The sequence below is a fragment of the Hetaerina americana genome, unplaced genomic scaffold (genome assembly GCF_022747635.1).
Source record: "Hetaerina americana unplaced genomic scaffold, ioHetAmer1.1.p SCAF_63, whole genome shotgun sequence".
Taxonomy (NCBI): Eukaryota; Metazoa; Arthropoda; class Insecta; order Odonata; family Calopterygidae; genus Hetaerina; species Hetaerina americana.
In genome coordinates, this window is record NW_027287239.1 from 1,640,492 (window position 1) to 1,712,580 (window position 72,089).

Sequence of the window (72,089 nt, forward strand, 5' to 3'; positions counted from 1 at the left end):
GCTACACGCAACGTTGGGTCGCATTCCCTACCTCACACAGTCTCCTTGGGGACTGTTAAAGGCAGGGACTGTGAAAAGCAGGGACTGTGAAAGGCAGGGACTCAAGCTCTGTCTCCCTCGGACCTGTTCCACGATATGAAGGAATTTCTGGTGGGAAGGAGGGAATTTAATTCACAAAAGGAGGTTATATCAGAGACAAACGCCTATTCATGCAGAGTCGGAACAATCGCATTATTTGGAAAAGAGCCAAATATTAGAGCGGTGCTGCAGGAAATGCGTAAGCCTAAAAGGAAACCATGATGATATTAAAAATCTTTTTTGCCGACAAATTATTTATTTTTCATTTTCGAACGAACTTTCCGAAAAACTCTCTCTTTGGTAGAATTTGCGAAATCAGATTAATGAACTTCATTGTGTGTCTGCCATGACCCAGGGAATGATATAGGTAGACGTGGAATAGATTGAGAGGCTCTTTCTAGTGACATCAACAATAATATGCCAAAACCGTTCGCACTGAAATTGGGAAATCAAGGAAAACTGGAATAAGACATAAAAAGCAAAATAGATGGTGAAATACTTCGATGGCACATTTACATAAACTCTTTCACGAGACACCCAAATCAGGATAATGTACGGATCAACCTCAAAGATATTATACTTATATTAGTTTCAGGCAAATGTAATGAAAAATTAAAGGCTTGCTTCAGTTAGGTCACAGTTTGAATACACGGAAAGTGGTTGGGTTCCATGTGAGAAAATCTAAATTTTGGGACATGACGCTAGGCTTGTTAAAAATTGTTAAGAGAAAAATGCAAGCTATTGCTGGATTAACTAAGATGCTTGAGTCTCGTAAAGAATAGGAAAGACGACGATATGTGTGGTTTACCCGTTTCAAAAAGGGGCGGCAATCAGCGGAAAATGACGAGCGTTCCGGAAGACCGTCAACGTCGACTGATAACCCCCACATCGAGAAAGGGAACGAGCTTATCGATGCAAATCGACGTTTTACCGTCAGCAAACTTGCAGAAGAGTGTGGCATCTCGATTGGTTCGTGATATGAAGTCCTAACTTAAAAATTGAGGATGCATCGAGTCTCCGCGAAATTCGTGCCTCGTCTGAGCACAGCAGACCAGAAACAACAACGGGTTCCAGTCTGTCAGGAACTGTTTGATCAAGCTGAAGAAGCTAAAAATATCTTGTCCGTGATCATAACAGATGATGAGTTATGAGTTTATGGATATACGAGCATCGTAACATCGAAACAAAAGTGCTGGTTATTTAATGACGACACGGTGGTATACAGGGAAATAAGGAGCCAACTAGATCGCGAGCTACTCTCTAGAGACTTAGACAATATCTCAGAATGGTGCAATAAATGGGGATGGACACTTAATATAGATAAATGCGCAGTTTTGAAATTTTGGAACAAAGGAAGCGAGGAACAGGATATAAACTACGAAATAGAGGGTTCAGTACTGACTTCAGCCGATCAAGTTAAATATTTGGGTGTTGTTCTAACACCACGCCTTTCATGGGGAGCACATATCAGGACAATATGCAGATCAGCCTTAAAGAAACTTGGCTTCATAAAACAGGTTGTGGGGAAATGTAATGAGAAAGTTAAAGAGGTGTTATTTTGCTCTAGTTAGACCTCATTTCGAATATGCCGCAAGTATTTGGGATCCGTGGGAGAAAATTTGGCAAAAAGAATTAGATAAAGTCTAGAGAAAATCCACTAGATTCGTTAAAAATTGTTATGATAAGAACACAAGTGTGACGGGTCTCTTAGGGGAATTAGGCTGGGAACCACTTGAAGTGCGGAGAGAACAAGCGAGACTTAGACTTTTAGAAAGGTTCAGAACAAACGAGTTTAACTATGACACTGAAGGAATTCTAATGGCCCCACACTACTTAGGCAGATCAGACTACGAAGATAAACTAAGGGAGATAGATTCCAGGACAGATAGGTACAAATACTCATTCTTTCCCCGAACAATCAGAAATCATAATAGTAAGAAACCGAAGTCACTTTAGAAATATTAAAAACATTGAATTTACAAGTCGGAGCAAAGTTAAACACTGCAAAGCTGTTAGGTATACTTTCAGGTGCATGTGTATGTTTGTTGGTAGTTTGAGTGTTTGCATGTGTGTGGGGTGTAAGTGTTCTTGCATGAATGTATGCCATGTTTTTTTTGTGGATGTATGAATTTGTGGTCCTTGTATGCGGTTTTTTTTTCTTTTCTAAATTACGGGTGGTGTCCTAACACCCCCCGCCACACGCCCTTGCGGCGGCTTGCGGGGTATTGAGTAGATGTAGATGTGCAGTATTCACGATGGATTAGTGAAAAATCTCCCCACCCCAAAAAAACCGACAAGTTCGCTCCAATGTCAAGGTGATGTTGACTACCTGCCGCGATGGGTCACATTCCCTATCTGTGTCCTTGGGGGAGGAGACCGTTAAATGTCCATTTAGTAGTGGAATTTCGTCTTCTTACTTTTCAAATTCTAGCTTCCCCGTTATTGGATAAACTTCTTACTGCATCTTAAGGTGCAATTATTTGTTAGATGATAGTATATGTATTTTCATGCGTGTAGAATGAAACGATTTTTGCATGAAAGTATACGCCACTGTTGTCATAGGTTTACTCGTATGTTTTGATTTTGCATGTTGTTTTGTTCCATTTTACAGGTGGTGACGTAACACCTCCCACCACACGCCATTGCGGTGGCTTACGGGGTATTATGCAGATGTATAGACTGTATTTTTCGATGCAAAGGGGGTTGTGCATCACGGATACCTACCTTAAGGCCAGTCACCTGGGGGTGTTGCCTGGCGCTACTTGGGGGTTATTCAATGCCTAAGAGAGAGAATCAGGCGAAAACTGACCGAACTTTGGAGAAGGGGTGGGTCGTACTTTTACCACGACAGCGCACCGTTCCGTTCGTCTCTCAGAAATCTTTTTAGCCAAAAACAAGATGGCTGTGCTTCCCCGCTCAACCGACCTGGCGCCGTGTAACGTTTTACTGTTCCCCAAGCTAAAAACCGCGATCAAAGGAATAAGATTTTCCACCATTCCAGAGAAAAGAAAAAATCGACGGAGGAGCTAATGAACATTCCGCAAGAACCGTTCCAGGACTGTTAGCAAGAGTGGAAACATCGTTGGGATAAGTAAATTCACTGGGGAGGAGACTACTTTGAAGGGGACCCTGACCAATTATTTGTTAGTGGAGTATTTTTTGTAATAAAAAATTTCAGAATTTTTTAACAGACCTCATAGATGTACTCGTAGATAGTGACGAGCGGAGTGCCAGGGCCAGCATCCAGACCAATGAAATTGTCCAACAAGTGAACCAAGAACTACGATCTCATTTACGATTGGCGCTCTGGCTGAAAATATTACTTATCTTGGACGCACCACTATTTTCGCGAATGTTACGAAAAAGTTCAAATATTACAAATTGTGTCCAAAAATGTTTACTGGCCAATCCAAGGAGTAAATAATGCTGAGTGAACGAGCATTTCTGACAGCCTCAGCCTTGCACTTGGGGAATACGAGATCTGTCCAATAAATAGGCGAACTGAGGCCATAAAAAATTTATTTTGCAAAATTTAGTCTACATCGATTTTTTCCCCTTCAAAGTACTCTCCATTCAGTGTGATTCACTTATATCATCTTCTTCTCCACTGTTTAAAACACCCTTGGAAGTCCTCGGAGGTCAGGCTTTTTTAGTTTTCTCTTCGTTTCTTGCTTTATTGTGTCCACATCTTCCCAATGATGTCCCCTCATGAGAATTTTTGCTTTTGGGAATAGGAAAAAGTCGCAGGGGGTGAGATTTGGCGAATAAGGAGGATGATCAAGGATGGTGATTGAATTTTTTTGCCAGAAACTGGCGAACAAATCAATGCTGAATGTGCAGGTCCATTGTCATGGTGAAGGATCCATCCATGACCTTGAGAAAACTGTCAATATCTTTTTGTCGAATTTATATGTTTATCACCAAAGGGCTCCTACTCTTTGATAAAGCTTCGCATTTCCCGAGAAGGATTTTAAGTGAAATTCGTCTTTGCAAGCCATAGCGTAGGACTACTTGTAGTATTTTGACAATTCTAAAATAATTGGGAACATGCAGATGGATAAAAATGTATTGAATTCCGAAGTAATCAACATAGTTTTTATGGTTGGTTTCATCAGGTTTTAGATTTAAATGATTAAACTAATTGTATGATATAGATTTGAATAAACACATTTTAGTTATAAATAATTACTTTAACGAAAAACTTTAAATACATAAGGAAAGTGATTACAACATGAATAGGATGAATACTCCTTCAATATTGTATTCAAATTAATTATAATAAGCTGATAAGAGTAGGTTATTGGTTGAAGTATCAATAATGCATAATAATTAAGAGTACAAGAAAAGAAATATAAACACCTTAGAAGTGAACGGAATAAGAGTAAGATGAAAAGATCTCAACACAATATAGCAAACAGTGCCAAATATTTCATGTATTGTCATTATATTGTTTTATCTCAGTCAATGCAGTATGAGAGTACTCCTGTATTGATGAATATATTAACACATAAATACATGTTATACCCCCACAGGAAGCATTATTGGAGGTATAGATTGAGCCATTTTGAGCAGCGGGGTGAGCCAAAAAATCTGACGAGGTTTGGCATGATCGCCTTGTTCCTTTTTACGGCTGGTGACCTAACAGTCCCCGCCACACGCCATTGCGGCAACTTGCGGGGTATTATGTAGATGTAGAAAAAAGATGATGAAGGAGAACTTGTATTGGATTGCGGTAGGAATAGTTGCGTTGGTTTTATTTGGGTCGAAAATTCACTTTGATAAACAAGACCTCGTCAACACGAATCACTCCTCGCACTCAGGGAATACTTACGCTAATGACCACATAGACTTACCTTTTCCATTTTTGGTTAAAAATCAATCCCATCTTAATGACATCAGGGCATGAGTCAAATACGACGGATACAAAAGAGAAATAAAAATAAAATACAAAATCAAAAGCCAATATCGGCAACGAAAGTATTTAACAATCTTTCTTTTATTAAAACACATACAAGAATAATTATCATAGAAGAATACATCAATGCCAGATCTAAACTTGAGTAGTGCGGAAAAATAATTTTGCAAAAAAATATTGTCCTTGGTCATTGTGTCTTTGTTTTCAATTATTAAGCAAAATTTTTGTCGGATAAAAGTTTTAATTTCAATCGTGCCACACTCATGCGCAGATTACTTCGGATGCAATTGCATCCCTTACGAGTCAAACCTCTTAACCTCGTCTCGTCGAGGACCATAGGCTAGAATTTTATCAAAATACCCAGTAAATCCACATTGATTAAGAATATTTTTCTAACTGCAATACTCATCGTCGCAATCCTAAGACCAACAAATGATTTCCGACACTTTGTTAAACCACATACGACGTCCCACCATGGTCATGGCTCTCTCCTCTCTTTGCAAAAATAAAGAATCCCGTCTCCAAACCAACAGAGCAACAAGCTCAATTACTCTAGAAATAAGTTCATAGTTTCTTATGTGGTTTTGGGCAACAAAAAGTTAAACGCGTAAAACGCAGACATTTTTGAAGACCTTATTTAAGAAATATATCAAGCTGAATTCGATTCAAGCTATCCTGTGGCAAACATAAAAAGCTATCTAACCATTAAAGGGACGCATTAATATCCAATTCACACATAATGACGGCGATGTTCATCAGAAGATGTTTATCAAATCCTTGATAAGTCGGTGGCCAAGTCCTCCTCCCCCCCACCCCCCGGATGTATTTTTTTACGGTGGCCGGGGTAAAAAGAATGCGGCAAGGGAATACGTTTTGCACCCGCCGTGGATGACTGTTTCGGAATCATGACTGCTGGCATCTTCCCGTCCAAATGAAATTTCCAAATTGATCGATAACTTTCCGTACGGCACTTTTCATTTTCTCGCATCCTGGGGTCCACGTCGAAAATCTGAGAGGCTGGGTGCACCACCCAAATACTCTGTGCTCTCTTTGCACCTTTCCTTTCCAAGCAAAATAAGTTCATTTTGGCCGAGGGAGATGGAGGCACGCACTCGACAGTTGCGAAAATACAAAATACTACATCAAGGCTTTATCGTCTCCAGGATCCACTTCATGAAGTGTCCGACCCTCGTGTAGACCCCGGGCTGACCGGGCGACCCGCAGTTCTTGGGCCCGTAAGACACGATCCCGTGCTGGATGGTCCGGGTGCTTCTCTGGATCTCGCCGTAGAAAGTGAGCGGGCCCCCGGAGTCGCCGGAGCAGGAGTCCCCGCCGTCCCTCACTCCTCCGGCGCAGAGCTGACTGACGGTCGAGATGGGAACCACGCCCCTGAATGCCTCGGCACATTGTTCATAAGACATCACCGGTACTGAGACTTTTAAGAGTACCGGAGATGGTTGAACTGGAAGGAGACGTGGAGAAAATTAAAGTACTAAGGAAGTCGGTGAATCCTAAACAATCAGCGATACTATTTATTGGCACTACGGGAACTTTTATGCAGCTTAACTTAATCGAATGAACTTAAAATTAAACCACTTGGCTTTTCCACATAGAAAAAATTTTTATTAACTACCTAAGTTTCGTTGTTGGTACAGATATGTAGATGATGTTTTTTGCGTCTGGACGGGTTATGACCGACAATTAGACAGTTTTTTTAAATTTCCTTAATTCCAGAGATAAACATATCAAATTTACCAAGGAATTAGAAGCAGATAGATCCCTCAAATTTCTAGATTAAACTATTAAAATAAAAAACAATACGTTCGATTTTTCCATTTTCAGGAAGAAATGTTATACAGACCAAGTCATTCACCATAATTCTAGGCACTGCTTCTCTAAAAAATTATCAGCCTTCAACGCCATGGTACACAAACCATGTTCCATCCCATGTCTAAAGTGAACACTCTTAAAGAACTCAGAATCATAAAACAGATTGTGGTGAACAATGGGTATAGAGAAGTGTTGATTCACAAGCTTTACAACATGAAACTATCCCGTTTAGCCAAGTTAGCCTTGTATAGCCTCCCACATCTGCAGAAAACCAGCCACAGTGGCGGAGATTCCCTTTTCTTGGCCACTTGTCATTAAAAGTACAAAGAATCCTCCCAAAAGAAAAGGTGAGACCCGCCTTCTACAATAAAACAAAATTAATCAACCTGATATGCCACACGAAGGACCAAGTTAAACCCATACACAAGAGTAGGGTATACAAACTCCTCTGCAAAGACTGCAACCGGATATACATAGGCCAGATGGGAAGGAGACTTGAGACGAGAATAAAGGAGCACCGAGCATGCTTTAGAAAAAACATCTCCACTTCACTCTTCGCCAAGCATCTGAGAGACTGTGGTCACAGCAGCGATTTCAGCCCCGAAATCCTGCACTTTGAGAAGATAGGCCACCGCCTTGATGCGCTGGAGCAATTAGAAATACTGTAGCACATGGATTACGGAGATGTTTTGACCAACGAATTTCTTTACCCTTCACGTTCCCCGTTATTAGATTTTCCTCACCCATCTGCCAACTAAACTGACACCAAGCAAAAACTTTTCAACAATGTAGTGACCCCTCCCAGCCTGCTACTTAATCACCTAATTACCCAGTGCCGTTCGCATTAACCCACTCCTCTGCCAACCTACCCGACGCCAAGCAAAACCTTTATCAACATTGTATTAATTTCTTTTCCCAGCCTGCTAATTTATCAATCTTACCAATCCTCTTCCTACATCAGTCAATCCTTGCTTTCCTCCCTCCCTCCTCTACCCCTCCGTCCAGATATATATATATATATATATATATATATATATATATGTGTGTGTGTGTGTGTGTGTGTGTGTGTGTGTGTGTGTGTATTTTCTGTGTTTGACTTGTATTTTTACCTGATGATGCTATACCATAACGAAACCGAGGTCGTAAATAAACATTTTTCCTATGTGGAAAAGCCAAGTGGTTTAATTTTAAGTTCAATATGAAGAATTTCCACCAAGTGACGCCAGAAACTGTTTTATTTAATTGAATGGCACTGGCACGTTTTTTCTTTCGACTTACGAATACTTTTGGTTTGAAAGATTTAGAACATTTCATTTTACAGCTTCCCTAGGCTACTGCGTAGTTCTGGGAAGACGGTTTAAAGAATGGAACGTAATAGCACTATTCGCAATAAAGAAAAGGTGTTCCAGGAGGCCGTATAAACAATCATGAGAGAGAGAAAGGAAAGCTGGGCACTATAGAGGAAAAGTGGGAAAATAACAAGGAAGGGATATCAAGGGCCGAACGTTCAACTATAGGAACTGTTAGAAGAAAAAGGACGAGGGAACCACGGATTATGTACGAGATGATTAGAGATATAGAGAAGACAAAGAAAGAATACAGAGCTAGGTAGCAAGAAACATAATGAGTTCAAAAATAAAATGAGGAGGGTGACAAATAGAGCAAAAAAAGCGTGATGAAGGATTCAGTGCAAAGATGTGGACCTTTTACAGAGGACGGGTGAAATCAGTGTGCTATACAGGAAGGGTACAACACTGTCAGGGAGTGAAATGGGAAACTTTGAGATAACAATCACAGATCAGTCAGGAAAAAAATGAGATAAACCGGAGAAGATTCAAGAGAGATTGAAGTAAAAAAGAGGGAAACTGTATGATTAAAATATTAGGCCAGCAATATATGACATAGAAAGAGAATACGGTATGACGTAGAAGAGGATAGTTTAGGCCCAAATTTAATCAATGGCGAGAATAGCGGGATTGAGGGAATTGAAATCAAATAAGTCCATTAGGGTGGGAAATATTCCTGTGGAACTACTTAAAAGTTTAGGAAAAGACGGAAAGAAGACTATTGATGGACTAATTTACGAATATGAACTACCAGACTCAAATAGATCAATTTCACAAAGTATACATCAATAGCGATAACATCTTAGGACTAACATACAACTACACAATGCATTAGTTGCCTAGTTCACTTACTAACTATAACACAATGCGTACAACATATACACATACAATGCATACACATATTATAAATACATATATTATGCATAACATACCAATACATGCTACAGCAATATTCCTTATTACATTTACAAGCTCTAATACAAAGTATGATGCTCCTGCGAAAGAAAAAGAGAGGATCTCGAATTCTAAATGATTAATGATGGAGAGAGAGATAGAAAGGACACTAGGCGAATTGAAATCAAATAAGGACGTGGGGTAAAAAGCATTCCCGCAGAACTACTTAAAAGTTCAGGAAAAGGTGGGGCAGGAGAGTATTCATGGACTAATTCGTGGAATTTATGTAGGAGAAATTTGGCCGGAAGACTTCGTCAGATCAGTAATAGTTCTATTCCAAAAAAGGGTAATGCATTAATATATGAGGACTACAGAACGATAAGTCTAATTTCGCCCCCAGCTATAGTGGTTCTCGGGATTATCAACAAGCGGAAGAAGAGCCGGTCAAATAATTACTTAGGGGATGGTCAGTTTGGGATCAGGAAGGGGAGAGGCACGTCTGATTTCATGCCAGTAATGAGGTCACTATCAGAGAAGAATATAGAATACAATCAGGATGTTTATGTCTGTTTCGAAAAGGCGTTGGATAGAGTAAATTGGGAATAATCAATGAGTGTATTGCAGATAATAACCAACAACAGATGAAGCAAAGAGATATGAAAATATCGCCGAAGAGATTAGTGGCAATAAGCGTGCCTCCTGTTGTACGAAGCCACCAATACTGACGAGTAAAAGAACCCCAAGTACCCGAAACGGTCCATAAAAATTAAGGATACCCTGTACTAACCATTGAGCAATTCCCACGCTTTTTATCTAGTAAAGAAGCACGGTGATAATGAATAAACGGGGGTTAATCAATCGTTTTCGGTTGCGAGGAAGTGATTAAGCAAGGTGTCTCCAATTTGAGAAAACACGATAAAAGGGGGAATTGGAAATAACCAAAGCAATTTCAAAACGTGTTTTAGTCAAACAGACTGATATATACATGTAGAAGAGGCTTAAGTTTTCATTAGATACTAAAAGATTTGTTTTTATGCCCAGAAAACAGTAAAATTTTGTTTAACAGACTATCTAATTGCAAATAAAATGAAAAACATTCATTACTGGTGGATTTTAATTTTTGATTGTTCTACAATTGGTTTCATATTATTAATCAGAACAAATTGGATTTATTCTTACACTCTTAAAACGGCAAAATAAACAAAAGGTCCGAGAACATAAATTTTAGAACTCAGCTCTCATTTAAAAAGCAAAGCTTCGTTTCGGAGGGGGAATATTTTATGATTCTTGGTCACGAGCAACAATTTGACAAGAGAAAAAAACTGGAAACAATAGATAAGGAAATGTTTTCACGAATAAAGATTATAACCATTGACAGTAAATATTCAAGGAATTCTTTCGAAGCTGGTTGATTAAAGAAACCTCCATACAACTCTCACAAGAAAGAGGAGGCAAAACATTAGGTATATTCTGCGGCACAATCGTTAACAAAAGCCCATAATGAAAGGAAGAACACGATGGTAGAAGTTATGGAGTATAACGCTGAATGATCCAAAATCCTCCTCTTTCGAATAAAGTGTAGAAGGATTTTGAGAAGCCGGTGAAGACAACACTGCAGGAATGGTACTCTGGCTAAAGGGAATGACTAACGAAGAGGTTGTAAATTTGATGATAGGTGACAGGGCATTGCTGGATGATCCGGAAAGGACGAAATAAGTGGGTCGAGTGAATGTTTAGCGGAAGTTGGATGTAGAATGACAGGACAGAGCGGAGATTACTAGATGAGAGTGCAATAGAAAGGAACAGAATTGGCTTTTTGGACGGCAAGAAGGCAGATGGAAGGGAGGAAAAAATAAAGAAGGAATTGATGAAGGGCGACAGTGAGTTTCGGAGAAGACAATCGTCGTAAGGGGCCGTACAAAGGCTGTCTTTATTTCGCAGATAACCGTGAATGAAATAGAAAACCCTTAACTCTGTAAGTAGTCTATGGTATAGTTCTATCATGAGCTGTTATGATATCCTCTGTCCGTGTTACATCATTGATCGCGGTCTTCTCCTACGATCCGATAATGACCACTTTCGAATGTGTGCGAAGCATGTTATGACAACGTTTCGCCTCACGCCGCAGCGAACGTCATCTTCGCTCATGAAGTTGCTTCCTGCGACTCGAGTGAAACGTTTGGCAACTTAATCCTCCCTAGGCACCCACACTTCTAAACCATTTCATCATGTGCCGAATGCCACTATCTTTGTGGAACTACGGTGTTGAGATTAGAACAAAGTATATGCGATGATTAGTTTGTTATCATTAATTAATGTGAGTGAAAAGGCCATTGATAAAGACCAACAGTCGATACTTCCTTGGGGTGGAGTCTGAATAAATCGAGTTGAACATTCGGATTGCTGATCTTTAGTGCCTTATGAGTTTTCATTTAAATTATAAGTATTTGGAACTTCCCTGATGAATTATGTCGTTGAAGTCTTTTCAGGCGTTATCCCAGATGAGTACTACTAATCTAATTTATTGGTCGACTATCATACCATCTGAATCGTGGTAAAACTAAACGCATAGTGAGCTCTTTATGGTGCAGTAAGGTTAAATATTCAAACAAACGGATATCATAATCTTATTTTGATATTATAATTTTAGTTTTTGTACGAATTCTCATTTTAATTTTGATGGGTCATAGGTTTCAAAAGGTTTCATACGGGATAATCAATCCCATGTCATCCGAATGTTTATATTACCAACTATGAGTTTTAATCGCCTCTAACATACTTTTTCATGATAGTATAATGTTATTGAATAATGCAAAGTAATTTAAGCTCGATATTTTCCGGAGTAACATACTGATTAGAGAGATACTTAATGCAGTAAATGCCACCGTGTTTGCTCAAAACTTTGGTCAGCACGCACAAGGTGACTTGTTTAAACTTTAATGGCCAGAGGACTCGTAATCACTCGCTGAATCGTTCATTATGTGTGTTTTTAGTCGTGTACGGAATGAGTTGCATTTGGGAGGTGCTTTTCATGTTTTTCATGTAAACCACCAGTCGTCATTGACGAAAACAACCCTCGACTATTATCATGCTTTTTTTCAAAATTTAAGTTATTTTAAGTCCTGGGGACGTTCGTGGACTAAGAGCTGCCTACTGCAGGGGCATCTCTACAGTAAAGTTAGAGTAAGACATGAAAAATAAAACAATGGCGATTCTTTCAATTTATTTAAATAGAGTTTTCAAAACTTAATAAAGATCTGTGAAATTATTTTATAAGCTTTTGATGATTATGTTCTCGACATTATTGCGTATTTATATTGCACATTATCGTAAATTAATTAATGGTTATTGCAGAAATAGCTCCATCGAATATGTTCTAGTCGGAGGTTATTTCTAACTCGTTGTAAAATCACCTTTAATCATATCACCTTCATCACCTTACATTTTTAAATTAATATTTACTCATTGAACTTATATTAGAGCTGCTTTCTGCACTAGGATTTATACAGACTAAAATGTTAATTAGTTAAGAAAAACTTACGCTTCTCTGTAGCTCCCCATCCTGAAACGACCACTTTTTTGCCGACAAGATTTTGAGTCTGCTGGGCAAGATTAACGGGGAGGCAAATCGGCCGCACGGCGTCTAAAACGATGGAACAAAAACATTATTAAGATTGAAAGGGAATGTGTAACATTAAAAACCTGCGCACATAACATTTTAATGCCATCAAAAAGTAACATATCACATAAATCGAAAGAAAAGAGAAATATATTCAGAGAAAACTTTATAATATTTCAAACTTTAATTAAAATTTTACTGATAAATGAGTTGCCGCTTAACCTAAAGGAACACAACAAAGATTAACAGATGCTATCTCATAGTCGCTATTAAATTGCACAAGTGAAATACAAAAAAATATTACGTATGAAAAGAAAGTTAGGTGATACTATAAAATTGGCCGGAGAACGGTAAATAAAACAGTAGAAATATTTATGAGTGTTATTGACGATAATATTCTACATTTAGGATTTAGTTACGGAAATTCTCTGGATAAATAATTAATAACACACATATCGTACTGAAACACTTAAATGATTAATATTAAAATATCCAATTTGAAGCACAGCTTTCTAAAATTTCAATGATTCATTTACTGGAACCTTGGATGACAAATTTCAGAGAAACACACGCTCAGAACAAAATTCACTCACGCAATTTATGCATCTCATTCCAGTTTCTAACGTACATACATCCTATTACACGTACCCACGTATCTCGTACCCTTACTATTGATAGGTTTGTCCTCCAAAAATATAGCATTAATGCTGTTATTATAATATTCGAATAAATATAAATATAAGCAGGACGTAGTGTCTTATAGGATCTATGAAATATGATGGTAATACACACATTTTTCAGTTATCGGGCTTGTCTGGAATATCATCTGCTCGGCAGGATTACGTAAATGAAGAAATATGAATTAAATGGAACAATCAATCGAACAATCAATTCAGGGTTAATATTATGTGTATAGCCACGAAGAGAAAAGCCCTTCCCCGAACACTATTGACCCAATTTATGCCCTCACCTCCTCCTTTTAATTCTCTTCCGAAGGTTTATCGTTTTAACGTCAACATCTCATCTCATCATTTCCCTAATTTTCATTGCTATTTAAATGCTCGCGAACCCCAACCAAATTACTTTATGAACGATAAAGGTCCTGGAAACCATGGTCCGTTTCATTGAAAGTACAATCAAATAGAAATGGACGGTGTACTCTGTTATTATATTTATGCAGAAGTTGTAAATCAATATCCTTAGGTTTTATTTCGGGAGTCAATTTTATCTTACTGCGATGAATTTCATCATTTCATTCATTCATTTCATTTAAATTTTAACACATAAAGTTGGTTACTCGGAAGTTTTCCTAAAGGGATTTATGATTCGAGTATTATTAAAATACGAAAAACGTGTAAATTAAAGGAATTTTACATATTTTCATTGTCAATAGGTGTATTAATATTACCAATAGGTTAATCATTATTTTTACCATGAGTGAAGTCAATAGGTCTAGTGAGCCGCACGAGGGCAATGTCGTATTGCAGATTCGGCTTGCCCACGTATCTTGGGTGCGGTATCGCTCGCTCGACTGGTATGTCTTGAGGAGACGGAGAGCAGGTTTGAGCAAGGTCCTCGCTCTCTTCGTCCACTTGGCAGTCAATGGGAGAGGTCAAATTATGCTCTCCTACTCTTACTGAAACACTGCGAAAGATGAGGGATTAGGAAACAGGCAGAAATATCAGCGGCCAAAAAATATAAAATTTAAAATGAATAAAAAATATTATTAAACGATCATAAAATAATTTTAAATCATTACAAAAAATTATAGAATTTTTTAAGAATTATGAACTTCAAATCACGGCACGGCAGCAATGAAGGCTAAAAGGAAACGCTTTGCACACGATTATAATTATGATAATGAGTGCAGCCTAATAATAAGTGATAATTTTAGGAGGTCAATAATTTAGCAGCAATTATTACTCATAAACTAAGTGAATGATATCATTTGCAAAAAAATGTAATTATTTGAATTAATCAGCATTCCAATGCTAGAGAGAATACAAGCAACATTTAACAGTCTGTGACTTGCAGATTACAATGCAGATGGAGAAGTAAAGTGAAACCTTTGCATTTATTCACAAATGATTACTTACGAGGTTAGGCTGAATCCTAATGCACACATGCTTGTAGACCAAAAACAAAATAACCTCCAGAAGCACTCCTGATGGCATGTGGAAGTAACATTCCCCCTCAACACGCATGCGAAGGCTTGAGGTCGTTAGATTCAACCAGTGTATTTTTAGAAGCGAAAGTACGGAGACGTGTTCTAGGGCAATGTCAACGAGAGTTAAACAGCGTGCTGTCATCAAATTTCCAACAGCTGAAAAAGTGACTCATACTGAGATTGATCATCGCGAAAAGGCTGTTTATGGTGAGGATTCTGTTGATAGGTCAACTGTAAATCGATGGATAGTAAAATTTCGTGGTTGCGAGCCTAGAAAATCCATAACTCTTGATGAAACACGCAGCGGACGTCCGATCACTGCCACAGACGATAAACATCGCAAACTCGTCAAAGAATTGATTTGAAATGCCCGGCGAATCACTCAAAAGCGTATCGCAAACCATATTGGAATATCCAAGGGATATGTTGGCTTCGTTATTGAACTATTGGGTTACCGTAAAATGTGGGTATAAAATACCGTGGCACGATGGGTACCACGCCGTCTCACAGACGAGACCAAAACAAACACTCCTAATTCCCCCGATCTTGCGCCTTGCGATTTTTATCTATTTTCTCAATTAGAGAGATACCTCAAGGGTAACCATTACATATCGGACGATGAGGTGAAGGCAAAAATTCTAAAACAACACGCTGTCTTAACTTGCGTTTACATAGCACTAGAACACGTCTCCATGCTTCCGCTAAATGTCATACTTTCGTCAGTCCATATGGCGACGCTTGAATCATTTCACATGGTTTTACATCATTTATGTAATACTAGGATTTTTTGGAAGCAAAATAGTCGATTTTGAGAGGATACAGGACCAATGTACGGAGGGGATAGCCCCAAGCTTCTCTTTTTTAAAATGTATCGAAATAATAAATCTTTAAATTAAATTTTATAAGACACAAGGTACTTACAGGCGTAGATTACTTTGAAGGCGAGTGACGCAGTGAGCAGCTGTCAAGATGTATCGGTCGTTGATTATACTCCCTCCGCATTTAAACGGCGATCCACTTCCTGTAGAGATAAAGGCGAAAACAAATAGGTTTTTAATATGATTCAATAACCCTATTAAATAATGGAATAGGATCTTAATTCGCTGGCAAGAAATGATAGCGTTATACGTATTCTCATATCCTTGGATTAGCAATGTAACAGCTATAAAAAAATTTCACAGCAAAGAGAGTGATCGAAAAAGAATACCTTGTAAGTGTAACAACTCCACTTAATGATTTTCCATACCAACGCGATTCTGATAATTTTTCTTCTCCAAAAAGTTATGAACGAACTTCGGAAGCGCGCAAATTATAAAAACGCTTTCAAGTACATAAATTAATTGGAAGTCAGCAGACTTCTGAAAGTGTAACCTTCTGTGCAATGTAAGCAATTAGATTTGATAGCAAATAATGATGTTTCACTGTGATTGAGGAACCATATTTGTTTAAATAAGCTCTTGGAGAAAAAAAAACAAGATTTATTTTTACCTTAAATTAGTGTTCTAATTCTTTGAGATCCTTAATACAATCCATCGGTTATGGTTTACCCAACCAATGTAAACCCTGTAATACACTTAAAAAGTTATGATCTACATTGGCTGACTGGTCAACTAATTATTTATTCTTAAAAAATCGATAGGTGATGACTTTGGACAACCCGTTAAATGGTGAGATTACGACTGATTTGACTTTCCGGTAACCGGAAAATAGTACCAGTTCAGCCACGAAGTTTCCATTTCCGAGAAAAATTTGACAAAAATGCCTGACAATCCTGTGCCATACCATTCATCGAATGTGAAAATTTCGCATGTTAATGGCTCGAATTTGGGAAAAAGTCCCAACCTATCAAAACAAAGTCGAGATTGTAAAATGTGAACACTCACGGACGGTGTACCCCAGGAGAGCCATCCACGGAAGCTCCATCAGGTTGGCCTCCATTCCGTTGATGATTCGATCCTCGGACACCGGGCCGCATATGTCCAGTCGGAGGAGATTGAGTGACCGGTGCTGGCTAACGTCCTCCGTCACCTCGTTCTCATTTGATACTGGTGGGGCGGTGGTGCCCGTGGGTGGTCGATCGCTGGACGGGCAGCACACCAGGGGATCCCTGCCTTGGAACCCGCACTGGGACCTCCTCAGGAAGTCCAGGGTGGACTGAGGCAAGGGTTTGGCCTGGAGTGCGCTTAGGAGCGGTGGGCAGCTCCGTATCCCGATGCACGTCCCACGCATCCTGTCCGGATTGGTGCAAACTTCCCCATGCTCCACTGCAAAAACAACTTTGGATGATTAACTAAATTTAATTCTTGAGTGCTTAAAAACCATTCATGAACTTATGTCAATCACCTGGTTAAAGCGGGATTTTTATGATCAGGATATAACAATGCCGCACCCCATAATGCTCAGGGATGGCAACAGATTACAGTTTTAAAAATCTCTCCTGGTTCACCGCAAGATTATGATCATTAAGACTTAAAGTATCACTATACCATTGATCAACAACAACTGCTGCATTCCAATTCGGGAATATGCGTATGTCCAGACATCTATTAGACCATTGGTGGCCAACTATTGACTAGGAATTGGCTAGCCAAATGAAAAAAATAACTTTTATCACTGAATTGCTAAAATGTCGAGGTTACTTAACAAAATCACGACATACAAGTTCATGATGACGGATCTGAAAATTTACGAAAATAGCTTAGTGTCAACTGAATATTTCAGACATTTATCCAGTAAACGGGGTATTAAGTAGATGTAGATGTAAACAATTGCAAGTATTTGACGATGTTGAACCAATGATAATACAGGTATATTCAACAATAGTTGACCAACCTAATTTAATAAAGAACATTAGTATGTTAAGAGTGTATGTTTCAGCCTACAAAAACCTATGTTAGATCTACAAGAATATTCGGATTCGATCACTATTTACGCAAAGCTACCGTGAAACAGTAATAATGCGTGGTCATATAGTCAAGCTGAATTCCGACAAAATGCCCATTAAGTCATGTGCAAGGTACGTTGTATAACTAGGTACGGATGAAATTGGTTGGAAGAAGAGTGATTCAGGGCTAATGAAGGAACTGGACCTTAATCACTTTTATACTAAACAAATCTAGGTGTTGCTGTCATGTTTTGTGACGTTTTTCTTCCCCCATTTGTTACGAAGACAACAGTAATTCTTTACCTACCCCACGCTTATCACGACGGGAAACATTCCGTTTTGGGAGCCTCCCAATTTCAATGTTCCTTGCGGAAGTCTTCCACGTGCTTTCCCGTGCTGTTCTCATTATTTCAGCCTTTGTTTTTAGAAGAGTTTCTTTGAGTCCTTATATAAAATAAGTTGCGCTCCTTCCAGCTTCCCATCGTAGTCACCATTTCCACTGGCAATTACTTTCCGTAATTTTAAGGACTTAACAGAATTACCCGCGATGTCACTGCGACAGAAGATAGCACTTTAGATCGGCAATGAATCCAAACCATTTATAGTATTTTACTTGTTTCGTTATGTTTTGATGAACGCAGGGCCAGCGTGAGAACTGGCATACATACGAGGGTGGCCCCATAAGTTCCCCATCTGACCTAGACATGGCGGTAGTTGTTTGAAAAAATATCACTGTACTCGAAATACCCAATATATAAAGCATATGTTTTAAGTTAGAAGAAAACACGTTGCTAATTATTTCTTTGGTAGCCATCAATAGTGAACTTTTTCAGTGAATTTGTGAAAATGGAGAACATTGGTCATCCTTATGTGACATAATACTTTTATTTGATAGGCCTCAGCCCAACCAATATAAAAGCTGAACTGGATTCTACTCTGGGTGAGTCTGCTCCTTCGTTACAACAGTAAGATTTTGGGTAGCAGACTTCATACGAGCTGTCAAGACGAGCATCGCATTGGTCGACCAAACGAGGTGACGACTCCAGAAACGGTGAAGAAAATCGACCAAGTAATACTGGATGATCGTCGACTGAAAGTGCGCCAACTAGCAGACATAGTAGGCATATCAAAAAGTGCGATACATTTCATATTTACTGAAAATATGGACATGAGAGAACTGTATGCCAGATGGGTGCCGAGTTTGCTCACGCTCAAGTAAAATTGGTGTCGTGAAGACGTTTCAATTGAATGTTTCGCTAAGTTTCACAGCAACAAAGCAGAATTTTTCCCTTCTATTAACGTCTCCAACATTCAATTGCCACTGAATATGCTCTGAATCCACATTTCTTTCCTCCATTTGAGTTTTTCCTATTGACTTTCTATCCATCCCAAACCTGCCTAGAAGTTCTCCGTTCTCTTTCCGTTCATTCAATGTTTAAATTCCTTCTAACCCACATATCAAAATCCTCCAATGCGCCTCTCAAAGCTAATCCTTTTTACAATGACACTAATATATTAAGTAAAACAAAAGCAATAAGAAAAGAAATTAACGAGATCACAAACTATCTATAAAAATAAGCTCAGTGGCGATTACACTTGAAGGACCAGGGCGCCTCATATGTGATATGCATCCTTGTTTCATCTGCACCTCGAGCAAGCCACTGCCCGGTCGTATCGCATGGTAGTGGACGTTTGGTTACCATCAGTCATTAGAGTACAGAGAAACCTTTTGAAGAGCAGGGTTGGTGAAATTAAAATACTTCAACTACTAAAATTAATATTCAAATTTCGCAAGTTATCAACTGCTAAATAAAATGTTTCCTGGGTTTTAACACTGCAAGTTTATTTGATGGATGGATTTTCCCTATTTTTAGTTAAAACTCAAGAAATCTCTCGGCTCAATAGATTTTCATTCTCCAAATTAACTTTACGCTGACGCTAAATTCATTCGACGTAAAATTCTACGACAGGGAGAAATTGAAAGCAGCACTAATTGCCCATACACATTGACGCTTACTCTAAATAAGAACTGAAGTGCTCAAATATCCCACGCAATAAACATAAAGAGCGGCACCAGCTGCGCAAAAACACCAGGGAGCTTCAGAGATATCCTCTGTGAATGGGTAGCCAGTTAAAGGTCAGGAGATGAGGGTCTGATGTAATGCACAATAGCACATTGATATCTATAAATTTATGCGTGTATACGCGAAAAATGAGTTAAAAGCCAGGTCGCGTAAAATTATTATAATGTGCTATTGAATTATATCTCCTCACCGAAGTTTTCCGAAAACACGGAAGCTTGCTATGACCAACCACTGTCGGGAAAACTTAATAATTTTATTTAAATGATTAATGCCTTTTCTTGACACATTTTCAAGTATAAATGCTGCAGCATGGCTCTATTTTGCTCAAGAAGAGGCGACTCTCAAAGGTCCTCTTTCCTTTTCTACCTCCACAAGCCGCCGCAAGGGCGTGTGGTGGGGGCTGTTAGGGCACCAACAGGAATTCAGAAAAACCCGCATGCAAAAGCCACAAATGTATACAATCCACAAACAAAATATGGTATGCATTCATGCAAAAACCTTTACAACCCACACACATATAAACACACTAACTATCAACTAGCATACACATGCATCTACAAATACGTACACCTGATGTCTTTGCAATGCTTAATTTTGTTCCAACTTATAAATTCAATGTTTTTGATACTTCTAAAGTGACTCCAGTTTCTTACAATTATCATTCCTGATTATTCGGGGAAATAATGAGTATTTGTGTCTATCTGTACTGGAATCTATCTCGCTTATTTTCGATTTGTGTAGTGTGGGATCATAATGATTTCTTTAGTGCCATCGTTAAACTCGTTTGTTCTGAACCTTTCTAAAAGTCTAAGCCTCGCTTTTTCTCTTCCTATTTCAAGTGGATCCCACCTAAATCCCCTAAGAGACCTGTCACCATTGTGTTCTTGTTATAACAATTTTTAACGAATCTGGCGGATTTTCTCTGGAATTTATCTAATTCTTTTTGCCAAATATTCTCCAAAGAATCCGAAATACTTTCGGAATATTTCAAATGTGGCCTAACTAGAGCGAAATAACACCTCTCTTTAACTTTCTCATTACATTTCCACACCATCCGTTTATTAAGCCGAATTACTGTAAACGGATCCGCATATTGCCCTGATATGTGCTCCCCATGAAGGGCGTGGTGTTAGAACTACCCTCAAATATTTAACTTGATTGGCCGTAGTTAGCACTAAACCCTCTATTTCATAGTTTGTGTGTTTTTCGCTTATTCCTTTGTTCCAAAATTTCAAAACTGCGCATTTGCCCATGCTAAGCATTAATCCCCATTCCTAGCACCAATCCGAGATTTTGTCTAAGTCTCTAGAGAGTAGCTCGCGATCTAATTGGCTCCTTATTTCCCAGTATACAGACGTGTCGTCAGCAAATAACCTCAGATTGCTACTAACGTGTGTGCTTAAGTCATTAATGTATATTAAGAACAAAAGAGGCCCAATTAAACTTCCCTGGGGGACGCCCGAAGTTACATCTCTATCCGTTGAGCACAACCCGTCTATGACAACTATTTTTTTGCGATTTGACAAGAAGTCTCTAATGCAATTAATAATTTTCTCATTGATACCATAGCATTTAGGGTTGGATAACATTTTACTGTGTGGGACTTAACAAAGGCTTTTTTGAAATCTAGGAATACTGCAACGGCTTGTGAGTTGTTTTCTCCCGATCTATGTATATCGTGAATGTAAAGACCAAATTGTGATTCGGAAGATTTTTATTGTAGACGCTCTGGAAAAAATTGTTTCAGATATTTGCCTTTTTCACGCTTTCTGTAATAAATTCTCCGTTTTTAGTCTTGAAAGAATGAACAGTTGGACGTATACCCTGTATTTCCCTAACATAGGACCAGAATGACTGAATTTTCCTCAAGATGTTCGCATAGCATTTTAGATTTGAAAGAGTTTAGTGCTGTGCGCATAATACTTTTCGTCTTACAACGACATTCTTTTAGCTTCTTTTTGGATGTATTCACATAAACTATATCGTCACTTTTGAAATTATTTTTGAAATTTGACTGTAGCCTTCTTTACCTTCTTAATGCCGATCTGACTTCCCCGCTGTACCATCTAGGTCCCTTGCCGTCGCATTTGAGTTAGGATGGGATGTATGTCTTCACTCTTTCGCGTAAAATACTTAAGAAATATTTCCAATTGTTCTCTGAATTGGTTGTCAGTGTATTTGTCTTCTATTCTGGTAATTCTATTTTTTTATATTCTCGTAGTCCGTTAAAATTTGCCTTATTGTATAGGTATATTTTACGCTTTTCTTTGTCTATTTTGACGAACTTAGTTTTTAATTCTACAAGAATAGCCTTATGGTCACTGATGCCGTCCATTATTTATATTTTAGTAATAATTTCGGGCATGGAAGTCGCAAAGATATCTAGTATGCTGTGGTCCCGTGTTGGTGATTTAACAATTTGTTCTAAAGAGTTTTTTTTCGAATGTATGAAGGCGTTCTTGGCATGAATCTCTGTTTTTGGCAGCTTTTCCTACGCAGTACGTGACCCAGTCAATTGACGATAGATTTGTATCACCAGCGATTATAATAATACTGTTGCTATGTCTGCTGCTGAGAGTGGTTATTTGATCGTCGAGCTTGTGTAGGACATCTGTATTTGAATCTGGTGGTCTATAAAATGAACACACGAATAGGCTTCTGCCGTTGTAGTCCTTAATGTTGCACCAAACGCTTTCTATGTCATTTGCATCGCATTCATATCGTTGGCTTCTAATATGTGACTTTACTGCAATGAATACTCCCCCACCCAATCTATTAGGCCTGTTCCTTCTGTAAATTGTGAAACTGCTCGGAAAAAAATCATTGTTTGCTATATCTTCCGTGAGCCAACTCTTCGTTCCCTTTTTTTAGTAATTAGTTACTAACTTTTATAGTAATATTATTAGAACCATTTATTTCTAAAGACAGTTTCACGCGCGGTTACATCTTATCTACTACCGTATCTGAAAAACTGTCATCTGTTTATACGCTTGCGTGTGAGTGTTCTACGCATATTTCATTGATGTGATATGATAATCCAATGTTTTAATTAATTTTATTTATTACTAGGAAATGAAAATAAAAAAAATTGTTAGGTTAAAGGCTGACCTAATTCTTTTTGTGACTACATTTCCCGTTTATTCGGTTTCGTTCACGCTTGCAGGTCAAGAGTCACTAAAGGTTACAACCTAAGTGTGATAAACCAGTCAAGATTAAGGAATACAGGGCTGCTATTATTGCCTCGGGGCCGATACTGTGCAGGAAGTTTTGAGGATCTCCTGCGTCACAAGGAAGGACCGATACAACTGGATGGGCAATAAATACAATCGGTGTAACCAAAAATAGGAAGTTTAATTTACCACTTCATCTCATTAAATAAACACAGAATTCAAAGGCATGCAATGAATTAGATGACCATAGCAAAGAATCACCGCACTAATACAGAGATGGTGAAGTTTAAATATTAAGTGATGAATGAAGTATCTAGAAGAGTAAAGAAGGAGACGGTATGGTTCGCAAAAAGGAAAAAAAGACCCGATGGGTTGGCCCATCTTGAAATATAATGAACTTGTTAAGGAAAGAAAAGAATAAGAGGGCCTAAAAGAAAGAGCTTACTCCACTCTCCTCCTGTTCTCATCCAAAGGACAGGATGTGAGACGAATACATAGACCGAAGAGATAGTATATACGCTGGGCGGTATAGCTATAGGAACTAATGGAGTTTAGGATTTTAATTTTAATTTTTAATTTTTGGAGCCATTTGACCAATGGTTTCCTGGGTCCACTTTTATTTTACTTCACAGTTAGTTGGGGATTCCTTTGAATCTTAGTTCCCCTTTTTACAAACAATGATCGGAGGATTAGGAAGAATGGAATGGAATTCAACATTCAGTCAACCTTACGATTGAAATACATCTGCATAATGCCCCGAAAGTCGCCGCCGCAAGGGCGTGTGGCGGGGGGTGTTAGGGAAATAAGGACGATAAATTTGATACGTTAATCCTATTGTACGAGACCCCCAAAAATGCATATTCAAACAATAAAAAAATGACGAAATAGCACGCGGTGATTCTTTCAAAAAATTAAAGTTCTCATTAGAATATAATATAGACAAAATAAAGGTCTAAGGGCTATTCTAATTAATATCTAATTACTAACGGTCGGTATTAGGACCCATTTTTTAAAGCCCTAGTTGTCAGATAAACTAATTGACGCTCATATTGCAGAATCCGTGTTGTGTTGGTTTTGAATGTGGTTTTGTTCCCTTTTACAGGTGGTGATCTGACACCCCCCGCCACACGCCCTTGGGGCGACCTGTAGGGTATAATGTAGATCCGAATTATGGCCATCTATCCTTTACATACGGTCTACCTAAAACAACATCACTATGAGTTTGACTAAATGACAATGTTATTAATTATAAAAAGCGATAACATGGAAATCAACCCGAAGGTCGGTTTGGTAGGTGACGGTAGAGTTCACCCAGTACTAAGCCCGACGGCGTGTGAAATTCACTCACCAGGGAAGGGGGGCCAGTTCTTTTCCCTGTGCCCCGGTTATGGTTTCCCATAAAGATCTGGTACCCGAAAAATGACATAGCATAGCATAGTGGAGCTGCAGTTGCCCAGAGAGGCTTGCCCGGGAGTCGAGCCCGGGCCCTTCAGTAGTCCGACGTTTTACCCCTAGATCACCGCGACCCATCTTCAATTATTTAAAATAATGTTTTGGGAAATTGATTATTTCTATCACTAAAAACCTGAGGCGCGCCCTCAATTTATCCTTGAAATCTATCTCTGAAATCTTTCACCACTCTCCAAAATTATTTGTGGTGTTCCTTACGCTATCCAATGACAGCCTTTTCTCAACAAAATTTATGAATTGCATAACACGTTTTACCCGGCTTTGACAGGAACATTATTGTTTCAAGTCACTGGTAATCACTCACTTAAATAAATATCTAATCAAAAAATAATACTTTGACATGGGTAGGGTTAATACCCAAGTATTCAACCGAGTCTGCACTTGGTATTCCGTCATTTTTTACGCAGCAAGGGCTCAAAATATAATGAGTTCCTTTCCAAAAATGTATTGGTAAAGTGCACTACTCCTAGGATAATTCTAAATCCCATTTTTACACCAACGCTGTATTAAAGTAAATTTATCTGATAAAGCTACAGTATCCCCAGGACTTAACTATAAAAATCACTCAATCGTAGGCATATAACAGATCACACTAAAAAACGAATTAACCACCGCTTTGACATGAGGCGAACCGCTTTAACTAAGAGGCGAAATGAAAAAGGTCCCACGACACTTCCTCGAGGAACAGCTGATGTAAAGACTTCGATCGCATTAGAGCTAACAACTATTCCTAAGGTGTTGTATTCCACTAAGTGAAATATTTTTTGGGGATCGGAGTGATTAGGGAATGTTTTAGAGGAGACATTCGGTGAGAATCTGGAGAGTCATTTCAAAAGAAAAAATATAATTGTTGGCCTTTTTGTAAAAGACTTCTACTTGTTTGTCTTCATCGCATCTGAGTGAATTAACCATTGACTTATTTCCCCAAAACTCCCTGGCGTTGGATCAAAATGCTTTTTGATCCATTTTCAATTTTAAGCCCTTTCTTAAATGTCTTCAATACCTTTCAAAAGGTTTTCTTAGAATTAGGCATAGATATCAGTTAATCCTAAATAATATCATTCCATTCACCATTAGAAACATCATGCTTACATATTTCATCTTGGCGTGACATAGCCTTTGACGCCATTATGATTTCCTCATTTCCGCTGTCTAAAAACCTAGGCTCAAAATTGTCTTCTACAAATTTACTCGGTATGAACTTGTTGACTGCCTAGCACATCACTCCACATGTCCTCAATATTTCGGTTTGGATGTTTAAAATTTGAAAAAATGAGCTACGTAACATCGCATTTCACGTTATTAAACTCCCTTTTTTTGAATAAGTACATTGAATTCATATTCATAGATCATGTCATGTTCGTGTTTCATGCTTCGTACTCTGCTCATACTCGCTTTGTCAGCTAAAAGTTGCGAAACCATGCAGATGAAGTAATCGACATCCACGTAATGAAATCGGAACTCAGCTCCACCGCCATAACAGAGCCCTTCCTCCATGTTCTCTGAAGCCTTCTCAAGGTTGGTCTTAAGGTTTGGGGCGTCATCTTTCGGTAGGGATGCCCAGCTTTCTTTTAACCTCAATATCGAGTTATTCCAAGGTTGGCCTTATTGAGAATGGTGAGAGACTCTTCTTAACTGGGTCAAAAATCTGAAGTGCAACGCTTGATGAAGTGGAACGTTTGGATTAGGTTTAATGATACGTGTGCATATCAGTCATTTCTTTTTGAGTGGACCCATTAGGTAGAATGTGCCAAGGTTAATTCCATAGAGTGAAAAAAGAGCTCCCTTCGAAGGATTGAAATGGCTCTTCGAAGCTCGATTAGTATCTCAAATAATATTTTCCGAAATCTAATCTACTTCTGCCTGTGATAAATCCACTTGCCCTCAGTCTGAAACAAATGGAAAAAATTTAATATTCCCTATTACCACCGTATACTATCATCAAATATAACCCCGATATCAATCAAAATCAAAACTCTTGAATGTGCCAATAGTTGCCATAAACCACAATACTCCCATATTAATAGCAAACGGATATCTAGCTTTATTAATCGAGTGGATAAGTTTTATAGCGCTATAAGTTATCACCGGTCGCTTATTATCCAACCAGGTCAGCCTAAGATCAACCGGGGGACAACATTCCGTGAGATACAAATTCCAATTTATATTTCATTCCAACTTCACTATTGCATTGAAGCCAAAGCATGAAAAGGGAATGATCCTAAAAATGATTTTCTGCATTAATTAATGAATTCGAACTTGAGATTGAGGGGAACGTAAAGCATCTCTACATACATTTCCCATGGCTTCACCCCTCCCACAAGATTAACTAAATAAAAATACAAACGCACCAAACGATCCTCCACACCCACCCGGGGAACACATGAGCGATATAACACTGCCCAAGCAGGGAATAGAACATCTGCTCCGTAGTATCAAAGCACACAAGGCACCTGGTCCGGAAGAAATACCTGCTAGAATATAAAAGGAAGTAGCTGAAGACATTTCCCCGTTTTTAGAAATTGTTTTTCGAAAATCTATAGAAGAAAGCTTAGTACCTCGCGACTGGAAGCTAGCCCATATAACTCCCATCTATAAAGGCGGCGATAGGGATAAACCAACCAATTACCGACCCATTTCTTTAACATCAATCTCTCGTAATATAATAGAATACATTATTGTCAGTGACATTATTAGATTTCTAGATAGTAGGAAACTATTAAGCCACAACCAGGACGGATAAGGGAAGAGTAGATCTTCCGAATCACGATTTGCTCTTTTCATTCACGATATACATAGATCGGGAGAAAACAACACACAAGCCGATAGGGAATTCCTAGATTGCAAAAAAACCTTTGATAAAGTCCCACACAGTAAAATCTTACTCAACCCTAAATGCTATGGTATCAATGAGAAAATATGCCATATTTTATTCATGGATTGTATAAATTTATGACTTTTGCATGCGCTTTTTTGTTCAATTACGGGTGGTACCCTAACACCCCCCGCCACACGTCCTTGCGACGGCTTGCGGGGTATTAAGTACATGTAGATGTAGAATCGGCATCTTAAAAACGGCACCTTTTCTCATGTCCGATTTCCCTAGGAAATCATTTGTTGCTCCAATAGAATTTTGAAACTTAAAGACATTATTAATCTAGCACGATATCTGCAATAGGCAAAACTCACATTGCGCATGTACGTATGTCCACGGTTGGCCAACCCCGCCTCGGACTAAGAGGATAAGTGGAAGAACCTCAAAAAGCCGTCCCGTGGAGAGTAATTCCGGGAAGAGAGGGAGATTTTTCCCATCCGATAGCCCGAATGCGTTTGAGGGGGTGGGTGCAAGGAAGGGAGTGGAAGCAGGTGGGACAAAATCGGAGCGGAAGCATGGTGGGAGAGGAGGGGGTAAGATGAAAACGAGGGAGTTCAGTCGGAATCGCCCTTGGGGTCGGGGTTTCCCTCCCTTCGCGGACTCGATGCTTGCCAGCGCTTGAGCCATTTTTCGTCAGAAGTTCTACAAGTTTATTTGCAAAAGGAAGTAGCAGTTTTTATGGGCGGCGACCGAGAGCTAAGGTCATATGCACCATTAGGGGTGAATGGGAAAGGATGAAGGGTGAAGAGAAACCCAGCGTCGTCATTAGCCTACTCTTGTCGAAAGGCGCCAAGGGGTCCGCAGTTTAACGTCCTTTCCGACGGGCCCCGTACTCTCTCAAAGTGCTCTCCACAAAGCACTTATAGCGGAGATCGGGATACCACTGAAAAATATTTGTTGTCTCCATGATTTGAACCCGGGTCTTCTCGGTGGGAAGCCTGTTGGCCATCGCATAATCTCGATTTCCATATAAAATGAAAACAAATTAGTTGATCAACGCAACATTCGGAGTTTAAAAACTCTTGACCTTGACGGATATCGAAGGATCCGGGTACGGATCCCGGTCAAGGCGAATGATTTTTACACTCTAAAATTGTTGCATTGAAGTGAATGTCAGCGGATGACTCCGTGAAAAGTTACTGTTGCGGCATCTCCCGCAGTATCTTGGAATTTGTCAAAGGTAAAAACACCCTAAGTGTTTAAATGTGGCTTTAACCAACGTGGACTGTGGCGCGTCGCGCACGACTACAAATGCCTGTGACATTAAGTTACTGTTGCGGCATCTTCCGCGGTTTCTTGAAATTACTAGGTCGCTCACAAATATGGGGGATGACTACCTAAACGACCGGGAGTCAGGGGGGGGGAGGGATTAGGGATATCATTGCGTAAACAGTTGACTGACCAACCGCGATGCCCCAACGAACTGATTATTTTATAATGCGCAGTGATGGGCTCGGCTGGGCCTAAGATACCCGAACAATGGGAAAGCAGTGGATTTCCCGAAGGAAATATCTCTGTGGCTCACACCGAGGACAATGAAATGAATAATTTAGTTTCTCTGGGAGAGAGACCCTTATTTTCTCGTTCCATAAATGAGACCACCTCTCAACTTATCATTAAAGAAGATTACCTCCACGCATTCAAACCGGAGCTCACGACTCTCGCGATACAGAACATATCTGCCAGCTCGAATGTTTTGAATTCCAAGAAGAAATTGAATTCGTTGTGCCGACACATTCCAATTGAAATGATGTAGAATAAGCGGGTATTAGCGAGAAAAACGGGCTCATGGTGTTGACATATTACTTGAAACACTTATTTTTAATAAAAACAGCCGTAATGTATGACCTCACGGTGTACTTGATTTGAAAACTAAACTTTAGACTCTCCAAACGAAGACTATGCAACGGAGATATGCAAAATCAACACACATGCAAAACCATACCCACAGTGGCGTATACATTCATGCAAACATCCTTAAATAAATCGGGTGAAATTGGCAGACAAGTGGATGCAATCTTTATAGATTTTCAGAGGGCATTTGATAAGGTTCCCTATGGTAAACTTATTCAAAATTTCGCAGGTATAAACAGCATAATAAATTGGGTTGAAGACTTTCTTTCAGTGCGGGAACAGAGGGTAGGCCCTGACGGCGCTAGTTCCGACAGCTTTCGAGTGACCTCGGGGGTACCTCAGGGAAGTGTAATCGAGCCTATGCTTTACTTAATTTTTGTCAACGACTTGAACCGCCAAGTAAAAATTAAGATCAGGATGTTCACAGATGACACTGCGATTTATCGGTAGATATCTGGGGATGAGGATCGTGTAATTCTAGCACAGAATTTATCATTGAACTAATAAATGGTTTCGAAATTGGGGATTGACATTAAATCTTAATAAATGTTCCGTGGTAAATTTCTTTAAAAGATCAACGGGATTTGTTTACACATTAGCTGGAGTTGACCTAGCAGTAGTTGATACAGTAAAATACCAAGGTGTTACATTCACTAAATACTTAATTTGTGGGACCCACATCAGTAAAGTCTGCGGGCAAATAAATATAAAATTGGGAGTTATTCGACGCATTGTTGGCAGAAGTGTTTCCGAGGTCAAGGAACGTTTCTACCGCTCTTGTAAGGCCTCAGCCAGAATATGCTTGTAGTATATGAGATCCGAGTGGAAAAGGCCTGATTCGGAAAATTGAGAAAGTTCAACACCGGGCAGCACGTTTCGTTAAAAACTCTGACGATTAAACGAAAAGCGTCACTGAAATGTTTATGGAGTCGGAGTGGGAATCATTAGAAGAAAGACGATTCAATGCTACGTTGAAATCACTAAATAAATTCAGATCCGCATGTTTCAGCACCGAGGTCTCGCAAATTATTCGCACTACAACATACATTGGTCGCTTGGATCATGTGTGCTAAATTCGGGAAATAGATGCCTGAACTAGCAGACTCAAAGACTCCTTCCCATGGACAAGACGGGATAGGAACTGTATGGTTATAGATATCCACCCTCAGCGTCCAGGGAATAATTAGTTTTGCTCAATTGCATGCATTTTCACTAAGCTCTTGTATTTTCTTATCAAAACCCTTTCTTACCGCATGACCGCGTTAGAATTCCATTGAATGGTGTAGTGCTCTTAACAGTATTACTTGCTCTGGTTTGTCTGTTTTTCAGTTTCCCCTTCCAACCCTCGTCCCTCCCTGTGGGGAGACCACCCTCCCACTACCTGCAGCGTTGGGTATATTCCCTACCGTTGTTTTTGGGGGAGTAGACTGTTGTATGTTTCATGTCCATTTGGTGGTGGAATTTCGCTTCTTACTTGTCAAATTTTAGCTCGCAAGTTAGTGGATAAATGTTTTACTACATTCTAAGGTGCAATCGTTTGTCAGTTGTTAGTATATGCATTTGCATGCGTTTAAGTTGAAAGGATTTTTGCCTGAATATATACACAACTGCCGGAAAAGGTTTGCATGGATGTGTTAACTTTGCAAGTGGTTTTGTTCCCTCTTAGAGATGGTGACCTTACACCCCCCGTCACACGCCCTTGCGGCGGCTTGCGGGGTATTATGTAGGTATAGGTCCTGTCTTACCTCGATAGTATTTACTATCAAAATCTCTACATATACTACTTAATACCCCGCAAGCCGCCGAAAGGGCTAGTGGCGGGGGGTGTTAGGGCACCACCCGTAAAAAAGAAAAACCGCATGCAGAAGCCACAAATTTAAACTCTAACAATGCTTCATTCCTTTATCATTTTGTTCCGCTTATTTTAAATCAACTCCCTAAATTTGTCTCTCGAAAAATATCCCGCACCGCTGTTCTCCATCGAGTTCTGATAACATATTGTGGACCTCATCACCGATCATGAAACACTTGTCAATCACGGTGAATGTTTGAGAGAAAAAATACGCCACGCGTAATTTTTACTGCAATTACATCTAAATTATACCGCGCAAACCGCCGCAAGGGCGTGTGGCAGTTGGTGTTAGGTCACCATCTGAAAAAGGAAACAAAACCATATGCAAAATCAACACATCCATGTAAATCTATGCAATATATACGCCACAATTGGTGTAGATTTGCATAAATATGTAGATTTTTCATGTGGTTATGTTTTCTTTTTTGAGTGACCCAGCCCCGCCACACGCCCTTGCCGCGGCTTTCGGAGTATTATAATGTAGATGATGAGAATTAAAACATGATCTGAATTGCTGGTTACTCTCGATGGGCGCTGGTAGCAAACTCGTCTAAAATTGTAACAATATGCGTAGGTGGGAGGCACGACGAGTCCCTGATACCGTCAATGAAGAAACATCACCTATCATCTCATCTCCTAACTCTTGAAATTACTCGTTTTTTTATATAAAGGCCATTCATTTTCAACTACTCCCATATACATTGATAGCATTAATGATTATTTCCCCCTTGAAAAATCAAAGAGGATAAGACGGCGTGGTGTATCCACCCGTTGAAAGGAAAACTCCAACCACAACGTCGTGACGGGGGATGGCAAAGCTCTTCTGCAGCTAACGTGGCCAAGGAGATCGAATGACCATCGGTCTAAGTAATCACCCTCTGTACTTTCGACAGCCTCTTCGGAGGGTGGAAGAGCACTTAAAAGGACACACTCTTGCCCTTGGAAGGATAAATTTCTCCTCAAGGCGAAAGAAACACCCAAATTATCCACGTCATATAATGCAGATGGCAACGGGAAACCACTGAAATAAAGGTCTCTGGACTTCCCAAGGCTTGCACAGGAATTTATATAATGGCGATTTTTCTCATCCGACCTTCATCATACGGAGACAGGATGTCGCCTTCGCCTGGTTACACCACGGCGGAGACAGTTGCGCGGGCTTCATCAAGAGTTCGAGGCACATTGACTGTAAGACCGCTAGACGAATGCGGGAAACTTCAAAATATCATGATGGAAATGAAAAGGACTCATTAGATAATTTTAAGAATGAGCTATATATATATATATATATATATATATATATATATATATATATATATATATATATATATATATATATATATATATATATATATATATATATATATATATATATATGGCTAGAAACACTCATCTTGAATTACTTTACAAGAGGTACAGGTGATGGAATAACTATAAAAAATAATGTACTTTTGCTATGCCGGCCCCGGTGGCGGCGGCGGGGGTAACGCCCTCGCCTGCCAATCCAGGGGTCGAGTCCCGCCTAGGGTGGGTTTTGCCTCCTCCTAGGGCATGGATGTTTGTCATTGTCTTTACTGTAATTTAAAAGGGTTAGGTCGAAGAAGGGACTACGAAGTTCCAATCTCGCCCCCATTAAGTTTATTTTTTAATATAAAAAATAAAAATAATTGAAAAAAAGGGATAAAAAGTATATTCAGTAGAAAACAGATATATTCATTAAATATTGGCACTGTTTTTCATTAAATTGTTGGCGCTGAATAAAACGGGACGAGTGGACTGATGAAGTAAGTGAGAAAATGTGCGAGTTACTCGAAGAAATGTTAGAGATGCTTAATGGAATGGGAAATGTATTATTACTTGACGACTGAAAAGCTATAATATATATTTGACCCAAGAAGATAACATATTTGGAAAACCAGATAAAAAACAGCGGAAAATTACAGGGATATATATAAGCATAAGCACAGTAATCAACCCGAAGGTCGGTTTGGTAGGTGATTGTAGAGTTCATCCAGTACTAAGTCCTATAAGGCGTGTGAAAATCACACATCAGGGTAGGGGGGCCAGTTCCATATCCCTGTGCCGCTTATGGTTTCCCAGGAGGACCTGGTGGAGCTGCAGGTGCCCATATACGAGGGTCATCCGGAAAGTAGTACCCGTTCGTGCCGCATGAAGTGCTGACGACGCGAGTAGCCGCTGGACGAGGTCAGATAGCTTCAGTGGCTTGTCTGCCTTCTCTGAGCCAAGTTGCGTGACGCTAGCATTGCCTGTGTTGTTTCTGTGATTGTTTACAATGTTTAAAAAAATTGAGAACGCCGCCAGTTGTGAAGTGAGGGCAGTGATTAAATTCCTCAATGCAAGAAACGTTCGCCCATGTGATATTCATCGCCAATTAAAGGAGGTGTATGGAGACAATGTAATGGACGAGTCGTCTGTTCGGCGGTGGTGTCGCAACTTCAACATGGGGAGGGGGAACACACACGACGATGAGCGTTCGGAGAGACCGTCTGTCATTACAGACCAACTGGTGAGCTCAGTTGACGAATTCGTGAGGAACGATCGGCGCGTCACAATTGATGACATCTGTGAGCATTTTCCCAATGTTTCTCGAACAATTGTTCATGAAATTGTTAAACACCATCTGCATTATGCAAAAATTTGTGCAAGATGGGTCCCTCGCGTATCTCAATGAGCTGGCGGCGAAGGACTATGCAGCAGGAATACAGAAACTTGTCACACGTTATGACAAATGCCTTAATTTGCTTGGAGATTATGTTGAGAAGTAGTTTAAAGTATCCTCTTTCAAATAAAATTTTTTATGTTTGTTAATATTTACTTTTGTGTCTTTATTTCACGAACGGGTACTACTTTCCGGATGACCCTCGTAGTACACTTGCCCAGGAATCGAACCCGGGACCCTCCGGTCAGTAGCCCAACGCTCTACCCCCTGGACTACCGCGACCCACACAGCGATATATATGAAACATATTATATTCTAGCAAATTATAGGTACCACAATTATTGTAAACAATCCAAATGTTACCAAGCAGCTCTAGTTAAGAGCGACTAAATTCTAGTCATTATTAAGTCATAAAGTGTAAAAGTAAAGGACAGAAATTAAAAATGAATGAGGTGAGAGAAAGAGCAAGTGTGTGTCATAGGATATTAAGATCGAAATCAAATGCATCTAAAAACGTGAAGAGTGGCAGTAATTAAGAAAAAAATGAATAAAATGTGAGAAACTTTTGAAATTGTGATTCTAGCCGCAGCAAAGAAACATCTTGGACCTCCTAAGAACCTTCTTGAGTATTCCTGAATATTGTTGGAACGTTCCCGACAATTAGCACGGCGGGTAACTTGTAGGAAGTTTGGAGCTCTTTTACCCGTGAAGCGAGGATGCAAGACTCTTAGAAAGGTAGTCAGTGCTGAGGAGGCACACGATGTAAATCTTCTTTCAATGAAAACCATGTGTACATAACCTACTGAAAATCTTAAGAAATCCTTTTGAAAATTTTGCGCTTCATATTAAATATGCCTAGATAATTTTCGGCCCAATGATGAATTTTTTACTTTATTAGTAAAAGATAATACAAAGATGTACTTATCGGTTATTTAGATCTACTGCCATCAACGAAAAGATTATGTTTGCCAATTATAAACTTGCGATGGAAATTATTACATTCAGGAAAACTACAGGAGGGGAAGAAGCCTTTAATCAGCAAGAAAACAAACTGCAAATTTTAATACGTACATTTACAGTGGTAAGTGAGACTATAAGGCAAAGCTAATCTAAGTCTGTTCAGCGTAACGGAATAGGGAAATATTTTTCACTTGCGCAGACTCCGCGCCCATAATATTACACAACTATTGGCCACTTTATGAAACAACTAAGAAATAAATTAGATCTGCCCATTTTTTCCCATGTCTCAAGATAGATCAAAACTTTTTGCATACGTTACTGTCTTAACACCACCCAGTTGGTCCCTCCTCTGTCACGGAGTGCAATACACATATGTCAGTTTTTATAGTATCTAATACATGTTAGTACATATTCACAGTGTAACACCATGCATTTGCTCAAACATATCCTCACCCACCAAGTCAAGGCTACGCACATTAAGTAATCAAGTGACTAATGCAGCGATTTCCTAATTTATAGGTTTTCCGGACCGTTTTGCCTGAGTAAAAATTGGTTTGGCGCATATTTTAAATACTCACGATAGCGGATGAACAAAAATGATTTTCATGATAGCCGCTATAGCAAACTTATAAAAATTACATTTGTTTTTTGAAATGTAGTGAAAACCACAAAAGAAAAGTTTAAAATTAAATACAAACCAATATGGCGCATTTAATACATATCTTTTCCTTTCCATGGAGCAAAACAAGGTTGTTCGTTGATCCGAAGGAGATAGAAAAATCTATCTCTGACTATATCTATTTCTGTCCAATCAAGTCCAAACATGACTGATTACATCAGGCGCCCGGGAATCCTGTTCAAATGTGACAATTAAGATCCTCAGTCACTCCTTAAATTATACATCGTCATCGCTCTTTTCTTCGTTCGCGAAGGTTAAGGATTCCGAGTAAATTCAAACGGCGATGGCGGCTCTCGGATACGAATCCTACTCCTAATGGATGACCTTGAATTTACGAAGCATATGCTTAAATGGCATGGTGGAAAATGCTATTTTTTCAAGTGCCGTGAGTTCTCGAGGACTTTCTGCCCACGCTTCCCTGGCCTTGAAGTACACTAGCGTTGTGTGACATTACAACTGAATTCGCCAACGAAATTAATTTGATGGAGATGAAACTTCACACGGAAATTCCTAATTTGGATGCCGCATTTACGGTTAAACACAACTATTGCGAGGGTACTGCACGAGGGGCTGCACTAATGCGAGACTAATTTCATCCAGTGTATTTTGAGAAGCGGGAATATGGAGACGTGTCCTAGTGCCATGTCAAAGCGAGTTAAACAGCATGCTGTCATCCAACTTTTTACTGCTGAAAAATTGACTCCTACTGAGATTCATCGTCGTTTAAAGGCTATTTATGGTGACGATGATATTGATAAGTCTGCTCTACATCAATGGGCTGTGAAATTCCGTGGATGCGAACCTCGAAAAGCCATAATTGTTGATGAAACACGCAGCGGGCGTCCGATCACTGCCACAGACGATAAACATCGCAAACTCGTCGAAGGTTTGATTCAAAATGACCGGCGAATCACTCAACAACGTATCGCAAACCATATTGGTCGAGTTTGTCGTGTTAAAGGCAGCCTGGGGCCAATAATCTTGCAACATGACAACGCTCGTCCACACACCTTGCGCGCAACCGGAGAGGCTCTGCGAAACCTGAAATTTGAACCTTTCCCACACTCTCCTTATTCCCCCGATCTGGCGCCTTGGAATTTTTATTTTTTACCTCAACTCAAGAAACACCTCAAGGATAATCATCACACCTCAGACGATGAGATAAAGGCAGCTGTCAAATAACAGCACGCTTTTTAACTCGCTTTGACATAGCACTAGAACACGTCTCCATACTTCCGCTTCTAAAAATACACTGGATAAATGTAACGACCTCAAACCTGCGCATGTTTATTGAGTGGGAATGTTACTTCCACATGCCACCAGGACTGCTTCTGAAGATCATTTTGTGTTTGGCCTACCCTCGTATTACCGTTAGCCTACCGCCGACGGTAGGTGGATGGACCCTGGGGCTGAGCAACTGATATCTTTCCGAGCTCCATCTGGCACGGCACCGCTAAACCACAGAATAAAATAGTTAATTCATCAGATTCATATTTGATTCAATTTTGTACTCTCTACCTCGGTTAACCCAACATTCTCCTCTTCATCAAAGTCTTCAAACTTTTCACACACACATCAAGTTTCTTAACTACTTAACCTACTCTCAATGTCACAATTTTTATTAATCAATTATTTCCAATTTTACTTAAGACCCCTGATACCAACTCTCTTCACTCTGCAATATTTTGACAAAACTTAATTCTTCTTTGAATGCACTTACTAATTCATTAAACGTCCTCTCACACACAGTCCTACATATTAGTGTACTTATGCTTTTATTCTAATGTTTAATCTAGAATACCTATTTCTTCATTACCTTTGTTTTCTTTATTGCGTTAATGACTTCGTTATTTAATCATTAGTTCTCACATATCTCACACTGGTTAAAGTATTCAATCAGCGATGACTGCAATCGTACAATTTTCTACCTAAATAAAGATTGAGAAATCTGAGTCAATGAGTTTCCCGCCAGCTTTTATTGCCACCTTCACCACTTCATATTCCTTACTTATTTCTTCCACGTACACGTTGAAATCCAGGAATAATAATGAGCAGCCTTCCATTTGCCTATCACATTACACACCTTGGTCCAACGTATAAAAATCAAATTTGTGTGGCCTGAGAGGCTTAAGTTTGGAATACGTCCTCTTTGAATACTGTATTCCTTCCTGTCAGGTACCTCTTAAATGCTACGGTAACACTCGTAATTTTCCCACTTCTAAACCAAAACCGATCTTCCAAAAATAGCAGTCTGCACTTTTCAATTGGTAAACAAAAAATACCTCATCACCAAATTACTTTCCGAAATATTTTCCGGAAAAATATTGCGGACGGACATGCGGTTTTGAGCATGATACACATTTCTTCAGTAGCGAAATTAATGATGCAAAGTTTATCATTAAAATGTAACCACCTTTAATTGAGATATTATCGATTATATTCGAAGAGAAACATGTTACTCAACGAATATTGTCTTATTAAAAGAACTGCGTCAAAATAACAAAACATTATATTTAATTATCTTCAATCTACATCTACATAATACCCCGCAAGCCACCGCAAGGGCGTGTGGCGGGGGGGTGTTAGAACAGCATCCGTAAAAGGGAGCAATACCACATGCAAATTCAACACATACATGCCAAACTATACCCACATGGCGAATACATTCATGCAAAACTCCCTTAAACTTACACGCATGCAAATACATATACTAACATCTAACAAATAATTTCACCTTAGGATGCAGTAAGAAATTTAAAAATTCAATAATAATAAGTTCAATAAAAAGCTCAATAACTTAAATAATACAGAGGGATGAATTGTAGTAATGAGACTTTATGTTTTGCTATGTACTCTGAACAACTGAAAACTCATGCTTTTTTTAAGCTCCTTATACTTGTTTACCACCGGTTTTAATGTCCTGCTCTCAGAGAGTAACTTCAAATAAAAACTATATTCTCTCGTGCTCACCACTTTGGTTAGAGAGAGGTTTCCCGCATAAGTGACCTTTAATTTTATATGAGACGAGAGGTTTTTGACCGTTATGTCGTCCTGCAAACTACGTCTCGCCATTTGGATTTAATAATCGTCGTCGGAACGGTATTTTTTATTTAAGACTTTCACGACAGGTTTCCCCATGAGTAATAAACGTTTGCTCGTAGATCCTTGCTTAACCATTGCTTTCGTATCAACAAATATAGCTATCAGCAATTCGTAAATACAATCGCGCTTGTCCTCGAGGACAAGCGCGATTGTATTTACGAATTAAGTATATTGTAAACGCGATTGTATTTACGAATTAAGCATTTTTTACAAAATAAGCTTCAATAGCAGCGAAGAATTCCTCATTCGAGCCAAATCTTTTTCCCTGGAGTATCTTTTTGAGATCACAGCAGACAGCCAGTAGTCGCTGGGGGCCAGTAGATCTGGAGAGTACCTATGGCGGGTGGGGAAGCATATTGAAGCCCAACTCGTTCAATTTGGCCTTTGTTTTCATTGGCTTGTGGCACGGCGTGCTGTCTTGATGAAAGATGAATTTTTTTCTTCTTCGTAAGCGGGCGTTTTTTTTGCGATTTCGTCCTCCAAAAGTGCCAATAATTCAATTTAATAGTCGCTATTGATAGATTTTCCCTTTTCAAAGTAGTAGATATAAGTTATACCTTGCGAATACCAAAATAATATCCCTTTCAATAAGACCCGGGACTTATTGAATGATTGGTTATTTGACGCGAAAAGAACGAATAAAGTGAAAGAATATGTCTATTGATTATAATCTGCAAGGTGACCGTGGTAGATCGTACCCAGCGCAGAAGAGCAAGGATTGTAAACCTCTGTGATGATAAATGTAGTAGACTATCTAGATAATCAGAGGAATGACGGCGGAAACCATTCACGGACCGAATTACATTAAAATTACATGTAAGATTTTTTTGCATATTTCGATACGAGTCTCTTTTGAAATGGTTAGATGATTTTGAAAATGTAATACTACCTCCGCTGAACTACAGTAGAAGACCCAATAAGGAAATTATTATGTAGATCAAATGAAGCACCGACAGTATTTAAATACTCATTTTTTCCCGCGAACGATAGAGTATTTTGACATTATTTTATCTTGCCTTTATTTTATTGTTCTCTCAAGATTCAGTTCTTCCTGCATCTGTAGAGAAGAAATGTACACCGAGATACTAGATCGCAAGTAGCTTCTATGGATATATTTACCATTATTTGAATTATTTAGCATATATTTTCGTAAATAACATGTAATGAACATTTCACTTTAGTTTTGCATACACTGTTTAGGATCACCCCCTGCCACACACTCTAGAGATGTCCTTTTGGATTACAGGTCAACGTAGCGATTCCTTTCATGAAGTCATAAGTTAGTCCAAAGATCGTGCTATGTCGGTTTCCCAGGCTAACGACGCCGTCACTGTTTGCTTAGCGTTTGGAGGTCAGTACGAATGCCACAAAATGGACCCATCAAGGCTTAATGAGAGTGGAGGGTTGTTAAAGTAACCGAGCATACAGGCAGAAATACCATAGTAGAGGATTCATGAACAAGTAATCGGTGGCCGAGTAAGAGCCGACTGAGTCAAGGAACGAACTTCTACTGCGATAGAGGGAGGTGATTTAGCGACAGATAAATTGAATTGAAATAAATGAAAAACTATATGTTTTGTGAGTCAGCATTTCATTAGAAATACGTGCACTGTGCAATAAATGCGTGAAGTGGTACAATCTGGCGGCCATGACACGGACTATAGCCCTGCCCACTAGCGGCGCTAGTTGCCTGGGACCCAATGAGCCGTCTGTGCTTGGTGGATCGTCGAGCTGAGCGTATGTTAGTTTCTGTTGTATTTGTTTTTACTGTTTGTCGAAAATGGAAATTGACGCAATCACGGAGCAACGAATCAGCATCAAGTTTTTTGGCGAAGTGCGGTAAAATTTATCAAGAAATTACTGAAATGTTGAGCGCTGTTTACGGTGATAATGTTCTGAAGAAAACATCCGTTTTCAAGTGGATTAAGCGTTTTAAAGGTGGCCGACAAGACGCCACGGATGATGCAAGGCCGATTCGACCTTCAACCACCTGTGTTGACGACAACATTGATCGTGTGCGGTCCCTTGTCCTTACCGATCGTCAAAAAACTGTCCGAATGATAGCTGATTTTAGGAGAATCCACAGTACCCACTATTTTAACCGAACATTTGGGTTTAAACAAAATGTGTGCAAAAATCGTGCGCATTCAGCATTGATTGTTCGCCAGTTTCAGGCAAAATATTCAATCGCCATCCTTAATCATCCTCCTTATTCGCCCCCAGATCTCACCCCCTGTGGCTTTTTTCCTATTCCCTAAATGCAAAAATATGATGATGGGACATCACTGGGAAGATGTGGACACAATAGAGCCACATACGACGAGAAAACTAAAAAGCCTAACTGCCGAGGACATAGAAACGAATGGAGAGTACTTTGAAGGGGACAAAATCGATGCAGACTAAATTAAGAAAAAAAAAGTTTTTATGGCCTCAGTTCGCGTATTTATTGGACAAACCTCGGACACTCTACATGTTTGCACACCAGTAGGAATCTCTGAAAAAAATAACTGCCCATGAAAGAAGGAAATTCGCTGGCTTCAAAAGTTAAAATTGAAGGAGGGAAGTCAACAGAAATTGGCTGGCAAGATGTTCCTACGGAATTTATGCGTGGTATTTATTAAAGAGTGGAAAATATTTACGATGAAGGAATGGGAATCAGCCTTAGCAGCGACACTGTTTCATTCTACGATCAAGAGTATCCAATTTGCGAGTCAGTCCATATAGTATATTCTTTTCCTTCGACAAAAAATATTTTCGAGTACTATTTACTATTCCAATTCTTCAGCCTAGCTTCTAAATATCTAAAATTTCACAGTGTAAAAATCATTCGCCTTGACCGGGATTCCGGTCAAGACTCAGTTAAAGGTCATTATCAAGGAATCTCCCGCAGCTCTTTGAATATGCTAAATATCTACCTGCATCAGATGGTTTCGCCAATCACAGTAAATTCTAGATTGTTGCTGTTTTACCCTAAGTGAATCTACCCGAATTGAATTAGAATGCAGCGAAGAGATGCCGTATCCACATCACAACTTATCCCCTTTAAACCCATTGTACAAGATCCTTCGAGGCATCTTCTCGAATGAACTTCCTGTCAGAACCATGGGGCGTAAATCGCCATGAACCCCGACTTGACGCACTTGAGGTCATCGCTGATGATCCTGCAACTTCCTCTCCCAGATGATTCCCCATCAGCCGACGCAATTGTTGTCATATTAACTGTCACAGGCGTCACTCGTTGGAATTGCTTCCATTTAAATAAGCTCGAGCCTTACTTGGAGTAACGAGCTGCCTCAATTATTTTTCATTTACTCGACCTGACTCGTTAGAGTACTCGAGTAGTGGTAGCTTTATGGGAGGCGATCGACAGCTGAGATCATTTGTGCCATTAGGGATGGATGGGAAAGAAAGAAGGGTGGAGAGAAACCCGGCGTCGGCATCATCCTACTCTTAACGAAAGGCGCCAAAGGGTCCGCGGTCCAATCCGACGGGCGGCGTACTCACTCAAAGTCCTCTCCACAAAGCACCTCAAGTAGGGATCGAGATACCTCTGATAAATATTCAACACCGTCGGGATTTGAACCCGCGCCCTCTGGATGGGAAGTCAGTACGTTAGATAACGCGTCATCCTCCTAGAGTACGCGATCTAAAGAAGTTACGACACAACGAAACCATTTGTTGCACAAAAACAAAAGCACTGTGGAAAACCATGGAAGTATTTTGATTAATTCATAACGTTAGCAATTGAACTATGACGAATGACGGAGCAATTTATTTCCAATTTACGTACTTAAGCTAAGAACAATTTTGACGTGCATGACGCTGATTGAAGGAGCACCTTCAGCACTTTTCTTTACTGATGATGTTCTCTACTATTTGACAGATATTTTATCAGAAACATTTTTCCCCAATTAATACCTATTTTTTTCATTGAGTATTTTGGAATTGCAATCCGGATCTTGTACCCTTTCCCAGCCCTTTCTCCTCCACCCCCTCACAGACATTCAATGACCCTTTCTAAATATCCTTCACACATCACCTCACGACATGACAACTCCTCAGCTCATTTATAATCTCCCAGTGCCTTGGACAGTTAATATGGGGATGAGATTACAAGAGGCTTATTAGCATATTAACATAATTTTCCACTTTGGAGGTCATAAAATTCTAGATAAAGCGTCGGAATGTCCATTTTATAAGCATGTAATGAAAAGGAATGAATGAATAAATATTAGGAATAGGAATGAAATGTGGAAGTATTAGTTGTCCAGGTTTACTCTGCCTCCACGCCACATCAGTCTTTTTCGTTGAAGCGGCATCTTCTCGCCTCTCGTATTTATCTCTCGCGTTATCCTCTCAGGATCGGCGCGTTAATTGCAATGAACCCCAACTTGACGCACCTGAGGTCATAGCGGATGATCCGGCAGATTCCTGAACAAGATTATGAATTCCCTCCTCTCAACATTTGCTGCCAAATGTTGAGAGGAGGGAATGGGAGGGAATGCCTGGGAGTGAAAACTCATTTTACATTCATCACAGAACAAATGTACTTCTCTCGAGTTGACAACAGGTGTTACAATGCCTACCGTCTTTCAAAACTATGGGTCCAGAAATTGATCTACGCGCAAACGAGGAAAATCGTTTCGTAGATATAGTGTCCCATGATTGATGACGTCAATGCCAACAAATCTAGAGTATCGTTGTGTTTTATGCAGTGCGTCCTCTGTTGCTGTTCGGCAAACGACTGAAAAAACCGATTCCCGACGCAGAAGAATATAATATTTCTGGCCTACTGATTTGAGGAAATATGTTTGATGATTCACGCTAATATATAGTATTGTGAAATATCATAAGAATGAATGTATTTTCAAAATTTGGCCAGTATAACTGAAGTTGTAACAGTGTAGTGGAACAGGTGGCATTTAAAAAAATTCACTGTACATAGGAACGCAATAGCGTTAATTTCTAAGTTTTCCGTTACTCTCTCTGACACCTTTCTTTGCATTGATGACAAAGTAGAAAAAGGAAACCGGGGAATTACTCAGTAGATTTTACAAAATATCAATTTTTCCTTATTTTCCAGTCAATAGCCCTTGACTTAGATCAACCCAATACTCAGGTCGAATCCTAAGTAAGTCAAGGAGTAAATGTGATCAGTTCCATGGAGAAATTAGGTTGGGAAATCCTTGATTCACGAAGATTCAAAAAGCAGTCTCGATGAATACTTGCTGAAATGTACGGGGAACATGAGTTTGCTTGTGAATCCAGTTTGCTTGTGTTTATTGTTATGTTGCTACTGTATTTTGTCCTCTTTCATGTTTTTGTTATATTTTTCACTGCAAATTGGCACTACTGCTGTATTTAAATAACGCTTTAAGATAAATAAATAAACAGCGAGAGATTAATTTTGATACCAAATTACATGGCAGAATGTCCCACAAGGTTAATTTAATAGAGCTTAGACTCAAGTTCAGATGAGTGACTAACAGAATGAAGCATTCGGTCGTAGCTCAAACGATACATATTTATAATCATAATTAAATCAAACATAACATTCCTAGTATTTTATCCCAACATAATTAAAATTTAAACCTTCAGCCAAACACAACCATTTATGCATGGGTGTTTACCTAACACCCCCCGCCACACGCTTTTACAGAGACTTGTGGAGTATTACGTATATGTAGATGAATAATTTACGAGGACTGTCCAATACATCTCCATAATATCCCGCAAGAAGCCGCAAGGGCGTGTGTCGGGGGGTGTTCGGTCACCACCTGTAAAAGGAAACAAATCCACATGCAAAATCAACACATCCATGCAAATCTATACCCACAGTGGCGTATAAATTCCTTCAAAAATCATTTCATTTAACACGCATGCAGACACATATACTAACAACTGACAAACAATTGTACCTTAGGATTGCAATAAAGGATGGTCTCACATTTTTATACGTATAATTCTACGTGTGACATTTTAACTTCATGTTATCATCCTGTTGGCTTATCATGAAATGTATATGCCCTACGTATATGTTTCAGTGATATCCCTGCAGTATTGTGTCAGAGGCAGCCCGTTGGAACCTAAAAATGATCAGTTCGCCTAAGTACACTTCGGAGGTTGAAAAATAAAATTCCACGGATGTGTTTCTTCACATTAAGGAAAACGTTAAAAGTGGCTACTTCTCGAATAAAGCTGGCTTAAGAAACACTCTTCGAATTGGTTTTCTTGAGACTTACTGGAAAAACATTTGCAATGTGCAGCTGTGCGTTTATTGCATCGCAGCATGACTATCAGTTTCCCAGAAGAACCCAACACTTTGTCTGCTCTTCAGCGCTATCGATGCCGTAAAAATTCACATGGAACATATTGCAAATATACAAGTACTATAAAAAGGACCAAGTTGATACAATAGAGAGAGCACAGCGGTTTTGAGGAAGGAAAGAATGGCACATCCAAATTTAAAACAAAAAGTTTCAAAAATAGTGACGCAATTCCAATGAGGACGTCAGAAGTTAACCTCGCCGAATGTCGAGGTAAATGAAAAAAATTTCGCGGAAAACCTTACTACTCTGTTATATCAAAATTTTATGCGTGCATTTGGAGGATGATCTTAGATCATTATGATCTAACGCCAGGGAAATACAAGGGAAAAGCCCAACTGTACATTATTCAAAAGCATAAATAGTCAAATTGTTATACGTTGCACGGTTTAAAAAGGCCAAATCCTAAATAATGTCTTACAAATCGATTACAGCAAAAATATTATTATTGCATGTAACCCAAAAACACGTAACGAAGAGTCCACGAGCGACATATTCCCAGGAAAAATAGGAAAGCAGATAAGAAAACATGAAAACAAAAACGCCGCAGGTCCGGAAGAAATCCCCAGTGCGTATAATCCAGGCAGAACTTGCTGACAACATTGCAAAATATTTGAAAACAATTGATTTAAGTTGAAAGAAGAAGGCTCAGCAACTCGCAACTGGCTGCTAGCTCAAGTAACCCCTTCTGCAAAAACGGCGATAGGAATGATTCAGATGTGTTGATTAGAGACCGACTTCAAAATGTGGGAACGCTATTTTTAAGAATATATTGGCTTTTCTCGACAACAGATACATAATATGCTATAACCAGCGCTGGCATAGGAAAATTAGATAATAAGAAACACAACTGAGTATTTTGATTCATGTTACCCTGAATTCTGAAGAAGAGAATACACAACTAAATCTAAGCAGTACCTCGCAAGCCGTCGAAAGGGCGTTTGGCAAGGGGCGTTAGATCAACAGCTAAAATTGAAAAAAATATTAGTTAATGCATGCATATGAATATATATCGTCTCTAGCAAATAAGCGTAGTGCCCTCCAATGATTTAGACCAGATATCCGAGCGACAGATACTAGCGGGGTACATAGCAATGAATCCTTTCATAGGATACGCATATCAAAGGAATACGCAGATGAGCCATGAAATTAAGACTTATTAGATTGACTTAAGAAATGTAATGAAATGAAAAGGTAGGAGAGGTGTTACTCCGCTTTAGTAAGACTACATTTGGAATTCGCGGCAGGTATTTAGGAACCATTGGAGAAAACATTAATTAAGAAATTGGAAAATGTTTAGGGAAAACCCGATACATTTAATAATAATTGCTACTCGAAGCGAGGAGATGTGACAGGTATGGAATAATTCATCCTCCCAAATTTCATAGACAACACCCCCCACCACGCGCCCCTGAGCCGGGTGGTGGGATGTTGTGTAAATTAAATGGTAGACCTAATTCCGTGTCCGTCCTGCTTGAATGGATTGCTACTTGATAGTTGGGTGGCTGCGTTTCATGCTAGTCCGCCCTTCATAACGGGTTTCCTTATTTAGCCTCACAGGAGTCAGCGACGTAGCTACTAGTAATATGACAATTGACCTGTATATAACGAATATTACATGAATGGCGTCCGGTAACCCGCCCATTCCACGCGCCCTGACGTTGGATCACGGGGTGCCACGTGTAAATAGTGTAGTCTAGATGTAAACGGAGTGAAGAGGTGGCGGAAGGATGCCACACACCACAGATTTAAGCTGAGGTGAAGCCGCGGTCTTCCTCGAAGCTCCACGAAGTCCAGAGAAAAAAGGCCAGATTCGTTAAAAATTGTTAAAATAAGAAAACAAGTTTGACAGGTCTCTTAGGGGATTAAGGCTGGGAGCCACTTGAAATACGAAGAGAACAAGCGAGAGCTAGAAATTTATAAAATCTCAGAACGAACGAGTTAAACGATGACAATAAATGAATGGATGGCCCCACACTACTTAAGTAGATCAGACCACAAAGATAAAATAAGGGAGATAGATTTCAGTAAAGATAGATACAAATACTCATCCTTTCCCCGAACAATCAGAAATCAAAATGGCAAGAAACCGAAGTCACTTTAGAAATATTAAAAACATTGAATTCACAAGTCGGAACAAAATTAAACATTGCAAAGATATCATGTACATATGTAGGTGCATTTGAATGTTAGTTGGCAGTTTGAGTGTTTGCATGTGAGTGGGGTGTAAGAATTTTTGCATGATTGCCAATTATGGTTTGTTTATGGATTGCATAAATTTGTGGCTTTGGCATACGATTACTTTTTCTTGTAACCGGTGTTCCCCTAACACGCCCTGCCACGTGCCCTTGCGGCGGCTTGCGGGGTATTAAGTAAATGTAGATGAAGTGAAGTCTCGAAGCAGATAACCAAAATAGCTGCTCATCACCACAGCAACAAGTCCGGTCGCGAGGCAGGAGGAATACAATGACGGCCCACCTCGTTTCGAGGGCGCTTAAGGGAAAAACGAGGAGGGGTCAGAATAGAAGGGTCGTGTCGACTTGGCAGGCATTAAATCTCACCCAAATGAAAAGAAATAGTGCCGCAGGAGACGAATGTCGGTTGGCCTTGAATTAGAGCGAGTACAATATCGCGGTTCAAGAACGTTTTCATTGGCAAAATACGAGTAATTAATCCGAACCTCAAGTTTTTCGAATAATATGTACATTACCTCCGCACATTATACTCCGCAATATTGCGCATCTTCCCTTTCCCGTTAAAATACCTTATCAATATATTAGTATCATTGTTATTTCCAAAATTCGGATAAATGATAACTCCTAAATTGAAGTTAAATCGAAATATTCAACTAGTGACTATGTCAGTTTCGGTGGGCGTAATATAGACGGATTGACATTTTGAATTTTACATTTATTTATACATATATATATATATATATATATATATATAAATATAATATTGAATTATATTACATTTAACTTAAATCTATTTGTTTGAATGCTATCATCACAGACGATTCCAACTTTTTCCTACTGAAAGTGGACAAATAAAAAAAAGCATAAGATAATACTGAAACACATTGCCAATGTCAAACATTTTGCACCTTATAATAATATTAGCCAAGTCCCCGAGGATTCTTCGAGCGAAGGTGAATAATATTTCCAATTACGAGTCCCTGATATATTAAGCGATTTATCGATCACCTCTGCGAAAATCTCCCAACACCATTCTTTACTCTTAAGGTTACTCGTCCACGTAATCTCTTCGAACGAAAATTTCCTAACGCCATTATTTACGATGTAATGGAAGTAAGCTGAAGCATATTGGGGGGGGGGGAGCATAACAAAGAAAATTAAAGCTATTAAATGCCCCGGTAACCTGCAACTTAACGTCATGCTCTTCCTAGAAACCTCACCGCAATTCAATGTTGTGCACTTTCAGAACACACTAGCGCTCAACTTGAACAGCTCTCGAAATGCATTCGACAACCTTCATCACACACAGAGAAATCGACGCTTAGCGGATTCCAACGACGGTTTTTAAAAAATCAAATCGCCGTTCCGTCACCACAAGACCACATCTGTGCCGTCCGTCGCCTTGCTTGGATGGGTGGAAGTGGACCATCGGACTACTACTACCACTGGTAATTCAGTAACCACTGGACTGCTACTATTTCATTGACCGGTGGTATCTCTGTCACACTCTTCCTCGCCTTTGGATACGATATCATGATAAGCTCGCTCCAAAACAACCCCGGGTTTCCATCACGCAACGCGAGAGAATATTTAAGAGACGGATGGAAAAACAAAAACAAAACGATTTTGAAACGGTTCGTGTCGAGAAATTCACGGATGGGCGGACATGTGCATAGAAACCAACATTCCGACGCTGTGGGTTGTGTTGAATAGTATTACAGGGCGTCGATTGAAAGTAATAATATCTCCAGCTCACTTACAGGCGTGCGAATAATCCCAGAAAGCCGAGGTCACCAGGAGGAACGCCGCCAGGTAAGACAGGCCACCTCCAGTCGTCGCCATGCCCGCCATCTTCTGACAGGGAAGTGAAGACACCTGGGCCAACACGGTCACCGTTGCCGTCTGCACTGATTGGATCTCCTCGCGAGAGACGGAGGTCAGGAACAGGGACTCGACGCACGCACTACGAACGTGTGTGTGTGCCAAACCTCAACCTTCGTTCCCCTCCGCGGACGGCACGAAAACGATGCGAATTGCAACCTCTCCTGCGGGACCTTTTCGCGCTGAAGCCAGGCGAATGTGTCTCGGCCAAGGAGCGTGGTATCGCCGATCTTTCTCCCCGCTCGCGGTGCTGAACTGAACCGAAGTTAACCTCCCAGGGGCAAAAGAGGAGGTAGGGGGATGTGGGTAGAGGGAGTGATGTGGACTGTGGAAAAGCGAGGGGAAGGGAGGGTAGAGGAGAGGGGGGACGGAGGGGAGGAATGCGAGGGGAAGGGAATCGGGCCGGGGGAGGGGAGGGAGGTGGAGTGGCTGCTGTAACTGGCTTGTTTGTTTGAACGGCACTAGTAATTCCTTCCGAGTGCGTACCCACGGGAGTGGCTCCCCGCTGTCACCGTTGTCTATCCGTAGAATTGTTATCTTACGTACATCTAACACATAAATCCCGCAAGGACTACTGGGTAGCTGAGAGCGTAGGCCTTCTTCTGGGGAATTAAGTAACAAGGAAAATGACTTAAGACCTTCCAGTAAAGGATGTCATGTATGCGAAAAAACTCTCTCAAACAAATTCGGGGGGAAAAGTGGGCGCAAAAATAAGGGAAGTAAATGTCGGAAGGATTATTAAAAACAGTATTATTTCGCCTTCTTACTTTTCAAATTCTAGCGTACACATCATCGGATACATTTTTTACTACATCCTAAGGTGCAATTGTTTGTTAGATATTAGTATATGTATTTTCATGCGTGCAAAATGAAAGGATTTTTGCGTGAATGAATACGCCAATGTGATGAATAGTTTTACATGCATGTGTTGAATATGTGGTTTTGTTCCCCATTTACGGGTGCTGACCTAGCACCCCCGCCACACGCCCTTGCGATGGTTTGTGGGGTATTATGTTGATGTATTAGTGTTGTTTTTACTAAATAAGAAAAAGCAAGAGAGCTGAATTCGAACATACACGAAAGCATTCCGAAGTTTAGATGATGGCATAGGTTTGGGAACGGAGAGCAGGCTAATTGAGGATATTAAGGGCGGTGAAGTTTTCCCGTTATGGCATTTGCAGACGAGACAGAAGTAACAGGAACGGAAGAGTGTTCATTTCCGCGAAAAAAAATACTTTAAAAATATATGCGCACAAATTACTTGTAGGATGACCGTAAAAGATGGCTTTCTGGTCTGGTGGATGCGGAAATTCAGGGAAAACGTCCAATTATAGACTCCCTAAAAGGCTATAGTGGATCCCTCGACCCCTTTTGTTGTAGCGGGGGAGTGAACTGTCGCTAGCAAACGTCGTGGGGTCACCCTGAGGAAGCAGGTAAAGGCGGAGGCCTAACAGATCCCCGTGAGGAAGAGTTTACATACAGGGTTCGTCCGGAAAATAAGTGTACTGATTTTTTCCCGCCGCTCCAGGCGCGCCCAGCACCGCTCTGACGGGCTGCGATTGGAGGGGGGTATGTTGGCAAGCGACGCTGAAAAAGGCAGTCGGCTCTGAGCTGTGGTGTAGTGAGGATCTCTGTTAACGCGAACCTCCACGCTCGACCCACGTCACGGAACGCGATGCCGGAGTTTTTGGAGCAGCGTTATTCCATCAAATTTGCGGTAAAGCTTGGGAAATCGTTTACCGAAACTGTCGGTATGATTAACCAGGCTTACGGGGAGTCAGCCATGTCCAGAAACATGATCTTTCGGTGGCACAAGATGTTCGTGGAGGGCAGAGAAGAGGTCGACGACTAACCACGGCCTGGACGCCCATCAACGACACTCACCGACGAAAATGTGCGAAAAGTTCGCGATGTACTGAACTCTGAGGGTCGTCTTAGTGTTCGGATGATAGCAGAGCAGTGTAATGTGCCAAAAACAATAGTGCACGAGATTATTAGGGAGCAATTACAGATGCGAAAAATTTGTGCAAAGTTGGTGCTGAAAGTGCTCAGAGATGATCAAAGACTCAATCGTTTGGAAATCGCGACACAACTTGCGGATCACTGCAAAAATGATCCACATTTTTTAGAGAACGTTGTTTCGGGTGACGAGACGTGGATCTTTGAGTACGACCCGGAGTCGAAGAGACAAAGTGCGGAGTGGCACACCCCATCATCACCCCGTCAAAAGAAAGCTCACATGAGCAAATCTCGGATCAAGGCGATGCTCATTGTCTTTTTTGACAAAAGGGGAGTCGTCCACTACGAATTTGTACCTGAACGACAAACTGTAAATGCTGCATTTTACGTCCAAGTGCTCGACAGGCTTCGAAAACGAGTCGCCCGCGTCCGGCCAGCGATCAAAAACATCTGGCGGCTGCATCACGACAATGCGCCGTCTCACACCGCGCTTGTCGTGTCGGACTTCTTGGCCAAGCACGGCGTGGCAACGCTGCCGCACCCGCCCTACAGCCCGGACTTGGCACCACCGGACTTCTTTCTGTTCCCGAAGATAAAGAGGAGTTTGAAAGGAACGCGATACGGGACTTTGGACGCCGTCAAAGAGGCCGTGACGACGTGTCTTCGAGAGGTTCCCGATGATGCCTTCGCGGGAGCGTTCCAGGAATGGGAACGCCGCTGGAACAAGTGTATCGACTCACAAGGGTCCTATTTTGAGGAATATTAGCTTAATATATGTAAAAATGTAATAAATTTTTTTTCCTGAGCTCAGTACACTTATTTTCCGGACAAACCCTGTATGATGTCGGATGCCGGCCAATCGAGACCTACGCCTAGGGATGTGTCACCGAGTGGGAGTCAACGGGAAGGGAGGGAATAGTAACAATACAGGGTAGGTAGCTCAAATGCCCGCCGTGTAGTGGCTCCGTTACGTGCGAGGGCCCATAGGGAGGAAGGTGCCCGAGTGAAAGCAGGCAGGAGACGGGTATCCTCTCGAGGTATGGTGCCACATGGAGGTATGGTGCCACAGGTAACGGCTGTGATGACGGAAGAGGTCAGTGACATGAACTGCTCTAAGGTGGACGTACTCGCCCATTTTAGGACCAACGACTCTATGAATAAGGGCGTTAGAGGTTTTAGGCACCAGGCATACATGGACAATCATTACATCAATACAGATGTAAGTTCGAACAATTCAATCAAACAAAGTTAATCACCACTCAAGTGGCTACTCATATCCAAAAGTATTCATTAGTTCGATAATATTCTATTCATACGGGAATAATGCTAAAAATGTGTATATTAAAGATGCATGCATGAAATGAAAAAATATATTAACCAACAATATTAATTATCTTCTTCGCGCCTGCGACCTTATTTTGATTTATGTATTTTGATATTTAATCGTAAGAGAAATAAACGATATTTTACATCCATCCTTTATGCATTCCATATCCCTGATTCTATGTATGTAATGTGATCTTCCAAAGTAGGACGGGACCCGTAATACGATATCTATGTCTTTAAGTTCCGAGGATAAATGACCAAATTCAAATTTACAAGGCAAATTTAGCCTAGATACTCTACCTTGAACTCGATCTAGTTCAAAAACTAAGCATACCTCGTGAGGATTCTATTCACTCACAACACACTCTAGGTTTGGTCTAAATAACGCAAAATAACAAAGCTCACTAACCCTCTCATTAATTTATCATTTTCCAAGTGTCCTTCTTAGGGAATTCTAAATTTTATTTTCAATTTCGCGAATGTTTTCCCAAGGTCGTCTTTCGTTATCAAAACACCCAAATAGTTTACCGGATATAGAAACATTATAGGGTCACAGTAGTCCAGGAGTAGTGTTGAACTTCTGAACGAAGGGCCCGGGTTCGATTCCCAGGCAAGCCTCTCTGGGCACTTGCAGCTCCACCCAAGCTATGTGACTTTTCGGGTACCAGATCTTCCTGGGAAACCATAACCGGCACAGGGAAAGGAACGGGCCCCCTTTAATACCCTGATGTGTGAATTTCACTCGCCCTATAGGGCTTAGTACTGGGTGAACTCTATCATCATCTACCAAACCGACCTATTGGCCAAAAACCGTCAAAAGGTTTTGAATCCAGCTCTGGATATTTTCGTCTGTGCCATAGGCATCCAGCGTTGTCGGGCATTATGCATGAGATGCGTTATCGAAGGCTTTTTTTAAAAACTAGAAAAAGTCGTTTTGTGTCCCTTGATACAGTATATCCTTTGCGAAATCGAGCTGGATTTTCATCAAAAACTCTTGACTATAGAAGTGTATCACTATCGAAATGCCATTTTAAACTCGGACTGAGATGATTTTAATTCATACGCAAAATATTTAAAGCATGCTTTATGGTAGATATAAATTTTTCGTTTTGTTTTAAGGCACTTTTATTTCTACCTCAAATTTGATAACCTCGGATTTATGGTCGCTAAAAGCCCTCGACAATATATGCAAATAGTGTACACTCTGGAGTGTTTGTAAGGAATCGATATCGACATAAATACCCTGCGATCCACCAGAAAGGTGTGTGGCAGAGGGTGCAAGCACCAGGTGGGAAGGGTGCGAAGTTATAAGGGAGGATATGGAAGAGGAAGGGAAAAGGGAAAAATATTTGGTTAAAAACTATCAAACAACGTGCAAATCTGTCGGGGGAAGACCTAATTCAAAACAAGGGTTAATTCATCTAATAAATCAGTTATTTGTAATGGGAAAAGAGGGAATAAAAATGAGCCACAACATACGTATATACGGCAGACCTCCACCATTAACAAGACAGATTATGCAGAATTGAAAAACAAGAAGGGGAAATTCCACCATAACACGGACATGCAACTCATGGTCTCCGCCCACAAAAACACTGCAGGGAAATGCGACACACCACTGCAGGCAAGCGTGGGAGGCAAACTCTCAAAAAGAGGAACGAGGGATGGAAGAAGCTTGAAAAGAGCAAAGCAAAGGAATAAGTCTGATATATTTTTTTTTCTTCGGGTTGGTACACGAACTAATTGATGAAACCCGTTTCCATGCAAATGATTTGATAATAAAATTGAAAGAATCGCAGTCACGGATCTGGGTTTTAACGTTATTACTGTCCCAATCAACACCGGGAAAGTTTGAAGTTCCCGCCGATGACGGTGATGCTACTAATATGTTTAATGGTAAATTGATGTATTTGTTCGTTGGTTGCATGAACTGTAACAAAGTTCGAGTTTGGAGACCTGTTAAAGGAGCATACGTTAGCGTTGGGTTGGCTCATCGCAAAAGCGTGCTTTCCAAACAAATTCAAATTTGTTAGTGGCAAACACGCATTGTACGCTAACGAAAATGTTTCTTACTGCCGTAAAAGCTCCACTTCCCGATCTATCATACCCATCGCGACCGTAAATTAAGAAATTAACTGGCAAGACTTCGTGGCTGCTTATACCTTTGGAAAGGACAAAGAATTATGCGAGTCAATGCTTCGTGTTTTTACATCACATCTACATCTATATCTACATAATATGCCGCAAGCCGCCGCAAGGGCGTGTGGCGGGGGGTGTTAGGTCACCACCTGTTATTTAGGATAGAATGACATGAAAAATCAACCCATCTCTGCAAACCTATACCCACAGTGGCGTATAGTAGCAGTAGTAGCATTTAGGGTAGGCGACTAACACCTAAGGTCATGAGCGCCATTAGGGATGGATGGGAAAGGATGAAGGGTGAAGAGAAACCCGGCGTTGGCCTTAGCCTACTCTTATCGAAAGGCGCCAAGGGGTCCACAGCTTAACGTCCAATCCGACGGACAGTGTACTCACTCCAAGTGCCCTCCACAAAGCATCTCAAGTAGGGATCGGTATACCACTGAAAAATATACAACACCGCTGGGTTTTGAACCCAGGCCCTCTGGGTGGGAAGCCAGTACGATAGCCACAGAGATAATAAAACCACATGCAAAATTAAAATATTTATGCAAACCTACACCCATAGTGGTGTATACATTCATGCAAACACCCTTTCAACTTGCACGCATGCAAACACATATGCTATCAGCTAACAACCAATTGCATCATCTACAACTACTTAATACATACCCCGCAATTGGCCGGAAGGGCGTATGTGGCGGGGGCGTTAGGGCACCACCCGCAATTAAGAAAAACATGCATGCAAAAGCCACAAATTTATACAATCCATAAACAAAACCTGATATGTATTCATGCAAAAACCCTTACAACCCACACACATTCGAACATTCAAACTACCAACTAACACACACCCGCACCTACAATTATACCTGAAGTTTTTGCAGTGTTTAAATTTCTTCCGACTTGTGAATTGAATGTTTTTAATGATTCTAAAATGACTTCGGTTTCTTACTATTATGACTCCTGATTGTTGGGGGAAAGAATGATTATTTGCGCACATGCGTTAAACAAGTTAATACTAACACCAAACGGAGGAAAAAATATACTTGCTCTGTTAGCGGCAAATTTACCCGAAGATGTCCTAAATATAGGAACACTAAAATCACCTAGTGACCGCAGGATAGTGACATTTAAATTCAATATGATTAGCAAGAAACTAGAATAGAAAATAAAAATAGAGCAACCACTTGGGTATTCCCTTCCTCCAATTTCTACATATCTGCATCTACATAAATACCTGGTGAAACACCAAAAAGGAATCTGGCAGGGGTTCAAGCACTAGGTGAGATGGGTAAGGGATATAGGAGAGGAAGAGAAAAGGGAACAAATATTCACTGAGAGGGAGAGGAAGAGAACCTCGAAAAACCATGCAAATTTATATACGTATTCATCCAACCATATAGTTCTTCGTTATCTGAAAAAGAGGGAATAAAAATGAACTAAAAGCAATCATTTATGAGATAGACCTCCACCATGCCAAATACAGGAATTTTTCACGAATAAAACGATCCCATTGTGTTTTGCGTGATCTGCTTTTCCTAAGCCCGTGCGGGTTACGGCAGTATATATTCCTACTTGCTAGAAAGGCTATCACTAATCTTGATGTGTTAGGATTAGGATTTTGCAGAATATCTATGTTAAAGACATAAGTCAGTGATTAATGGAGTTTCCCCTATCGCTGCGTTTGAATATGGGGGTTTATGTAAGCCATATAAATTCAAACCGCTAGCTATTGGACATTTTTCCATCGAATTTAAAGAAACGGTTTTTAAATAATTTAGATGCCTTCCGCTAGTCAATTTAGTATTCTAGCAGGTATTTATCTCGTATCTGGGGGTTTCAAAAAATATTTCGGAGCTATTGTCCTATTCTTTCCCGGAGTGGTTTTATTTGCAGTTTACGAAAAACTCCACCTACCTTCAAGTGTATACCTATCTGTAGCTAAATGCTTAATAATTGTGCCTTGTTTACTATTTTGAAGGTTCTCTAAAACACGATGTACACAAATATATCCTGGTTATCCTCTACTTCTTTCTGCCAGTGAACTTATTATCACAATGAAATCATGTGTACCCATCCCTTTTCCAGATCCAAACGCCTCTATTTCTATGTATCCATTTTCTCCTCTATACATCCTTTTGTTAATGATTTTAAGCAATGCCTTTGCTGTGAGTTAAATAAAACGAATATTAAGTATCAGAAGAATTGACCATAGTTCCTTTCAATCACAACTTGCTCAGTCCTTGATGTCCCAACATACCTTCATATTTCTTTTCTTCATCTCTCGAATCATATTTACCTAGTTCCGTGTCCAATGCATCATCCCGACATCCCAAGTGCATATTTTTATATATTACATATTTTGAGGATAGCTTTCTCCTCTGTGCTTTATTTTATACTGCCATCCTTTTTGGCTGTGCAAGGATTTCACGTAATGGTGACTACGGAGGACTTGTCTCCGCTGCCGGACGGGACGCAACCCTGTCGGCCGAGCCCCGCAGTTGCCAGGACCCATTTTCATACTTGATTCCATTATATTTTCTTTGGAGAAAGGGTTAATGTGGTTTTCCATTACCTAATTCAATAGCGTTTTAAACGTAATAATAGTACTAACATGTCTGTCGCCCTGGGGTCATAGGCTGTTGCAGCCATCTTACTGAGGGACACGCGCTACGCCGTTTTTCGCCATGCCATCCCGTTACTTGATAGTAATTTTTAAAAATGGATGCTCGATTTTAACATAGATAAAAATCAATAAATTAATGGTTGAATACGGTCGAAGAGATCTTTTGGACAAGGGATATTGGAAGCCTCAGGAACACAAGGGTGTGTATGAATGCGACGAAGAGGAAACATATGTACAAGGATGGAAATTTATAGCCGACATCGGTAAAAGGGGGTAGATTTTCTTAGATAACTTGAAATGACCCTTTTACTTCTTTGCTTATCTCAAAAGGAAATAGCATGCACGGCATGCATTTAATAGAGGAATCGTATTATTATTAAATTGATGGCATTCAAACAACGAAGATATAAGGAAAAATAGCAAGTAATTTCAAGTAAGCGTGTAACCGAAGTTAAGACGATTGTGTTGACGAAAATCGGTGTGCATGGGAGACGGGGATGAGGTCATTATTTGAGTCAGTATTTGTTGAGCTCTTAGCGTAAGAGCGATGGGCTTGATGACGCCGTTAAGCCGAAGATATATCATTATACCATATTACGTTTCTAAATGTTGAGAAACAAATTCACGGTGCAGGAATAATGGATTGTTTTCCTCATAACTTCCTAAAATCTCGGTGATATCACTGCATACTACTTCCTTCCTAAGTGACGCTCATTCATCTTCCCTAACGGAAATGTCGCAGCTTATTTCAATGAACTTATTACACATTGATTTGTATTGTAATATTTAAATCTCCAACATTTTGAAAACCTCTAATTACTTTACTGTAAAAAGTGAGTGAAAATCGACACCACACGGTAGGGATTTTAGACATTTAATCTGAGACAATCAACGCTGAGGAAGAATCCGAGGAGTACAATTTTCATTTGCCTGAGAACTTAATTAATTCTTAAATAAGTATATAGTTTATTCAACAGCTGGAATTAATTCCAGGTAATCGAGTGCAAAGTACATCTACATCTACTTAATACCCCGCAAGCTGCGGCAAGGGCGTGTGGCGGGGGGAGTTAGGGCACCACCCGTAATTAAGAAAAAAACCGCATTCAAAAGCCACAAATATATACCATCCGCAAACAAAACATGGCATATACTCATTCAAGAACACATACACCCCACACACATGAAAACACACAAACTACCAACTAACATACACATGCACCTACAAATATACCTGAAGTCTTTGCAATGTTTTATTTTGTTCCGGCTTGTAAATGTTTTTAATGTTTCCAAAATGACTTCCGCTTCCTGCTATTGTAATTCCAGATTGTTCGGGGAAAGAATGAGTATTTGTATCTACCTGTACTGGGATCTATCTCCCTTATTTTATTTTTTAAGGAATGTAGAGCAGCAATGTTTGTAAAAACTTGTTATGCACAAGGTAATAGTGTCACGACTCTATTGAAAGGATTAGAATGAGAGCCAGTAGTTGGGTGTAGGTTGAAAAACGGATTTAGCTTATTGTGTAAATTTGAGGGAGGTCACTTATCCGAAGAAGTTTAAAACTAATTGTAATCCTCGACTTACTATGGTAGGTCAGATCACAGTCGTAAAATCAGGGAACAGATAGCTTTAAAATATCGTTTCTCCTTCTACAATCGGAGCTCACAATATATATGGTCAAATACGCGAAGAGAATAATTAGAATTGGTAGTGATTCCATGTATTTCAAATGGACCCAATTTCATAAAATTTTCCCCTAGTAATTTGAAAATATACTTTTATTGAATAATCCTGTTCATGCTAGGTCAAAACTCATCCCCTGGTCACAGCTATAAATTAATCTCTGAAGACTAATTACTTATAAGGATAATGAATAAGGATAAAGGAAAGCGGAAAGAAGGAGAAACAATTGCGGCAAATCACTTTAATTTGAACACACAAAAAAGCACTCTTAACCAGTCTACACCTACATGAATACCCCGCGATCCACTAAAAAGGTGTGTGGCAGGGGGATGATATTGATGAAAGCACAGAAAACACACAAAGTACATCATACCTTGACGGAAACAGAAGAAATATTGATTCAAATAACCGCTCCAATAGCACCTAGTCCTAAATTTTCTAGCGATATAACGTTTTTGGCTCCAGCTTATTTAAACAATTTCTGCTGATTGTCGAATGCTAATAAACATAAATGATAAAAGGGTATTTATAACAATGTAATATGGGTTTAAGGTATTTTAGTACCCTACAAGCGGTGCCTTGCAGGGTACTTAAATATCTAAAACTCATATCTGGTGCGTATTGACCCCCTGCCAAACTAGGGTGTGAGGCAGGGGTCAATACACACCAAACTAATTTTGACCCGAATATGACCCCTATCGCTGTTGGACGATGTCATTCTGATTCCTTATCGTTTGTGGAATAATGGCATCTTAAATCTATCTTTTCTACACTTAACCTCTCTAATTTTATATAAATGATATCTCCTACCGTAGTACAATGGGGGTATAAATACATTTTCAACATTAACACTGCTAAAGAGACTTGCTTCCAATCTATAGAGAGCTTCAATCTATAATTTAACCCTCGCTCCATGATTGCTTCCCAACCTAGCTCCTCCATTATTTTGGATACGCCACTAAGTTTATCAGAACAACGTTTTACATATCTAGCTCCTCGACACCGCACGCGATGCAATTGGGAAATTAATCCAACTTCGTGAGGATTCCATATACTGGCAGCATATTATGAATGAAGCCTAACCAGCGAAAGATAACATTTCTCATTGGCCTTTTCATCATACATCCTGTATTTACCCAGTGCATGAGGTCGTGAGAGAAGGTAACGCCTAAGTATTTAATCGAGTCTACACGTTCAATTTCGGTGTTCCCGATGCAGTCGGTATTCGGGAGGGAACTGCTCTTTTTCCGAAAATTTATCACCACGCACTTTTTTAAGTTTGATCCTAAATGCCAAGTGTTGCACCAGCGTTGTATAGCATTAAGGTCATCTGATAACGCTAATATATCCTCAGGATTACGAATTTCATGGTAAACCACTTAATCGACGGCAAATAAACGTATCTTACTGGTTACCACGGAGTCAATGTCGTTAGCGTAAAGTAGGAATAAAAGAAATCCGATAACTCTTCCCTGGGGAACATCTGAACCAAGGTCTACAGTATTTGAGCTAACTCCATCTATGACTGCTCCTGGTACCCGACCATTCAAAAAGTCTTAAATCCAACCCAGGATACTTTTATCTATGCAAAATGCTTCTAGCTTTGTGAGTAGTTTACTATGAAGTACTTTGTCGAAGGCTTTCTCAAAATTTGGAAAACCAACGTCCATTGGAATTCTCCCCCAAAATAAGACTATCATGAACAAAAAGCGCAAGTTTTTTCTCGCAGGATCTATCTTTTCAGAAACTCTGCCGATTTTTCGTTAACAACTCCTGAATACGATCGAACTAGCAACTATTTATTCCATCAACTGGCATGAAATGGATGTGAGGGAAATTGATCTTTAATTCCTCGGTTCCTCCTTGTCTCCGTTTTTAAAAACTGGTGTTACGTCAGCCATTTTCCAATCTCTGGGAACCTTGTAATCTACCAGCGACTTCTTAATCATGATTTCTATATACGGTGCGATTTCCGAAGGTAGTTCTTTAAATATACGATCTTTACTGAATTTGATCAGGCCCGGAGGATCTATTAGGCTTAATATTTTTCAATAAACGTTCTATTCCATTAAATGGTATTTCAATTTTGGGCATAGGTTGGTCGGCATGATTTGGTAGGCTATCGGGGACATTCTGTGAAACATTGGTGAAAACGCTTTGAAAAAAGGAAGTTAATAAGATACCCTTTTCCAAACCTCTGATTACTCTTTCGCCTTTATAATTTTTGGGTGGATTGATAATAGACTTTTTTCCCTGAAACTCTCTGACGCACGACCAAAATGTTTCCGGGTTCTCTTTCACATTTTCCGCTAATCTTTTCCTTTTGAATGTGCTTAACGCTTTCCGGTATTCCTCCCTGGAATTCTTATTCCCTCACCCTCGAATATTACAAGTGATCTCATTCCTTTTGTCGCTTGAGATATCATCCCTTATATTTTTCATCTCGGGGTGACATATCCTTTGCCGTTGCAATTCTTTTCTAACATCCGCGTTTTACCATCTAGGTTACAAGTTACCATTTACAAATTTACTGGGAATGAACTTGACTGCTGAGCGCGTGATCACCCGTAAGTGATTCCTCGTATCCTGAGTATTTCGGTGATTGCTATCTTTCTTAAAGTTTGCAAATTGACTCTGTAGCACGCATTTTAGGCCATTATAGTCTTCTTAAGCAAGTAAATGTTTCTTTTGGGCTTCTTATTTCTGACCCCATGTTGCAAAAACGTAGTATCTACTGCCCTATGGTCACTAACTCCTTTTATAGTTTCTGTGGTTGAAACTTTTTTGGGATATTGGTCGCTGACAAATCAAGAATATTATCGCCCCTAGTTGATGAAATGACAAGTTGATGCAAGGAGTTCAGCGTAAAAGAATTCAATAGCGACTCAAAGATATCTTTTTCTTTACCCCTTGTTTCAAAACTATATACTATATGCTCTAGTCAATAGATGGGATATTAAAATCTCCACAGATTATAACGTCGTGTTCGTTGTATTGAGACAAGAAACTGGTCTAATTCTAGTATTAAATTGCGTGTCGTCCGGTGGCCTGTAAAATGCACGTACACCAATTCATTTGGATTCATGACTATTAATTAAGCAGCAAACACTTTCAAAACCACTACCTTGAATCACCTCAGCCCTGCTGACGCAAAACTTTTTAGCTGCAATAAAGACTATTTGTAACTTCGGCAATTTACTATCAATACAGATGTTTCCTTGGCATTACGGTTCTTTGAATTTTTAACGAGGATCATTTTCTTATTAATATTGAAACCCTTGTAAAATGTTCCGTATGATGCCATCTGATTCAGGTTTCGTTGTCAGCTCACCATTGCGTACTGGTCAGAGAGGAGATGGGGCCAAGAATGGAACTGCATCCAAAAACACGGAATCGTAGGAAACTGAAAGTTACTCTTATTTTTACCGTACGTCCTTCCTACAATTTCTACTCCACAAATGTGAATGTCATCTTCAGTAATAAATAATAATAATAAAAGGAATAAAATTCCTCAAGTTCATTATGTTTCAGTATGCTTCGAAATAAAATTCATGGTGATAATCCCATTTAAGCATTCATGTATATTTCATCCTGATTTAGTTTATTTGAATGCATACAAAGCCAGGACGATTGTTTCTGAGCAATTGACAGTCGACATTAAGATGCCCTGACTTGCCCATTTCCAAGGCTGCACACAGCGCCTCGTCGTAGCAGTAGTTTTTAGGGGTTGGCGACCAACAGCAGAGGTGATTTGTGCCATTAGGGATGGATGGGAAAGGAGGAGAAAGGGTTGAGAGAAACCCGGCGTCGGCAATAGCTTGCTCTAAACGAAAGGCGCCAAGGGGTCTGTAGTTTAACGTCCCATCCTACGGTCGACATTCTCACTCTAAGTGCTCTCCACAAAGCACTTCAAGTAGGAATTGGGATGCCACCAAAAAATTTCTGCCGTCTCCAGGATTGGAACCCGGGTCCTCTGGGGGGGGGGGGAGCCAGTACGCTAGCCATCTCAACGTCCGATCCCCGTGCGTCGTCGTCCCCACGCGTATCCACTGGGGGCGATTCCTCCGCCACGGCGTCCTTTCCTCCTGCGAGGTGACGTCATTCTCCGCGCTGCCCACCCCATTCGACGTCCTCTCCCCGAGGACGTCTGGTTCGTCTTTGCGCCGCTGGTCTCTCTCCCTCCATCCCCTTCCTTCCACTAACTCCCCTTTCCTCCTCTCCCTCAGCGATCTCCTCGACCCCCTCCACTCACCCTTTTCCTCCTCCCCCCACCCAACTGCCACCCCTTCACCCCACCTCCCATCCCAACTCTCCACCCCTGTTCTCATCAACTCCGTAAAGTAAACAAATTTCAGAGACATCCTCAGAAATGACTGTGCAAATGTTCTTCTCCTCCTTCTTGGCTCGGTTATTTAAAATTTAATTTTTTTAGGAAACAGCTTTCGGCACCAATAAGAAAAAGTGCTAACATGGGCACGTGCGTGCGATAACGCCACTGTCGCGATTGGTCGATTCCTCGATGTCGTTGGAGGGACACTCTTGCCGGGTGTGTAACATGAATCCTTTAATTATTTCAAACGAAATGGAATTCAATGTACCGGACAGTGATAGCTTCAATGCAGACGGTCTCTGAAAGCTACCTGTAATTTGAATGGGTGTTATTAGGTTATAGATTGGACCACTTATTCCCCTTACTCATAGACTTACTTTCAAAGAAAATACGGGAAATGAATTTGCGTAATTTCCATTTCATCTACATCTGCATTATAGTCGCCGCAAGAGTGTGTGGCGGGGGGTGTTAGGTCACCACCCGTAAAAGGCAACACAACCACATTCAAAACCAACACAGACATGCAAACGCATACCCACAGTGATGCATGCATTCATGCAAAAACTTCTCATTTTACACGCATGCATATATTACATATACTATCATCTAACAAACAATTGCACCTTAGGATGCAGTAAGAAATTTATCCAATGAAGTGCAAGCCAGAATTTGAAAAGTAAGAAGGCAAAGTTCCACTACCACATGGACATGCAACATACTAGTACAACGGTCTCCTACCCCTAAAGACACAGGTAAGGAATGTGACCTAACGCTATGTCTGTCGCTTATATTTCCAAATAATTTTTTTATATCATTGAGCACCAGATATCTTCCAAGCGAAGAAAACCCTATTAAGTGTAACTTTGGGCCATATCGTTGATAATCAAATGAGATACATAAAGTCAAATACACTATTTCATTAAATTTTAGTATTTTGGTATTTTTTTCTGGCGCTTGGTTCCTATTTTGTTATCATTTCGTGTCGTAAGTGGGAAAAACGAGTTTATGAAACCGTGACAGTTTCTATCTCTGTTATTTAATCCTGCTGGTCGAATCTGAAATCGATCTTAACCCTGACGAGGAAGGAATATATTTAGCGCCACGTTAAACTGGTAGGTGAGACCACAATGAGAATTTAACGGAAATTAATTGCAGAATATAAGAACGTAAGGTATCAGTTTCCTTTCGCACAATTCGAGACCATTGCAATAGGAAACAGTGAAGGAAAAGCCAAACTTCCCGAATCCCATTCATAACCAACCAACAATCACTCTGAAGGCTGTTGACCTTAGAACACCTGAGGTTATAAGGTCAACGACATAACTTTTTCGCATCGAATTGAGTACGTTTTCCCTCACGCTCTTTAGAATATTAAGTTTAACCTTCTCTACTTTCAAAGCGCTTTCCTAACGTGATTATTGTACCACCTGGGGTCGCGGTTTTTCATGGGGTATTCTGTAGGGATAAAGTCTTTAATACCCCTTAGCATAATATTGACAAATTTTTTCCTAGCTTCTTCGATATTAATGATGAAAACACATTCGTGAAATTTTCGGAATGGCTGATAAAAAGTTAGCATTCATTAAAGAATACTTGGAAATTGTAATGAAAGGGTCAATGAGCTTTGATTGTTACGAGTTCAGTGTTGAAGTTTTTGGGGGGAAGGGGGATGTGTAGGAGGCGGTGGATCATCGAGTGGAGGGTCGCATGTTTGTGAGAAAAATGGTGGGCTAATTAAAAATTTCATCAGGAATTATGTGGTGTGTATGAGTGGATTTCCTGTAAATTGCAAACTCATGTCTTTTTTCCCTTAAGGTAGTTGACAAATCGAGGAAGTTGATTGTGCCGGTGACGTCTTTTTCCATGGAGAAGGAAATATTCGGATGGAGTGTGTTTATGTAATTGAGGAAGGTGTATAAATGGCAGTTGGTTCCTGTCCAAAGGCATAGAATGTCTTCAACGTAACGGAACCAATAACCCACGTTTTTTACACGCTGATTCTCATTATTGAACAGATTTTCTTCTAATGAATTGAGGAAGAGTTCGGCTGGGAAGGGGGAATGGGGGGAACCCATAGCTAGCCCATCCGTTTGACGATAAAAAATGTGGTTGAAACCAAAATAGTTCTGGTTAGCTGTCATTTTGATGAGTGAGATCAATTCGTGGGGCATATTTTTGGCAATGGTGGAATCATTGTGGAGTTCTTTTACCCTAAGCCAGGCTTCACATTTGGGCACACAAGTAAATAAATCCTTAATGTCAAAGAGTTCTAGTCTCGCTTTATCCGGTACATTGATTTCTTTCAATTTTTTGGCATGCTCTTATGAGTTATTAACTCCGTATTTAGGTTTAAAACCTGTGAAATCTCGGAGCATATTGTTTAATTTACGTGATAGAAGGTGTGAAGGGGCGGACACAGCTGAGACTACAGGTCGAATAGGCATGGCGTGTTTGTGTAGTTTGGGGAGTCCGTACAAGGGTCATTTGGATTAAATGAAATTTTTCCCTTGCATTGGAAATCTGTGACTTAGACACTGCCCGTTTCACTTCATTTTGAAAACTCGCGGTTGGGTATTTTGATAACGGAGTTATGTGATGGTTGTTCATGCACTCAAGGCACTTTTCCACATGCACTGGTTTATACAACACTACGACACTATTTCCCATGTCACGTTTCTTGATGATGAGGTCTTCCTCGACAATTGTGTTTCCCAGATGTCCGAGGGTGGACGTCTGCTGCCGAAGGCTGGAAGTGCGGGTCGTTGTGGGTACTGCTTCCTTTAATGAGGTAATGATGAATTCAGCGACTTGATATTTGATGATGGGTACCAAGTTCTTTTAATATGGATGTGAAATACTTCCACGAAGTGAAGCCTGAAAGAGTAGAATATATGTAATTTATTGGCTTTATTGTAGATTGACAATTTCTTTTTCATTTAATACCTCTTTTCCATTTTTACGACCAAGTTGATATGAAAGAATATTTGGTCACTCAAGATCGCTTCATCAGTTACGCTTGGGAGTGTCTGTAAGAAATAGGTCTAATACGTATTTACGGCAGGTGTAGTAGAAGGTTTAGGGGAGGCGACCGACAGCTGAGGTCATTTGCGCCATTAGGGATGGACGGGTAAGGATAAATGGTGGATTGAGAAACCCGGCGTCGGCATTAGCCTACTCTTGACGAAAGGCTCCAAGGGGTCCGCAGTTTAACGTCCCATCCGATGGACGTCGTACTCACTCAAAGTTCTCTCCTCAAAGCACCTCAAGTAAGGGTCGGGATAAAACTGAAACAAATCTGCCTCCTCAGGGATTCGAATATGGGCCCTCCGGGTGAGAAGCCCGTACATTAGTTACAGCCGGGCACCACCCCTATCCCCTGTTGTTCCACGGGTTGGTGTGCGCACTGTTTGATGAAGGGAGTTTTATCTGCACTAGTTTTCACAATTAATAGCAAGAAGGTCACGTATTTGAGTTTTAACAATATTGCTGTCTCAATCTATATCGGGAAGGTTAAGGTCATCATTTTGTTGGCATCAAATATGTATAGTCTGCCCTCATAAATTCTTGTTACCGCCAGAAACTTTCCTCTTCCGCGTCCATCACAGTTGTTGCGTCGGCAACTGTGAAATCAACTGGGAAAATTTCGCGGTCGTTTACATCATCAGGTAACCAACTTTCTGATCCTATAATAATAGCTGCGCCATAACTCTAGATTATCGAAGCCCACTCTCATATGTTTGAGACTTCTGCGGTTCAATACAAGACTAGAGAGATTACTTTTATTTCAAATAACACCCGTAATTATGTCAGACGGTAATTTAGTACGTGTTTTCGGACAAGTATGTATCTAATGACTTTCAGTGCCAATGCCTACGTTTCCAGTTTATCTACTTTGATTGGCGGCAATTTTAACTGCCTTAGCCGTACTGACAGTGGGTGTTCTCGAAGAGCGTGCACATTTTTTTGATTCCGCTATCTACATCTATAGTTACTAAATGCCCCGCAAGCCGACGTAAGGGCGTGTGGCGGGGCTTGATAGGAAACCAGGCTGCCAGCCTAATTCCTCTACAGGGCCTACCACACTCGTCTCCTTACGGTCACAATTTTTGACGAGCCTTAGGGATATTCGCTGAAATTGTATCCTATTCCTTTATTAAAGGTTTCTCCCAAGGATCCCAAATACTTGCGGCGTATTACAAATGTGGACTAACTAAGCGAAATCACACCTCTCTTTAACTCTCGCATCTCGTGCATTTCCCCACCCCACGTTCAATGAAGTATTAAACTTGATCTGACAATGTTCACACTGAACCCTCTAGTGCATAATTAATGTCCTGCCCGTCACTTCTTATGATTCAATATTACAAAACTGCAAAACCTGTCTTACCCTGTAAGTCGCGTCGGCTTGCAGCGCAAGGGTGTAGATATACGAGGTAGGCTGAAACCTAATGCACACATGCTTGTAGACCACAGACAACGAGACCTTCAGAAGCACTGCTGATGTCATGTGGAAATAACATTCCCTCTCAACACGTATTCGCAGGTTTGAGGTCGTTTCATTCACCCAGTGCATTTTGAGAAGCGGAAGTATGGAGACGTGTTCTAGTGCTATGTCAACGCGAGTTAAACAGCGGGTTGTCATCGAATTTTTCAACTGCTGAAAAAGTGACTCCTACTAAGATTCATTGTCGTTTGAAAGCTGTTTATCGTGACGATGTGGTTGACAGGTCTACTGTAAATCGATGGATATTAAAATTTCGTGGTTGCGAGCATGGAAAAGCCATAATTGTTTATGAAACACGCGGCGGACGTCCGATCACTGCCACAGACGATAAACATCGGTAACTCGTCGGAGATTTGATTCAAATAACCTGCGAATCACTCAAAACCGTATCGCAATCCATATTGGTCGAGTTTGCTGTGTTAATGGCAGCCTGGCGCCAATAATCTTGCAACATGACAACGCTCGTCCACACACCTCGTGCGCAACTGGAGAGGCTCTGCGAAACCAGAAATTTGAACCAATTCCACACCCTCCTTATTCCCCCGATCTTGCACCTTGCGATTTTAATTTTTCCCTCAACTCGAGATACACCTCAGATGTAATCATTACACCTCGGATGATGAGATGAAGGCAGCTGTCTAGTCCTGGATCCGAGAAAAGTCGGAAGAGTTTTTCAGTAACGGACAGAAAAAACTTGTTATACGTTGGGAGAAATGTGTTGGTCTAAAAGGGGAAAGGTTGAAAAATAAATGTATGATTGTGAAACTTAAGAATTGTACTTGAATGTATTTTGCCCCCGATTTTGCTATTTGTTTTTATTCGCGCTCAACAAGCATGCGTGCATTACTTTTCAGCCTACCCTTTTCGTGCTGTTGAAATCCGTTATTTTTTAAATTTAGTTAAACGTTTTAAAAAAAAACACCCAAGTTCTTTTTTATTTTTTTATTTAAGAATTATGTTCCAATTAATCTATTGTCCTGGTGGCAACGATGAAGTTTGGTCAAGGATCACTCTTACAAAGAAAAATACATACATACACGCACTAGAAATACAGATAGGAGACAAAATATTCTTACATGCAATGACACTTCCACATCACATGCAAGCAAACTTCCACTTCACATACAAAATGCCGTCCACATCACAAACAAACAATATTTTAATAACTACAATGAAGTTTATCACCCAGTGGCTGCTTCTCGAGTGTTGGAGAGCCTAACCTCCGTTAAGCTTCTTCATTCGTCCTTTCCTCCACTTTGTTTCGCCCTCCAGTGTACAGATTTTATATTTAATGTAGCGCAAAATCTAACTTAGCTTTCTCGGATAAGAAGTACGTCAAAAATAGTAAAATTAAATTACCCTGAATGAATTAAACACCAATGAACCAGTTTGTCCCTTGGCTAAAGCGAAAAGCTTGTTGGTTTTACCTGGCGACATTTAAACCTTCTGGGAAAAGCTGTAATCCACTATTTGGACCCACATCATAGTTTTTTCCTCTAGTTTCCAACGAGGGGGATTGGTTTTTGCTAAGTGGTCCCTTGCATTGGGCTCGTTTTCTTGGAAACCACTTTGGAACGAATCTGTGTGCGATGCTGTTGTGTAATGTTCCGCTTCTTCCATCGAGTGCCCGAGATCCTCGCAGTCGGTCGGGCACCATCTGGTATCTCAAACCACCCCAAGGGATACGGTGTGAGTGTGATAGGTGTAAGTTAGTTCTTGGATCACGGGACCAGTTTCCTCGCAATCCACTAGGTGTTCTTGCGACCCACAGTTGATATTCCTCAATGAGAGTTTCTGAGAATACCCCTCTGAGGAAACACTAAAAGGTGGAAGAGATTGAGACCTGTGGTTGTCACTTGGGTGGAGTTAATTTTCTTGTTAACAAACCACATGTGAGTGTGTTTCTGGGTGAATTCTCGTGAGTTTGACCCCTTTCGTGTTCTCCTCTCTTCGCAAATCGACACCAACTACCGAGTGATGTTTACGATTGGCAGTGAAAACTTTGAAGGCCATTGAAGCTTATTACTCACTTATGGACTCTCTAGTTACTACGGACGTAACATTTCATTCCCCCCTATAAATTCAACATATTAGTATTACTTTATTTATGCTTGATTTGAAAGGAATAGGCGATTAAAGATAAACAAATTCTAACAGATGCAGTCATGCTGAATCAAACTGGCCAATGCTGAATTGAATTAAAATGCCCTCAACCACATATCTTGAAATGTTGAATTCATCCAACTAAAATTCATCCAACTATCTTGAAATGTTGAATTCATCCAACTAGAAAAATCATTCTCCTGGAAGCTGAACTTACCCCAATGACAAAGTGCTTATGTATGAATCCAGTAAATGCCCGGGTGAAAACACTGTTAACAACAAGCGCAAACTTCAGAGCAAACCCGACTGAGGAAGATGTTGCGGGTTTTTATGGACCCATGTGTCTTGAATCACGGATTATAATTATGTGGGTTGTTCAACTGTACAATCCATACCAATACATTGAAATAATCCAAAACCTAACCTTTACTCATCCCGCAAACTAGTCTACCGGTTTTACTGGGTTTCCAGCGGCCATTTTAAAGAGATAGGGATGGGAAAAGGGTTTTAATTGGTTTAATTACAAATTGGGATCTTTTTTATCCATCAAATAAAGTGGAATAATAAACGTATGTGTCATAACATCCTGTCTCTAATTTAGTATGTCAGGTGAGATTAAGAAATTTAGAATTAGTCACGTTTTTAGTATTGGGAATTAACCTACAATGCATTTCTACCTTTATTTCATTTTTGCGTTGAATTCTCTTCCCTATGATAATACCAAACGCAATTCTACAACAATTTTTGTTGGTATTCACCTCAATTTTACAATTCCGATTAGACAAACAAGTGAGAGGATTTAATTTTTAGGGAAAGCACGATATTTTACTAGATTTTGGAATCAAATTTGAAAATAGTCTACATCTACATCTACTCAATACCCCGCAAGCCGCCGCAAGGGCGTGTGGCGGAGAGTGTTAGAACACCACTCGTAATTTAGAAAGAAAAGGAAAAATACCGCATGCAAAAGTCACAAATTTATACATCCACAAAAAAAACATGGCATACATTCATGCAAGAACACTTGCACCCCACACACATGCAAACACTCAAACTACCAACTAACATACACATGCACCTGAAAGTATACCTAACAGCTTTGCAATGTTTAATTTTGTTCCGACTTGTAAATTCAATGTTTTTAATATTTCTAAAGTGACTTCGGTTTCTTACTATTATGATTCCTGATTGTCCGGGAAAAGAATGAGTATTTGTATCTATGTCTACTGGAATCTATATCCCTTAAAATATTGAAGTGAGTATGAAAATAATTACCTTGATAAACTGATTACATCATTGTAATGTTCATTTTGATTCCTAAATCTGCATCTACATAATATCCTTCAAGCCTTCTGGAATGGGCGTGGCAGGGAGTGCATTCGCACTGGGCAGAGCGACGCGCAATGCACGAGGCATTACTGCAGAAAAGAATTTCGACATTCAATGAGCTAGCAACCATTTATTGGACTCCAACGCGCATGAAATCATCGCAATTTCTAGTAAAATTATACAACATGGGTGACACGTCCGTCTCGGCTACTTTAAATACATACGCATTTCCATGGGTGGTCTGTAAAGTTTCCGACCTAACAAAGATACAAGACATTTTTTCTGAAATTTTCTCATATTTCTGATGATCTCTGAGGTCGGAAACTTTTCAGACCACCCTCTTACATAGATACGCCTGCATACATATGCATAGATAGGGATCATAGCAAGAAGCTGCTAAGTAAGTGCTATCTACTGCCCCACAAATCTTCACTGATAAACAGTGCATGAAATAAGCTTTGTAGATAGATGGCTATCAGGCAAAATTCGTGATCACAATATAATTATGCCTAAGGTATCATTGGGTAGTAATATTTAATTTTAATTATAAAATGAACTATATTCTCACACTTAATTTAATATGAAACGACGGTTTTTTCAACAGAAAATGTCTTTATTAACGTCTCTTGTACCAGTAAAATGACTCTTGCGATACCAATAATTATAGTTCCAATGCACTGATTATTATAATTCTTACTTAGAGGGAAAGTATGTATACCTTTGTAGGTTAAAATATTACTTGCAAATTCTTTCTCAACAATGACTCCTCAAATAAGACTTCATGACACCAGCTGAAGAGCGATTGCAAGGCTTAATTATGTGGCACAAATGACATATTCCTAACTAGGTCTGTAGCCTCCTTCTCATATCCGGATATTAATATTCACGTCCCAATTTTGCAAGTGAATTGGATATTCCCACATGCGCCTTAATAATGGCATCCTGTGACCTACTTTTATTATTTTATTGCAATGGTAACTTCAGATATATCAGACCAATGTTTTACTGTTTTCGCAATGAAATCCCATCGATGGGTTACACACCCTTTCCTGGTAGCTTGGAGAGTATTACGTAGATGTAAATTCGTTGCTCTTTGGCCACTTAAACGGCCGAGCGTAGCCCATCGGAAATCTCTTGCAAGCATGGCTTTCAAGGCCCTGGGGCCTGACTGTAGAAGTCCTCCCTGTTAAAATTTTTAGGGTACTTCGTTAATTCTATTGCTTCCA

At 40.0% G+C, this 72,089-nt stretch overlaps 1 protein-coding gene across 2 annotated transcripts; it reads right to left on the minus strand.

The window, feature by feature from the left end:
- Positions 1 to 5,056: 5,056 nt before the first annotated feature.
- On the minus strand, positions 5,057 to 49,139 carry LOC139695766 (serine protease ea-like). Of its 2 annotated transcripts, none has more exons than XM_071594543.1 (6): positions 48,741 to 49,139; positions 16,733 to 17,125; positions 15,771 to 15,870; positions 14,115 to 14,326; positions 12,605 to 12,706; positions 5,057 to 6,455 (listed from the first exon to the last, which is right to left on the minus strand). In XM_071594543.1, exons 1-6 carry the CDS (start codon positions 48,829 to 48,831, stop codon positions 6,136 to 6,138), a joined length of 1,218 nt encoding a protein of 405 aa, XP_071450644.1. In that variant the 5' UTR covers positions 48,832 to 49,139; the 3' UTR covers positions 5,057 to 6,135. The 2 variants fall into 2 exon arrangements, with proteins under 2 accessions (XP_071450644.1, XP_071450645.1); XM_071594544.1 differs by having other exon boundaries at positions 16,733 to 17,113; positions 48,741 to 49,138.
- Between the last annotated feature and the right edge of the window lie 22,950 nt (positions 49,140 to 72,089).

Bases quoted from the DNA above. Each gene is read 5' to 3' on its own strand.
- LOC139695766 (XM_071594543.1), bottom strand. From the start codon at position 48,831: ATGGCGGGCATGGCGACGACTGGAGGTGGCCTGTCTTACCTGGCGGCG. The intron at 15,871-16,732 runs GTGAGTGTTCAC...TTATCTCTACAG, and splicing joins TCTCCTGGGGTACACCGTCC to GAAGTGGATCGCCGTTTAAA. The intron at 12,707-14,114 runs GTAAAAATAATG...CCATCGTTTTAG, and splicing joins ACCTATTGACTTCACTCATG to ACGCCGTGCGGCCGATTTGC.